Below are 64661 nucleotides of genomic sequence, written 5' to 3'. Positions count from 1 at the left end.
TATTACGTTTGTAAAAATTTACATGGAACTAGCAAATACCCAGGGAGGAATTGTGGTTTCAGGGCTTCAGGGAGGAGCTGAAAGCACTGGTCAGGAGAAACAGGGAAAGCCAAGAGAGCAAAATAACTGCACTTCCCAACAGAGGATTGTTATTCTGAGAACAGGATTTTTATTCTGAGAACTGATATTTGAGCCCTGACAGGCTCAGACGGGTCTCATCTCTCCTCTCTGATTACACCAATCAACAGGTCTCCCTATTTCTCACAGCTCCAAATGCACCTAACAAAACAAACAAACAAAAAAACCCACCAACAAAAAAAAACAAACAGTCATTTAGGTCTCGAATGCTTTTTCTTTTACAGCAATTCCCCAGTAACCCTGGAGCCAGACTGTGCTCCTTTCTTCTCTCTCACAGGGTTGCAAGAGGTTTGGCTGCTCTAAAGCAGTTTTTGCCTGTCCTCTCCTAAAATTTCTCCCTCTCCCTAGAGCCTGACACATTTAATAAGCCACCAAGTGCCTGCAGCCAAGGCTCAGGTCTCCATGACTGCTGCAATCCAGAGGCAGCAGGAGATGGGAAGGGCAGGACTGGCTTTAACACAGGCAGCTCCAAAGCAGGAATTATCAGATGGATTTCTGCACAGTCTGAACTGCAATCACAGCTCCTGCTAAAAAATCTCTGCAGGATATTCAGAGGAGGCACCAGGAAACACAGGGGGAGAGGAGGACCATAATTGTGCTAGGAGGGCATGATTTTGTTTGTCTTCAAAGCCCAAGTAGGACTGAAAGTCCCAAAACATTAAAGGTATTCAGGTAACAAGGTTTACATACGATAAAATCATCACATCGTTGCTCTTGACCCTGTTACTTCTGCTGGAAGCTATTTCTATGTGCAGGCATAGCCATGTTAGGATGGAGCTTTTCCCTCTCAGAAGGCTGAAAAGATGGTTCCATAGCAAAACAATATTTAAATGTTTCTCAATCATAAGTCCAGTTAATTTTTCTACTGAGAAAAAAACCCCTCATACAACAACATCAACAAACCCCCTATCCAACAAAAAACCCCAAACAAACAAACAAACAAACAAAAACAACCAAAAAAAGCCCACTACCTTTTTTTCCCTATTTATATTACCTACAGCAGCACAGGAAACCTAAGACAAATATAACCATAATGTGCAAGATTAGGTGGTTTTCTGGGGTAAGCAACTTTCTTTCAAGGCCACAGGCTCATCCCACAGTGATGTGAATCTGCAGAAGTGCTGCTGCTCTGGTGGTTACAGCAAAAGCCATTCTGGACAGCACCCAGAATCTCCCTGGAACCTCTCCAGCTTCCAGGAGTCCTCAGTCACCCAGTGTGTCAGCAGAAGAAAACAGTTTCACCTCTAAGCAAGACCAAGTCATGACCAGAATAAATATAAGGCAGATGAATTAAAATCATCAGAGCCAGTAGTAATTCAAACAGTCTGTTTTTGTGAAAATTAGTGATTGTTTCTGTACTCCAGAATGATACAAGAGATAAGACAACAGGAAAATTTTAGCTAAAAAAAAAAATAAAGACACAGTAATTCAAATCATAGCTTAAAAGAAATAAATCAGAAAACATTTCCTAGACCGAATTTTCTAAATTGCTGTTTTAACTCAAGCATCAGACCCACCTCAATGACAAAAAACAACTGCAATGAAAGGCTCACTGCCTGGTTGTGAAACAGAATTTCTCTGCAGTCCCACCTGGGAGAGGGCAGGTGGACAAGACCTGCTGCTATTGCCATTAAAAGTCACAATTTATGATGACAGAAAGGGGCAAGAGAACAGGAACAGCCCCATGAGCCCCATCCCTGTGGGGACCAGGGAACAGGACCAGGAGCCCCATCCCTGCAGGGATCAGAGAACAGGGAACAGGACCAGGAGCCCCAATCCTGCAGGGATCAGGGAACAGGGGAACAGGACCAGGAGTGACAGCCCTGCAGGGATCAGAGAACACGGGAAGAGAACCAGGAGCCCCATCCCTGCAGGGATCAGAGAATGGGGGAACAGGACCGGGAGCCCCAATCCTGCGGGGATCAGGGAAGAGGGGAACGGGACCGGGAGCCCCATCCCTGCAAGGATCAGAGAACAGGGAACAGGACCGGGAGCCCCATCCCTGCAAGGATCAGAGAACAGGGAACAGGACCGGGAGCCGCATCCCTGCAGGGATCAGAGAACAGGGGAACAGGACCGGGAGCCCCATCCCTGCAGGGATCAGGGAAGAGGGGAACAGGACCGGGAGCCCCATCCCTGCGGGGATCAGGGAAGAGGGGAACAGGACCGGGAGCCCCATCCCTGCGGGGATCAGGGAAGAGGGGAACGGGACCGGGAGCCCCATCCCTGCGGGGATCAGGGAAGAGGGGAACAGGACCGAGAGCCCCATCCCTGCAAGGATCAGAGAACAGGGAACAGGACCGGGAGCCCCATCCCTGCAAGGATCAGAGAACAGGGAACAGGACCGGGAGCCCCATCCCTGCAAGGATCAGAGAACAGGGAACAGGACCGGGAGCCCCATCCCTGCGGTGATCAGGGAAGAGGGGAACAGGACCACAAACCCCATCCCCGGAGGGAGCAGAGCACAGGACCGACAGCCCCATCCCTGCGGGGCCAAGCGCCCAGCGCCACAAACGCCAGCCGTGCGCAGGTGCCCCTTCCCGCAGCGCATCCCGCAGCAGCCCCGCCGTGCCCGCAGTGCGGTGCGGCCGCTCCGCCGCCGTGACTCAGGGCAGCGCGGGCACGGCGGGAGCGGCAGCATCGCACGGAGAGCTCCGCAGCTCTCGGAAAAAGCCTTTCCCCCCCCCTACACACACCCCGCACACTCCTGTGCCCGCTCCCGGCACTGTGCGCTGCCCTCGGGGCTCCCCTCTGCTGCTCACCTGCCCAGTGGCTGGCCCTCCACCGTTCACCTGCCCCGCCGCTCACCTGCCCCCGGGGCTGCCCTGCCGCCGCTCATCTGCCCCGGCCCCGCCGCTCACCTGCCCCCGGGGATGCCCTGCCGCCGCTCTTCTGCCCCGGCCCCGCCGCTCACCTGACCCCGGGGCTGCCTCTCCGCCGCTCACCCGCCCCAGCGCCGCCACCGCTCGCTCTGGGCACGGCGCGGCCGCAGCGCTGCCTCCGGCCGGGCCGCCCCCGGAGCGGGGCCGGGGATGGGGAGCCGAGGGCGGGAGAAGCGATCCCGAGGGCCCGGGAAGGATTTTGAGGATGCGGCTCCATCCCCCACGCGCGCTGTGCCAGGAGCGGGGCCGGGGATGGGGAGCCGAGGGCGGGAGAGGCGATCCCGGGGACCGGGAAGGATTTTTGGGATGCGGCTCCAGCCCCTCGGCGTGTTCTGCACGGAGCGGCCGTGCCCGCCGCGCGCCGCCGCTCGTGGGGAAAACCTGCGATGGCCGAGGGTGGAAGGGACCTTATGGATCGTCGAGTTCCAACCCCGACACCTTCCAGTAGCCCAGGCTGCTCCAAGCCCCATCCAGCCTGGTCTTGGACAGTTCCAGGGATGAGGCAGCCACAGATTCTCTGGGCAACACCTGCCAGGGCCTGCCCACCATCACAGAAGAAAGGAATTCCTTCCCCATATCCCATCTAAAAACCCCACCCTCTGACACTGTGAAGCCATTCCCCCTTGTCCTGTCCCCCCATTCCTTGTCCCAAGTCCCTCTCCAGCTCTCCTGGAGCCCCTTTAAGCACTGGAAGGGGCTTTCAGGTCTCCCCAGGGCCTTCTCTTAATAGATCAGGGAAAACAGTGGAGAATGTTAGAACAAACCAGGAATGGAACGTGGCAGTTTCCTCCAGAGGCATCCCAATATAGAGCTAAACATTCGCAACCTAGAAAAACACTGAAGAGCAACAGAAATGCAGTTGCAGACACCAAAAGTGGGGGGGTTATTATATTTAGAGACTCAGATCAATGCTATTTAGGAAGAAAACTCGAGTCCTGACTTGAGTATAATATGAAATGCCTGTAACTACCAACTTTATTTCAAAAGGAATCTTAGATTTATTTTGTTACCACACAAAAACTGCCATTTATTTGCTAAACTTAAACTCTAAATCACTCAGAACCTACATCAGATACTATTGATGTGGTAAGATGATTATCAGCAGACGATCATTTAAGTGTCTAAAAGATTTTACCTCTGTTTAAGCCATAAATAAAAGCAAAGGCATATAAGGGGTAAGATGCTTGTGGGTTGTTGGATGCAATTTATTAAATGAGAATCCACTCCATTAATACTTCATAGGAAAAAAATCCTTATTCATTCATTTAAATGAGGGACTGGGAACAAGAAACTTCAGCCATAGCTGAACATTTACCTGTTTTTCCTTCCCAAAATCTGTCACCAGTCTCTCCAAGAGAGCATACATTTATTTGGATCACCACAGGTAAATGGTATGAATTTTTCACCTTTGCATAAATTCTGAGAAAATAAACAATTACGGGGAAAAATCAAAACACCACTGGGATAACTTGCACGGCAACTTTTGGTTGGGTTTTTTGGGGAGGTTTTTTTTGACTGGCCAGCACACTACTTGTTTTTCTCTCATGTGATGTAGTCACAGCAAGGAAATCATAGCCAAAGGTCCTCCCCATGAAACCATTCAACCAGCAAAATCCCAGAAAATGCTGAAGGAATCTTACAGAGCAAATAATAAAGACAGCGTCAGTGTAGGCTCTTCCATGGGCAGAAGAAGGATGAGATTAGTTACATATTTGTGATGGATGTGCCAGGGTTAACAAGGCTCATCTTACCTTGCCAGGTGAAGTCCTAACCAGTAGCAGAGTCAGGACTGAGGCTGCACGTGCAGGACAGCAGCTGAAGGGCAGGGCATTCCTATGCTATGTGTTACAATATGATCCCAGTTCTGGGATGACAGTGTGTTGTAGTTTGGGATTATTATGTAAATTCTCTCCCCTGCCACTAACTGCCCATGCCAGTAGTTAACAAAAAAGTAGTTAACTGCTGATCACTTGGGGGGGGGGCAGGTTTGTCTCTTGTTCTCGGGGACTACACACGGCTGGGAGTTGGTTGTGTGGGGGGGGGTGAGGAGAAGCCAGCTCGCTGCTGCTGCTGCTGCTGCTGCCTGCCCCAGGACTGCTTCTGGCCGCTCACTGCTGCTGCTGCTGCCTGCCCCAGGACTGCTTCTGGCCGCTCACTGCTGCTGCCTATCCCAGGACTGCTTCTGGCCGCTCACTGCTGCTGCTGCCTATCCCAGGACTGCTTCTGGCCGCTCACTGCTGCTGCTGCTGCTGCCTGCCCCAGGACTGCTTCTGGCCGCTCACTGCTGCTGCTGCTGCCTGCCCCAGGACTGCTTCTGGCCGCTCACTGCTGCTGCTGCTGCCTGCCCCAGGACTGCTTCTGGCCGCTCACTGCTGCTGCTGCTGCCTGCCCCAGGACTGCTTCTGGCCGCTCACTGCTGCTGCTGCCTGCCCCAGGACTGCTTCTGGCCGCTCACTGCTGCTGCTGCTGCCTATCCCAGGACTGCTTCTGGCCGCTCACTGCTGCTGCTGCCTGCCCCAGGACTGCTTCTGGCCGCTCACTGCTGCTGCTGCTGCCTGCCCCAGGACTGCTTCTGGCCGCTCACTGCTGCTGCTGCCTGCCCCAGGACTGCTTCTGGCCGCTCACTGCTGCTGCTGCTGCTGCTGCTGCCTGCCCCAGGACTGCTTCTGGCCGCTCCCTGCTGCTGCTGCTGCTGCCTGCCCCAGGACTGCTTCTGGCCGCTCCCTGCTGCTGCTGCTGCTGCTGCTGCCTGCCCCAGGACTGCTTCTGGCCGCTCACTGCTGCTGCCTGCCCCAGGACTGCTTCTGGCCGCTCACTGCTGCTGCCTGCCCCAGGACTGCTTCTGGCCGCTCCCTGCTGCTGCTGCTGCCTGCCCCAGGACTGCTTCTGGCCGCTCACTGCTGCTGCTGCCTGCCCCGGGACTGCTTCTGGCCGCTCACTGCTGCTGCTGCTGCTGCCTGCCCCGGGACTGCTTCTGGCCGCTCACTGCTGCTGCTGCTGCTGCCTGTCCCGGGACTGCTTCTGGCCGCTCACTGCTGCTGCTGCTGCCTGCCCCAGGACTGCTTCTGGCTGCTCACTGCTGCTGCTGCTGCTGCCTGCCCCAGGACTGCTTCTGGCCGCTCACTGCTGCTGCTGCTGCTGCCCCAGGACTGCTTCTGGCCGCTCACTGCTGCCGCTGCCTGCCCCAGGACTGCTTCTGGCCGCTCACTGCTGCTGCTGCTGCTGCCCCAGGACTGCTTCTGGCCGCTCACTGCTGCTGCTGCTGCTGCTGCCTGCCCCGGGACTGCTTCTGGCCGCTCACTGCTGCTGCTGCCTGCCCCGGGACTGCTTCTGGTGCCTCGCTCACTGCTGCCTGCCCCGGGACTGCTTCTGGTGCCTCGCTCACTGCTGCCTGCCCCAGGACTGCTTCAGGCCGCTCACTGCTGCTGCTGCCTGCCCCAGGACTGCTTCAGGCCGCTTGCTGCTGCTGCCTATCCCAGGACTGCTTCTGGCCGCTCGTATTTTCTGCTTCTTGGACAAGGAACACAGGGGGAAGACACAGAGTTCATCTGAGAGCTCACCACTCGTCTGTCTCGCTGGAGAGGGACTGGAAACTCACTCCACAGCCAGCCGGGCTGTGACACTGACACTGCCTAAGTATAACTTTCCTCCCAGAGGAAAACCTGTTGGGTTTTGTTGTTGTTTTTTTCTCTTGTGGTGTTGGGGAAGCGGTTTGCACTAGTCTGTTTACCTATATATATATATATATAGCAGTTAAGAACAGTTATCCTTCTTGTATTAAAATTCCTTTTCTTAAATTTGATAGAGTGGCGTGATTATTGTGGAGGAGGCCCCGTCCCCCACTTGTGGGTGAACATTCTGGTTTTTCCCCTCAAACCAAGACACAGTGCCTTTAGGAAGAACCTGGCAGCTGGATGCACCATGCTGGGGTTACACTGCCCCAAACCTGCAGGAGCTCAATTGTCTCCCACTGCTCAGTGAGGATTCCAACACCCAGCAGTGCTGGGGAACATCACTACCTCCTTGTTCTCAATGGCCTTGCCTACTTTTCACTTCCCATTGACTTTGTGAGTCACACGACACCCCTTCAGCTTTGGGTGGGCTGAAGAGATGCAACCCTGAGGAGCTCCAGCGCTTTTGGCAGCTCCAGGTGGATCTGCCCTGTGCTAAAATAGCTGCCTGGAGCAAAGAAATAACCTTTTCCCTGTTACAAACACAGACTGTTTGGGGCAGTAACTGCAACCTGTCACCTCCCTGGGTCCCTCCTCACTCCACAGACACTCCTGGCCAGCAGCAGAGGCCTCACAGCCCAGCACTGCAGCTGAGGGAACAGCACTGTCCTGTACCGTGGCTTCTCCCACAGACAGCAAAAATTACAGCTCAACTTTAATGACCCAAGCAGAACCACTCCCTAAAAAATAAAAAAAAGCAGTGAAATTGCCAAGAGCTGGCAGTGTTTGTGCAGAGTCCCATGCCCTTCAGCTGATTTCACTGAACTAGAACATCCAGGTCCTGGTAGGAATCCTCCCAGGAAAGGCCTCCAGCCTTTAGGGTTATCTTGTTCTTAAAAAGACACAACAGACTGACAGCAGCCGTGGAGAAAGTTCTAGTTCCACTAAAATCTTTTCCCATTGATCCTTGATGAAATGTCTATGAAAAAGCATTAGACCACAGACACCACATCTTGCCCTCCCAGGCAATACTGAGGCATCCTCAAAATGGCAGTTTTGGAACCACTCCAGCAATTTCACTCCTGAGGGACAACACAAGTTGGTTTTGCTTCTCCAGATGTTTGCCTGAACACCTGTGTCATAGGTTCACCTAGGTGGGCCTAAATTTGAGTTTTCTGAAGGTCACCCTAGGCCTGGGGGCTGTCAGCTGCTCTGGGCTGGGCTAAGCCAACAGCTGGCTCCTCCCAGCCAATAGTGTTTTATTCCATACCATATTATGACTTCATTTTCCAGGGAAGTAGAATCAGCGTGTGGGAGTGGTTTGGTCAGTCACCCCACAGCATTCCTGCCGAGAGGACACATGCACAGGGCAGTCCCAGGAGAGGAGGAGGACCAGGCCCAGCACCGGCCCAGCAGTTGTAAAAAAAGAGTTGCAATTAGTCAATAATGGAGACTTTGAGCTGGAATCAGAACATACTTTTTCCTTACAGGAGCTGCTCATTCTGGCTGTCAAAAAGATGCTGTCACACAATTATTGGCCAAGTCTTGGCAAGAACAGTCCCATGTAGCCCTTGAGAGCAAAGGAGGCAGTTAAATTGTTTATTCATTAATGACAACAGAAACAAAGTAAAACTTATAAAGCAAACAGATACTTCTTTAAATATAAAGTTTCTAGTCATCTAGTGTTCTGTCAGGCTCCCTCCCACCCCTTGTTTTCTCCTGTTCTTTCTTCATTCAGGCTTAGTTACAAAAATCCAGGGGATTTAGGGAAATAAGATACTTAACATAAAAGTGTTGCCTATGACAACAGCAAACATCATATAAAGAAAAAAACCTCAAAATATATTTACAAATGCATACTTTGTAGTCATTGAGAAGTTTCTTGTTAATGAGTGGCATATCATACATGGACACTACATTCCCAGAGGCATTATCCAACCAGAGTCACTTAACATAAAATTAAGCTGACAAACAGATTGTCTGAAAACAAGTCCAGTTTCACTCCTAATTTATGAACTTGATGACTGGAACTTTCTATGTTAATTTAAAAAAAAGTTAGCATAAGAGCACCTCAACTCACCCAAATGGGATATACAGACCAAATTGCCAGTTTCATTCTTAGTATCCCATTAGTTAACTCAGGAGAAAGGACAACAGGATAGACCTTTTTTGCCATCTTGTCTATTGCTGCTTTTAAATGCTAATTTTAAATGTTTGTATAAAACCAAAACCCCCACGCTGTATTTGCAGTATCATCATAAATAGGCAACAGTTCAAAACTTGGACTATCAAGCTCTTTCACACTTCAGAAAAAAAGGGAACAAAGCCCAAAGACCTTTCTGTTCCTTCCCATATTCCCCTGCCCCACCCTCCACCCCCCTTTCCAAGTCATGGCGAAAAAAAAGTGATACTCTAATGGTTATGAGAACTGGCACCAATATTCATGCTTGTTGCCCTGGTGTACAACAGAGAGTTCATTTACAATAGTCAGAAATATTCTTATGCACCAGCCAAAGAGTTCAGCTTCTGCAAACAGATTTTTTGGGAAAAAATCTCGTTGGGTGCGACGTGGGCAGCACCCAGAGTGCTCAGGAATGTCCAAAACGCTGCATTGATCTTCAGAGTCATCAGTGGCTGTGCAATCTTTATCTTCATCGACTGCAGGCTCATCAGGATTTGTTTCCTAATGCAAAACACACCCATATGTAATTCAAACCTCCTCTTCCAGTTATAAGAAAGCACTACCAGCTGCCTAGAAAAATCTGGTCTGGATTACCACGTCAATGAACTGAGGCAGACATTGGGATCTGTGTCCTGCAAACAGCTCCTCACAATTACTGAGTGTAATTTGCAATGGAGATATTTGCACATTTGATTAAACAAATATCCATTAGGTTTCATTACTCCATACCTACAACTATGTAAACCCCAATTTAGTATCTCAGCTGTACTGATATTCTTGGGGGCTTAGGTTGTTTTGTACTGAAGTAGTTGAAAAACAAAAAGGTTGTTGCCACCTTTAAAACAGAGGCAGAGCAACAGAGAAACACAAATTATTTGTACAGTCAGCTGAAGGGAACAGGGTTACAGCTCCCAAAACTATGAGCAGGAGTTAAGAGATGCCATTTTCTGTTAGAAGCATGACATCTGCTGGCACCTCCTGTTAGAGACACTGGGATAAAGCATCTCAAAACCCTGGGATAAACCTAAGCAGTGCCCAGTGCCCACCCCTGAGGGAAGACTCAGTGCTTGCACAAAACCTAGGGATGAAATACATCGAGGATTCTTCTCTAAATGTGACAGAAAAAGGGGAGAAGTGATATCATTAACCAGAAATCTCCAAACTAGAACTACATAATAATTAACAGCATGTGAAGCATCCTGGTGATTTGCAAAGTCATTAAGTGACTTTACAAAATGCACTTTCAGTGAGAACTAATGAACATCCTGCAGACCACACAGTTTTTAAACTGTCATTACCTGGAACTTGTCTGAAGGAAGCACACACATTACTATGGCTAAAACAGATGAGTGTGGGCCTACAGACCACACTTCCAACATCCTTCCAAGGTAAGAACATTTTAAAGAACTCTGAAATTCAAAGAGCTCTTGCAGTATCATGTTTGTAGGCACAGATTAAAGGCCCTGAAGTACCATTCATGTTCTGTATGGAGCTGTTTTGAAAACTGCATCCCCACTCACCATTCATGCTGAAGACACTTTGAATGTTGGACACACCATGTGAAATTTGGGAATTGTGACATTGAAGAACCTGTCCTTGTAGTAGAGGCAATGGAAGGTGTAATACCCCTCCATGTATCCAGACGTTGTGGAAAATGTAGTACAGCTGGTGTATTCATAGACTCTCCCTGGACTGATAATTGGAAACTCCCCTGTTGATCACATATTAAATAGAAATCATAAGGACTGAAGTAGAACTACAATTTAGCAGTTTGCACTTGCACTCCACAACATAATCAGGCAGTTCATTTTATATTCCAGGGAATGCACAAACGACTCCCAGCAATTCCTGATGTTCAGAAAAACCATCTGAAGGGTGGTTAACAAGGACATGCAGATATCCCTCACAAAAACACCTTTCAATCCAAAACAGATTGAAAAATACATGTATTTTTCTCTCACGCAACAAAATTATTTTGATACAAACCATACAACTACTACCCTGACTAAAATCTACTAACAGATTTTTTTGTAATAAGTACATTAAATACTGCATTAGGTTAGGAAAAGCAATCCTTCACTTACCAACTACTCCAGGACCTTGGACTTCTTCCACATCCCCTTTAGCATTTGTTATTTTCCAGTATCGACTGTCCAGCTGACAAGTCTTCTCAGGAAGAGCATCTTTGGACATTTCAATTCTAGAAGCCAAACAACACACTTTATGGAACTGCTTTTACACACCTTAGGAAAGCTTTAGTGCCCTTGGAATCTCAAAGTAGGCAGGGAAAACAAAACCCACTGAGGTAAAGTAACTTGAATCAGTTGGCAGGATTCACCTCCATGCCCCTGGTTCACTATCTGTTGTTATTTACCTCTTTCTAAATCACAAGAGACACTTGTAACTTCTTTCCCTCTCACCTCCCACTGTACTTTGCTAATTACCACCTTGACTGATACTTTGTGTACCTGACCAGGTCATGTTTTGGCATGTTTTATATTGAAGTACAGCATGCTGGGCACATCCTATTCATTTTAGAACTGTTTTGAATGCTGTGCATAAATTTGCAACAACTGATGCTTTGAAAACTCCACAGGTCTATCCTGTGTGACAAGAAATAATTCAGTTGTTGTTTTTACCTGATTCTGTAAGTGAAGAAATAATGTGGTGGATGTACAGAACTGAGTTCAGGTAGAAAAGAGGTGGACACAGACACAGTAATATCTTCTGTGGTAGCAACACAGTCTTTATCATGCACATACCTGCAGAGAGGGAAACATTAACTGCACATTCAATACAAAAAATATACATGCAAAGCAATTAGTTAATTACTAATAGGAACACTGTGATGCTAAGTTAAATGTCATTTTTCAGCAGTAAAATAAAGGATGGATATGTGCAGTGACTTCATGATGTGTAATACTCCATCACCTGAGCCCACACAGAGCTGTGGATCTTTCTGAACTTCCATCAACACTTGCAGGAAGTTAGGGGTATTGTTTGATCTGAAGTCAATGAAAACATACTTGTTTAATAAGGTTGTGCCATGCTATTTAAAAAACAAAACCTAGAAAGTCTAACAGCAAATTAATTTACAGCTCAAGAACTTGGTTCTGCAGCATCCCAGTGGGACAGAGTTAAGGTTTTTGAATGCGTTTAGGAGAAACTGCAAGAAGATTCAAACACCAGAACAAGTCCTGTTTATTTACATGTTCAACAGTGTTATTTTAAAGGCCAATTTGCTGAAACAATTGCTTTTTTAATAACTCAGAACAGTCCTGCAGCAGCAACACTCATGGCACTCAGAATAGGTATCATGCTAAACCTCACTAAACCTCAGATCACTTAAAATGCAAAATTCTGCTCCCACTAATTCAACATTAAAAGCTTTGAAGCTTCTGGTTGAAAAAATAAAGCTGCTTTAAGCATTCTGTTTTACAGCTTTATTTTCATTAAGTTTTATGTGCTCTTTCCTCTCTCCACCAGCTGTTGTCTCAGATACCCAAAACTTCTTGGGAAGAGGTCAGAATTCTAGAGACAGCATCAAAACCTTGCACTGAGGTTACAAATTTCAGTCACAATACCTGAAAATCTGGTCTCTGATGATTGGATAATCTCCAGTTACAACTTTGTTTACATAGGATGTAAACCATTCCAAGTAGGATGTACCTACATGCCAAAGAGGAAAAGCATTCATAAGGACAGGCAAATATACCACTAGGCACACTACAGTAAATACTTCAAGGAAAATGCTTAAAGCTTTGATTATTTTTATAGCAAACTCTCAGACTGACTTAGATGAGTCAGTCAATATTCCAGTTCATCCTACCAACAAGCATAATTTGGAAGATCCAATGAAGAACTAAGAGTGAAGGATGCATACTCCAGAAATCACACAGCCAACAAGGAACCTCGTAACTAAGTATGGCACATGACAGTCATGGTCTCACGATTTGCTTTCCATATGAGTAGTTTCTAAGGAACAGGCCAGCAAGGTGCAAAATTTCCTCTCCTTGAAAGGAGGGCTAAGTCACAGACACAGCCCACACTTCTGCTACAACCTCAGAAGACTAAGGCTGTGTGTCATTCCAAAGTGCCTGGGACTTTCATACACTTGGAGCCATTGTCTGAGAACAGCTTTCCATACACCCACAGTCACTACTTGGAACAGCCTGATTGCTAACAGACACTCAGGCTGCCACATGTAAATCTCAGAGAGAGTTTCACACACCAGCTCTCTGGAACAGAACTTCTCAGTCACAAAACTTCCAAGCATGGCAATAGAGTTCAATAGAAAAGTACAGAGTTCAACTGCTTGTCAATATTTGTGACTCAAAGCCGGATTTAATCTGAAATACCAAGAAATTCTTATCCTTACCTTCACTGACATGTTATCAAGTGCTCCCACTCCTGTTAGATTAAGTGTACTTACCACTTCTTCCTTTGAGCATGAGCTCTGTGTGCTGTCCTTTGATCTTTTGGAAGTCTAAGGGACTCCATGTTTATTATCCTCATTTCTACCACTAATCCACAAAATGCAAACCTTGTATAAAGTAATTCCAAATGGAGAATTGGATCGATTTACCTGCCACCTTCAAAATGCCAAGAAAAATGCTGTGTGTGAAACTTTACCTCCACCCTGTGGTAAGCCAAGATTAACTATCAGCCAAGTGGAACACTTTTAAATATGTTGGATCATCCTACATTGACTCAATTCCATAAGAGCAGCATCACCTAGAAAGGTTTCCCCAAATTAACAGGGCTAAGAGTTTGACTGCCTTCAACCCAAACCAGCAATGGTATAGCATTGCCTAGAGTTGTTTCTCACTAGAATAACAAATGTGCAAGGCTAAATTTTAATATTAATTTTGATGACATTTGTTACACGTCTCCTTTGCCACTGAAAGGAATTGCTTTCAACATAACCAGAATTACCAGATTTTTCAACTTCTCTCATGGTTGCAAAAACGACCAGGTTATAATACAATAAATTAAAATCTTTCTGTCCACTTGAGTGTTGCATTTAAGAAGTGCTGACATCACCCCATGATGGCTAGCAATGGTTTTGCTCACCCTGTTAGACAGGTTAGAAACTGACTGATTTGTATAAAAGACACACAGGAGGACAAGCTTTAGTAGAGAGTATTTATCTGAAGTGTTACCTGTAATGAACATAACAATAGCAGATGGATTTCGAGCCATTTGGTCCTAAAAAAGAAAGTTTAAGAATGTATTAGAAAGAAAGCATTGGACTTTCAATGTTAAAATTCATCACCTGAAATATAATATGGGGAATACTTGCCCTATATTCACTAAACCTAAAATCTGGCTGCTAAACACAGCAGGGCTGTTCACAGACGAACCAAATATAAATGTTTGAGTAAACTTCTAAGATCCCAAGCAGGATCAGAAGGTTTAAATACCTGGCATAATATAAAGGGGGATCTTAACAGTCTTCAAGTGTTCCATTATTAAACAATCCCTAGAAATGTCACTGCTACCTGCTTTGAAAACAAACTGCCATGAACTCCACAACAGGATGAAGATCCCTATGTTTTTTATAAGCAACATCCTTTACACATCCCACTTTCTTTTGAGGACAGGTGATGGAGGGAAGTCAGCAGGTCTTTTCTTCCTTACAGCAACAGGGAGTGTACAGGTGTATGTACCTGCCAAAGAGTGAGCAAATGAAACTGGTACCTTCCAATGAGGATGAGCCTAACCCACCATCATGACCCTATAGCAGATGTTATATCCATTAACAATTTCATGGAAATGGAAAGTTAACAACTTCCATTTTATGAGCTTTGAAAAAAACCAGATGGCAACTCAGGGGCAAGTAACAAGCTAATGTGATCTCTACTTTCTCTACCTAAAACATTGCAGATATCAGATAACACACAAAGGGGCCCCAGCAATCATTAGAAAGGCAGATTGGCAAGCAGAAGTGTATGTTCCTTACTGGACACTGGTAGAAGATCTCGTATTTGTTTCGTCCCTCCACGCTCTCCAGGGCCATGTATTGGCTGAGGCCAGTGTGGATGCAGAAGGTGAGGGGCAGGCACTGCTTCAGCCCCAGCCTCTGCTGGAAGCCTCCAGCTGCCGTGTCGATGTCCAGCAGGTCCTCGGAGCGGTAGTGGTTGGACAGTGCCATGCTTCCCATCAGACTGAAACAGCAAACACAGACCAGGTAAACAAGAGGATGCCACTCACAGGGCAAAGTTGGCACCTTTGGGGAAATAAAATGATAACCAGCGCTCTGTATCTCCGGTTTTGTACAACTTCATTGCAATACTATCAAAGCAGCCACGATCTTCCTACGGAATAATCAATACCAAGCTGCTATGGGAACAGTCAGGGATCAACATTACAGTGAGCAAAGGTGGGCTGTGCTTCAGAGAAAACGTTGAGAAGCAAAACAACCCCTGAGTCAGAGAGATTCTAATCTCAGTATAAAACTAAAACAAGTAAACATACATTCAAGGCAAGAATGAGACACTATTCATCAACATGACATGGCAAGGCCATCAACTGTCTACTTTTTTCCCTCTAGCTTTCTGTAAGCATCACAGCAAAGAATGGGGGTTTTATTCATTTTTGACAATAAGAAAGTGATGTTGAATCAATAAAAGCAGTCTCTCAAATATAAGAACATATACACTTGGAAAGAAGTAGTACTAATTTGAACACTGGGAGTGGAGATGAGCATTGGAAAGTAAGGTTAATGTTGGGCTAGGAGGGAGCCAGAGTGAAAGTAAGAAACCCAAGCACTCCAGACTCAATGTAAGAATGATCAAAAAAGGTAACATGATCAAAGTGATCATATCCAAGGGCAGTGTACTTAGCAGCCAGAGGAGTACACAACCCTGCAGTGTACACCTCCACACCCACACTCCCTGCTGAGCACACCAGTGCAAGGCAAATTAGATGCAAACTCCTGCAGATGCAGAGCTTTCAGTGGTGTTATGAAAGCAGTGACTCGGGTGCAAGCTGCCACATGTCACTGTGCCACAGGCTGATTCCCTCTTGGGCAACAGGTTCCATGACTTTCTCATGTTTGGAATCAGCACGTTCTGCAGTTTAACAAGGGGTGCCAACATCCAAACACAGAAACCTGAGCACCTGACAGTGACAACCAGTCCCGAATCACTTTCATTCCTGATTTATGTTGAAACTGCACAAAATTGTAAAATTTGCTGAGAAACTTAACTTACAGAGCTGACATTTTGATTCCACTTAATATGACTACCTAGTTTAAAAATTATTCCCTTGCCATTTTAAAGGAGAAAAAGGATTAAAGAATGAGGTCTGAGGAGAGCAAGAGGCCAATGTACTTCTGTAATACACAGCAAAACTTCAGGGTGAGTAACTTGCAGTGGTATAATTAAAAGAATAACAGCTGGAAGTTTGAGCTACTACAAAAAATGAATAGGATTTTCACTAGGAAAAAGGAAAGTGTAAGAGCAATTTTAGCAATTAGAAATCTACACTGTGATTTCAGTTACTTCCAAGGTTAGCAGACAGCCAACCCCAGAAGTGTCACATCAGCAGTGACTCGGTTATGATACATTTAAATTCAGATACATTTATCCTGTTCAGGAGACATTTTACCTCCTGAATAAATAAAATGTCCAAGAAATACAACAGGAATGAATAACCTGGTGAGCAGTTTTCTCTCCTTACCCAGGCACAACCAGCTTCTGCCCGTTGTGGATGCGAAACGAACACCGATAGTCATCCGGGAGCTTGCAGCGTATTTGTGCCTCCACCGCATCCAGATCTTCCTCCTTCACGCTCTCTGGAGACACACCAAATGCTGTTCAAGTATTTCCAACACAAAGCATGGAGTTTGTAATGCCTTGATCAAAAGCATGGACTCAAGTCAGTATCTGGTGACTTGACTGTATGCTGGGTGGCACAGAATGAATAGTACGTACATTTGGAAGGAAGGTGATTACATGAACTCATTACTTAATACAGCACCAATCTCCATCCAGTGAAATCTCAACAGGCCTGGCTTAAGCAGAGAGGATTTATACAGTGAAATGAACCTTTCCCCCACAATTTGTCATTAGCTAACTGGGTCCTGGTTACAACCTCCAAGCAATATTGATTTTACTTTTTCATCATTCTCTCTGTTTCCATTTCAATCAGTAACAAAGAAACGCTGGCTGCAGCCACCACTCATCTGGAACTTGAAGCAAAAAATGGGTTTAAACAAGGGGATTGTCATATCAACAACAAAAAGGTGTGGAGAGTAACTATTCTTGCACTCCCACGAACACTTAGGTGGTTTCCACAGCCTCACTTCTAGCAAAAATCAGCTGGGTTAACATTCTGCCTTCCTGTTCCTGCCAAATAACAAACACAAACAAAAAATCAGGCATAGCAACCAAAGACAAAAGTGGTGAAAGTCAACTCCTGATTTTCCAGACACAAAGACAACACACTGATCACTGGAAATAAACAATGCTGCTTTTTTCTCTGAAAGGAAGCATTCTCTGGATGGATCAGCAGTACCTGGGCAAGGCCTGTGCCTGCAGTGCCTGGGGGAGGGAAAGCACACGGACCTGCCATTCAGGACTCACACCCTTCCATGAAAGCAGCAGCAAAGTCAGGGACAGGCAAGGCCGGGGGAGCCAGCAGGGGGAACAGTACCTTTCAAAGAGCTGATCATCCGGGGACACCACTGTCCCAGGTACTTCTCCAGGTCATCCCAGGCCTTCTTCAGGGTGGCATAGTAGCGGATGTACCTCCCCAGGTCGGAGTAGGTGCTGGTGAAAATGGATTTCCAGCCCTCATTCCGTCGGCTTTTCTCCTCACTAAGTGGACATGAAGAAAACAAGTTCAAACACCAGCCTGAAAAGCCCATCTTCTAAACTCAAGGGGTTGGTGTTTGTTACTTGGCAGGAACAGGGGGAGGAATGTTAACCCAGGAACACTTTGTGAAGCTACACAAACTCAATTAATTCCAGCATCTATTCAACAGCAAGTTGGAAGCAAATCAGGAAACATTTGGGGTACTTAGGGGAAAATTTGGAAACAATACTCCTTTACACAGAATGCCTTCCAAACAGAGTCTGTGTGAGTCTCAGAAGTGGTGAGTAGCTAATTCACATCCCATTTCACACGCACAGTTTTTATCTACTGCATTAGTCACAAACTCCTTTATTTACCCACTAAGAAGGATTAAGGAGTGAACCAGAGAGTTAAATGAGAACTCTGTGCACTGATCTGGAAAGTGACTTTCTTAGGGAATTCCTGTATATTCTGTTTTCCTCACAGGCTACAGGAAGACAGGCTGTCAAAAAAGTGCTGACTAACACATGACAAAGGATGTTTGCTCCAAATTGTTGCAGGCACTGCAGCTCTGTTAGGAGATATTCCAACACCTCCCTCCAACCAGAAAGCTGAAGTTACAAGATTTAGTACAGCTTCAAGCACCTAAATAAAAATGTAACAATTGAGAAGTCTCCACATCACCCCTTCTCTACCCACCCATAACACTTTTTAATCCTCACACGTTCATGAAGCTTTTTTACATAATTTATTCATTTTCATAGAAAAAAAAGGGCTTAAAACAACCCCACTTACTCTGAAATAAGCCAGTATTTCTTGCAGTGTCTTTTCCACAATGGATCATGGCTTGTTAGCTGATTCAATCTTCGATTTAAATAGCAGCAACTATAAATATAAAATCATTACATTTGATTGCAGAAGAGCAGCAGAACAGTCAGGGATGAACACTGACCAGGATATTGTACATTGCATTCTCCTGAAAAAACTGCAGCTTGAAAGGCAGCTAGCTGTCCTTTTAGAGCTGTGCTACAATGGTTACAAGTCTTCATTAGAGCTGTGTAAGTCATGAACTACTTTTCTACAAAGTGGTTTTGTAAAGCAGGTCACCCTGCAGACCTACACCCCCATAAGCAGTGCCTCAAAGATTCCAGCAGGACGCCACTCCTCCAGGGGCCAGCATTCCAGGAGCCCTGGCTGGCCACGATTTAAATCCCTTTCTTACCTGCACTGCCAGGCTCTACCTTACCTTTCCCACAGAAAGCTACAGAAACTGCACAGTTTGAATGTTACAAAGTTACTTTCCACTTTGAGTTGTTTAAACAACAAAGTTCCCAACCAGAGAAAACAAAGGTAGGAAAAACACAACAGATGACAGACCTGCAAACAAGCACAGCAAGGTCACCCTAACGAAATCCCTGTATCAGCTCCTGCCATTGCATTGCTACTTCAGAAAGTTAAAGGAATCACATCCTGCACTGCAAACGGAACATTAAAGAACCTGCAGTATATAGGTCTGAACCAGCCCTCAGAAATCATTTGGGTTATTCCTGGCTTGATGCATTTGAGCTGAATGATCAGTTAAATTTCAACAGAACTCCCCAAAAGACATCACCAGTTCAGAAGTGACAGCATCACCTCCTCTGGGAGCTTGTTCTAGCAGCCAATGTGCATGTTTGAATGTCTGTGATTAACATCTAAATACGCCAAAAGAGGTTACCAAACTTAAGCTTCCAGTTCCTGCTTTTTGGGGTTTTGTCACTGTTGTCCAGAAACTGGTAAACAAGAAAGACACAGTTACATAATGAGGTAAAGATGACTCTCAGACTTGTCTTTTGTAAGTAGTATCAGCCAAAGTGATATCAGCTGGGGAAAACATCTTGCACTAAGAATACAGAATTTTTCATATTTACCTGTTCAAGCCAAACCTCTTTTTCCCTCCCCCATACCTATTATAAGCTGTTTAAAGCACAGTTGTATTAGTGTTTCAATACCAACCTCAACAAAATGATTCTTCTGTATGTCCTGAAATTACCCTTTGCATCCTCAACCATACAAATACATTCACTTCAAACCCTGACATTTGGCTGTGCAGGAACTTTGGTCACAACATGGGGATTTTTTATATTTATATATTTTATTTTTATATTAGATTATATATGGGGTGTGGGGAACAGAAATATCCCAAAGACCTTGCAGAAATCTGTTGTATTGGTGTTTATCAATCAAGCCTGTAATTTCTGGAAGGAAATTTGGCATCACAAGATCATGTGGCTTAAAATGGGATAAAAGGACAATTAAAGCCATTCTCACTAATTACATAAATGATGAAAAAGCTGACAAGTAACCAAATATTCAAGGGCCACATCAGATTAACAAACCTGTGGAATACAGGGAAACTGTAGTGCTTGTGATGGTCACAGTATATACACATGTCACTAAAATAAATCTGAACAACTTAGAGATTTCCTCAATTAACACTTTGAGTGCTACAAACAGGCAGTTATGCAAAAATGACATTATTGACCTAATAAATAAGACACCTACACAATATTTAGTTAACTTTGCACAGCAAAAACCATCTTTTTTTGTTAAATACATAACAAAAATGGTTCTGCCTTTACCACACCATTAGCAACCACTACTAGACCATCCATAACAACTCTTACAGTTTTTGCTTGCACTTCATTTCTTTTTTTGCTGTTATCCTAACAGAGTCCCCATGATGTCTTTATCATTCTTGACAAATATTTATGAGGGAAAAACCCCAAAGCACCCAAACCCCACCACATTTGAGCAATATCCTATTTTATTCATAATTACTTCAAACGGTGATTTCAGTCAGTGCCAGAGCTTGCCCTGCATGTGAGGCTGTACCTAAGCCTCTCATCCTCACTCTGTGACTCACAGCTCTTCCAAGAGGCACCTGCAACTTTCACTCACGTTCTTCTCCCCAAAAGGTCACCCTATTGAATTTCGTGTGGTCCTCCCCAAACAGCAGCTCACTCACACCACGGGATATATATTTACTGGCAATAAGACCACCCTCTGCCTGCCCATGGATACACAGAGTTTGAGGGGGAAAAATATTGATTTCACAAATTCAGTTAATGGTTCACTATGGTACAAACAAAGCCGACATATAATGGAGGAGAGAAAAACAGAATCTCAGAATGGTTTGGGTTGGAAGGGACCTTATGGATCATCCTCCACCCCTGCCATGGCAGGGACATCTTCACTGTCCCAGGTGTGTCTCCAGCCTGGCCCGGGACACTCCCAGGGATCCAGGGGCAGCCACAGGTCCTCTGGGCACACTGTGCCAGGGTCTGCCCACACTCTGGGTAAAACGAAACATCTCAATTTGATTTTAAAACACAGCAGAGAAGGCGGAAAGCCCGCAGCTGCCGCTGGAAGGGAGAGGTGGTGCTCAGGCCGTGCCCTCCGCACAGCGGCTCCTCCAGGGGAAGCCCAACCCTTCCCCGCAGAGCCCCGGGAGCCCCCCGGGCCCGTGCCAGCCCCCGGCCGCCCGTACCTCACCAGATCCCGGTAGTCGAGGAAGCTGAGGATGAGCAGCAGCGGGTCTGTGGGCAGCAGCTCCAGGCTCAGCGCTGAGGGCGGCGCCGCCATCTTGCCAGGCGTCCCGCGGACGCGCCGCCCAGCGCTCGGCTCGGCTCGGCTTGGCACGGAAGGGGCGGCCCGGCTCGGCCCGGCACTCGGCACGGCAGGGGGCGGCCCGGCTCGGCCCGGCACTCGGCACGGCAAGGGGCGGCACGGCTCGGCACGGCACTCGGCACGGCACTCGGCACGGCAGGGGGCGGCCCGGCTCGGCACGGCACTCGGCACGGCAGGGGCGGCACTCGGCACGGCAAGGGGCGGCACGGCTCGGCACTCGGCACGGCAAGGGGCGGCACGGCTCGGCCCGGCACTCGGCACGGCAGGGGGCGGCCCGGCTCGGCCCGGCACTCGGCACGGCAGGGGCGGCACTCGGCACGGCAAGGGGCGGCACGGCTCGGCACTCGGCACGGCAAGGGGCGGCACGGCTCGGCCCGGCACTCGGCCCGGCACTCGGCACGGCACTCGGCCCGGCACTCGGCACGGCAGGGGCGGCACTCGGCACGGCAAGGGGCGGCACGGCTCGGCACGGCACTCGGCACGGCACTCGGCACGGCAGGGGGCGGCCCGGCTCGGCACGGCACTCGGCACGGCACTCGGCACGGCACTCGGCACGGCACTCGGCACGGCACTCGGCACGGCAGGGGGCGGCCCGGCTCGGCACGGCACTCAGCACGGCACTCGGCACGGCAGGGGGCGGCCCGGCTCGGCACGGCACTCGGCACGGCACGGCAGGGGGCGGCACGGGGCGGCTCGGCTCGGCACGGCACGGCAGGGGGCGGCACGGGGCGGCTCGGCTCGGCACTCGGCACGGCACGGCAGGGGGCGGCCCGGCTTGGCACGGCACTCGGCTCGGCACTGCACGGCCCGGCTCGGCACTCGGCACGGCACGGCAAGGGGCGGCACGGCACCGCCTCGGGCCTGCCCCCGCACCTGCTCTGGGCTGCGCTCCAGACCCTCCGAACTCGGCCCTCCGGCTCAGCCCCAGCTCCCGGCCCTCGGTCCTCAACCCTGAGCCCTCAGCCTCAGCTCCCGGCCCTCAGCCCTTGGAACTCAGCCCTCGGTCCTCAGCCCTCAGCCTCAGCCCTGGGATGTCGGCCCTCAACACTCAGCCCTCAGCCTCAGCTCTTGGCCCTCGGAACTCAGCCCCCAACCTGAGCTCCCGGCCCTCAGAACTCGGCCCTCAGCCGCAGCTCCCAGCTCTCTGTTCTCGGCCCTCAGCCGCAGCTCCCGGCCCTCGGAACTCGGTCCTCAGCCCTCAGCCGCAGCTCCCGGCCCTCGGAACTCGGTCCTCAGCTCTCAGCCGCAGCTCCCGGCCCTCGGAACTCGGCCCTCGGCCCTCAGCCGCAGCTCCCGGCCCTCGGAACTCGGCCCCGCGGGCTCAGCGCCCCCCGCCCGGGCTGTGGGGCTCTGGGACGGGCAGACCTCCAGGGCCGCCTCGGTGGCTAAAAGTGCCCTGAAATCAGACAGTCCTGGAATGGTGAGGGGTTGAAAGGGACTTTAAAGATCCAGGTTGGAAGTGATGACATCAATAAAAGGAGTACCAGGGTAATTAAAAAAGATTTTAAGGCACTGACCCGATCACTTCTTGGGACAGGAGCACAGGTAGTAATTGCCTCAGTTCCTGTGCTAGCGGGATGAATGAGTTAAATGAGGAGAGGTTTAGGAAAGCCCAGCTTACCCATAGGTGGCTTAGGGGATGGTGCTATCATCAAAATTTTGGGGTTTTTGATCATGGGGCAAACTCCATGTTGCCAAGTCTCCTCAAACCAGATGGGCTTCATTTACCTAGGAAGGGCAAAAGAACTGTAGCCATAAGTTGGCAGGGTTGGTTAGGAGGGCTTTAAACTAGGCTTGAAGGGGGAAGGGATGGCAACTGGGCTCTCCAGAGATAAGCCTAAGGGCGTAGAGCCCGAGTTGAGAATGAAATCAATGGCCCAGCTGAAGTGCATGTACACCAATGCACGCAGTATGGGAAACAAACAAGAGGAGCTGGAAGCCACAGTGCAACAGGAAAACTATGACATAGTTGCTGTCACAGAAACGTGGTGGGATGACTCACATGACTGGAGTGCTGCTATGGGGGCCTACAAGCTCTTCAGAAAGGACAGGCAGGGAAGGAGAGGTGGAGGAGTGGCTTTATATGTTAGAGAGTCTCTTGACTGTGTTGAAGTTGAGGTCAGCAGTGACAAGGTTGAGTGTCTGTGGGCCAGAATCAGGGGCAAGGCCAACAAGGCTGACACCCTTGTGGGTGTCTGTTACAGATCGCCCAACCAGGATGATGAAGGAGGTGAATTGTTCTACAAGCAGCTGGCAGATGTCTCAAAATCTCCAGCCCTTGTTCTTGTGGGTGACTTTAACCTGCCAGATATCTGTTGGGAGCTTCATACTGCAGAGAAGAGGCAGTCGAGGAGGTTCCTGGAGTGTATAGAGGACAATTTCCTTCATCAGCTGGTAAATGAGCCTACCAGGGGTAAGGCCCTGCTAGACCTGCTGTTTACAACAGAGAGGGGCTGGTGGATGATGGAGTGGTTGGAGGTTACCTGGGGCACAGTGACCATGAAATAATAGAATTTTCAATCCTCAGGGATGTAAGGAGAGCCACCATTAAAACCTCTACTCTGGACTTCCAGAGAGCAGATTTTGGCCTATTCAAAAGACTAGTTCAGAGCATGCCCTGGGAAACAACCCTTGGGAACAAGGGGATCCAGGAGGGTTGGACTTGTTTCAAGCAGGAAATTTTGAGTGCACAGGAACAGGCTACACCAGTGTGCTGAAAGGAGGGGAAGACGGCCAGCTTGGTTAAATAGGGAGATTCTGAAGGAAATCAGGGATAAAAAGAAAGTTTACAGACTATGGAAAAAAGGGCTGGGTACTTAGGAAGAATTTACAGATAGAGCCAGGTCATGCAGGAAAAAAATTAGGGAAAGAAAAGTGAAATTTGAAGTTAATTTGGCTAATTCTGTAAGAGATAACAAAAAGTCCTTCTATAAATACATTAATAACAAAAGGAGGGGCAAGGAAAACCTCCATTCTCTGTTGGACTTGGAGGGAAATAGAGTTAACAAAGATGAGGAGAAGGCTGAGGTACTTAACACCTACTTTGCCTCAGTTTTCACCAATAAGACAGGTGGCCCTCAAGACAACTGGCCTCTGGAGCTGGTGGACAGGGAGAGGGAGCTGAATAGCCCTCCCGTATTCCAGGAGGATATAATGACTTACTGAGCCAGCTGGATCCTCACAAGTCTATGGGACCAGACGGGATCCATCCCAGGGTGATGAGGGAGCTGCAGAAGAGCTTGCCAAGCTGCTCTCCATCATCTTCCAACAGTCCTGGCTCTCTGGGGAGGTCCCAGATGATTGGAAGTTGGCAAATGTCACCCCAATCCACAAAAAGGGCTGCAAGCAGGACCCTGGCAACTCCAGGCCTGTCAGCCTGACCTCCATGCCTGGCAGGGTTATGGAGCAGTTCATCCTGAGTGCAATCACACAGCACCTTCAGGGTGGACAAGGGATTAGACCCAGCCAGCAGGGGTTTAGGAGGGGCAGGCCCTGTCTGACCAACCTGATCTCTTTTTACAATCAGGTGACCCACCTGGTGGATGAGGGGAAGGCTGTGGATGTGTCTGTCTGGACTTCAGCAAGGCCTTTGACACTGTCTCCAATAATATACTCCTGGGAAAGCTGGTAGCCCATGGCCTGGATAAGTGTACCCTCTCCTGGATTAGGAGCTGGCTGGAGGGCTGGGCCCAGAGAGTGCTGGTGAATGGAGCTGCATCCAGCTGGTCACCAGTGGTGTTCCCCAGGGGTCTGTGTTGGGTCCAGTCCTGTTTAACATCTTTATTGATGATTCAGATGAGGGGATTGAGTCCATCAGCAAATTTGCTGATGACACCAAGTTGGGAGGGAGTGTCGACCTGCTGGAAGGCAGGAGGGCTCTGCAGAGGGATCTGGAGAGACTGGAGAGATGGGCTGATCCCAATGGGATGAAGTTCAACAAGGCCAAGTGCAGGTCCTGCCCTTTGGCCACAACAACCCCCTGCAGCGCTCCAGGCTGGGCACAGAGTGGCTGGAGAGCAGCCAGGCAGAGGGACCTGGGGGGACTGAGGGACAGGAAGCTCAACAGGAGCCACCAGTGTGCCCAGGTGGCCAAGAAGGCCAATGGGATCCTGGCCTGGATCCAAACTAGCGTGGCCAGCAGGCCCAGGGCAGTGACCCTTCCCATGTACTCTGTGTTGGGGAGGCCACACCTTGAGTGTTGTGTTCAGTTCTGGACCCCTCAGTTCAGAAAGGATATTGAGGGGCTGGAGTGGGGCCAGAGAAGAGCTGCAAGGCTGGTGAAGGGACTGGAGCACAAGTGCTGTGGAGAGAGGCTGAGGGAGCTGGGGGTGTTTAGCCTGGAGAAGAGGAGGCTCAGAGGTGACCTCAGCACTGTCTGGAACTCCCTGAAGGGAAGTTCTGGCCAGGTGGGGGTTGGTCTCTTCTCCCAGGCACTCAGCAACAGGACAAGGGGGCACGATGGGCTCAAGCTCTGCCAGGGGAAATTTAAGTTGGATATCAGAAAAAAATTCTTTGCAGTGAGAGAAATCAGGCATTGGAATGGGCTGCCCAGGGAGGTGGTGGATTCACCATCCCTGGAGATTTTTAAACTGAGATTGGACATGGCACTGAGTGCCATGATCTGGTAAAGGGACTGGAGTTGGACCAAGGGTTGGACTCGATGATCTCGGAGCTCTTTTCCAACCCAATCGATTCTATGATTCTATGATTCCTGCCCCTTGCCATGGACAGGGACACCTTCCACCAGCCCTGGTTGCTCCAAGCCCCATTCAACCTGGCCTTGCACACTTCCAGGGATGGGGCAGCCACAGCTGCTCTGGGCACCCTGTGCCAGGGCCTGCCCACCCTCACAGGGAAGAATTTCTCCCTCACAAGTAACCTGAATTCCCTCTCTTTCAATTTGTGCCCCATTGCTACAGTTTCTGACAGAGTCCCACCCTGGCTTCTCCACAGGTCCCCTTCATGTACTGGATGGTGCTTTGAGGTCTCCACGTGAACTTCTCCAGGATGAACATCCTGACCTTTCTTGGCCCACTTCCGTAGGAAAGGTGCTCCAGTCCTCTTATCAGCATCATGGCTTTCTCTGGGCTTGCTCCAACAGTTCCATGTCCCTCTTATGTTGAGGACACCTGAACTGGACGCCATTCTCCAGGTTGAATGTCACAAAAGCAGAAAGGGAAAATCCCCTTCTTTAACCTTTGGATGCAGCCCAGGATCCCACTGGCTTTCCAAGCAGCAAGAACACACTGCCTTGCACTTGGTTCTGCTGAACCCTGGCCCGTGGGGATGCTGGGCTCAGACAGAGCTCCTAGGCTCAGACAGAGCTGCTGCCCCGTGGGGAGCTGAGACCACCAGGCTTTGGTGGGAGCTGAGGCCACCAGGCTTGGGTGGGCTCTGCCCTGGTGCTGCTCAGCCCTTGCCGGCTGTGCCTGCCTGTGAGCCCTGGCCAGGTGTCTCCATGTCCTCGAGCATCCCAGATGGTGTCTGGCTCCTGTGGTTTGGGGACTGGCAGGAGCCCACCTTGCCAGTCTGGAGTTTAACACGTGCACACAAAGCTGTGCTTTCCTTCTAGTGAATATTAAGAGATCAAGCGCCTTAATTTGCTTTCCTGAAACAGAAAAGTTTGTCTCTTTCAATGGACTAGTTGGACCACCAAATATTCATGTGAATATATTGTAGGATCAGGCCATGGAGAACCCTGAAGGCTGAGGGGGCACTGACTGCTTCCAACAGGAGATTGTTTGCAATTGCTTTGAAGCTTTCTGTTTACCAAAGGGACAAGAATTAATAGAGGGAATTGGCATTGTGCACTAGAAGTTAAGAGCCTCTTCCAGTGCCTAATGGGGCTCCAAGAGAGCTGCAGAGGGACCTTCGACAAGGGCCTGGAGTGACAGGACAAGGGGAAATGTCTTCAAGCAAAAAAAGTGTTGCATCTTGAGGGTATATGTGGGATCACATTTTATATGAAAAATCTCACATGATGTGCGACAGCTGCAGCAAAAATAGAAACTGCTCCTTTTATGTCCCTCACTTTTAGTGAGTTTGTTCTGATTTGAGAGAAAGAATTGTTTCTACTGCATGATTTAACTCTACTGATCCTTTTTCTCTCTCTTCTTTTTCAGGTTTCAGTGGGATGTTAATGGAACTGTTCACTGTCCTAACAACATCGCTCAAATAAGAAGTGGAAAAAACCAAGCTGCTGGTTTTAATTCTATCATCTTACAGTTCCCTGTAGAGAAGAAAGTGCAATAGTAAAGGTATATTTAAAGTGTTACTAAAATGCTACAATTGTGTTTGTCCTTGGGTTTTTGGTCTAGGAAGATCTAAGAGTGCAGAGCCAATAGAAGGTTCATAATTCTTTATTTCCATCATATTGTGCCAGAAGATTGATCCAAGGCCTGGAAAGTTCTGCTTCTAGTACTTGCATAGATATGAGGTGTTACTGAAGGGTTTAGCATTTTACTTCCCTAAAGGATCTCCTAAAAACTGCAAAAAAACACATAGTAACAGGGAAATGTCTGTTCCTGAGGCTGAAAACTAACAAAAACGAAACAAACAAACCACACAAAACCAAAAGGAAACATAAACCCACTTAAAACTGTAGTATTTTGACATTGCACCCACAGCAGTCTCTGCACTCTCCATCCAAAAACTGACAGCTGCACAAACTGACACCATGGAATTTATCATAGAATTTTTCCAGCTCAGTCAAGACAGTAAAGTTCTTTTCTACTTTAATAATGGAGTCTAATTTTTCTTCCATTATCACCAGTCATGGACCCCAAATGGCCAAATATATCAGAGGTGCTCCTCAGGCTGAAAATTTCTCAGATTGCTTCATGCATTCCGTGTTTAATCTTTGAAGGATGATGAGGCTTTTAGCATCCTTCATTTATTTTTACTTATTGAAAATCTGGTGAAATGACACACTAGGGATCTTCAGCACTGGGTGCTGAGTGTCTCTTGAAATTCAACTCATGGGCTAAGGTTTTTGGTCAGGGAATGATCTGCTTTTCACAAGATCAGCTTCTTGGTGCTGTAAATGGACAATAATAAATGGGCAAAACTGAGACTTTGAGGGGAGTAGGCAGCTTGGAAAATTGGTAGGAAGAAAGAAGCTGAGGTCCAGAAAATTTGTATTGTTACTATACTGTTATTATGGGGTTTGTTCTTTACTGTGGCAAGGATGCAACAAGGTCAGGCCTTCATTGGAACAGCCAGGCAGTGACCTTTGCTTGGAAATCTGATCATCTCAAATTAACCAAAGACAATGAATGACTATAATAAAGACCACAGAAGGAGTAAGGGAAGAAAATTAAAAATGGGAGCTGGAGGCTCATGCAGTGACTGCAGTGAATCACATAAAGACAGCTCAGCAGTCCCTTGAGAAGGGTCTAAAATATTTATGTATGTTTGGAGAGTTTGGAATGCCACTTAAGAGAGGAATGTTGATAGACTGGGCATTTTTCTTCAGATGAAAGATTCAGTGTTAACACAAACTGGCATAGCCAAGTTTTATTCTTTCCTAAGGTTGCTTAGCTTGCAGTTGGTTTACTTTTCATATTAAGCTCTTTCACATAAATAAGATAGAAAATACCACTAAAAATGGAAACATTAACCTGTGAAAGTATAAAAAATAAAGTTTATTGACTCTACAGAGCATGGATGGCATAGAAAAGCATGATTCTTGCTTCCAAGTACTAACACATGAAAGTAAGATATTGTGTCAGAGGTGGATATTCAGAGGTATCTCAGCACAGGTGAGTGGCACTGGTACCTGTGCTCAGGTTTTGTGTGTACACAGTTGTGTGTGCTGGATTTACACTGGCAGAGACTGGTGCTGCCAATGTCCACAGGAGCCCAAGAGTGCTAGTTTCATGTGAACTTGGTCTGAAAAGGCAGGAATAAAGCCTCAGGAATATTTATAATTTCATGGACTTTCAGTGTTTTCATTGTGTGTGGTTCCTGATGCCATGACACGATCCACCATCCAAGGACTGTGTGAAACCCCCCCAAAAGCAAGGGTTGCAGGAATATTTCATGATCCTTTGGAAAGTGCTGAGCCCCTGGTTGTTTTGTGTAGGAGCTCAGAAGGTCTTTCTGTACCTGAGGAACATGGAGAATAATGAGGAGAAAACTGCTGCTGTAGAGCACTTCCTGAACTAAAAAACCCCATCTGCATGAACCAGATAGCAGCTCACTTTTGAGCTCCCCAATCTTTCTAATTTAGGTCATTAGCTGAGACTGTTGATGAGGTGGGCAGTCACATGTGGCTGCAGTGGTGGGGTGTTTTGGCTACCAACACTTGAACCCAGAGCACATTCATCAGAGGACAGCAAATGCCTGAAGTGCTGAGCTGGGTTTGAAGAGCCAGCACACAGACAAAAGCCTCCAGAAGCCCTTTGCAATTCCCTTAGTCATCCATTCCCACCAAAAGCTTCCCTTTTGAAGCTTCCGGGAAGCCTGATGTGACCTTTGGTCGTCCTTTTGGTCACAGCTCTTATCTGTGTAGTGCAGACCCTCCTCCCTCTGCTTGTCCTGCTCAAAAACAGCTATTATGGGATAAACAAACCGTATTTGCTGGTGCACGTTCTCAGTTCCCTTATCAGCTGAACAACACACTTCTCCTGCATGTTGGGTCACACTGGCTGCTGGCCCAGCTCCAAGGATTCCAGGGCAACTTCATCACAGCTGGTTTGGCACTTGCTCACAGCTATGGACTGCAAAAAATCACAACAACGTGGGGATAGAGCTGACTGACAGGTTCCCGGTGCTGCAAAGCATCTTTAGGTTGATGGTTGCAGGTCTTAGGTCTTTTTTTAGGAGATACAGACATGATAAGCACTGGTTTAGGTAGCTGTCAAGATGCTTCAGGATATGGTCAGACTGAAGATTCTGTGTCTTATCGAAGAAGAATTTCAGTTTTATTGTGATTGTCTCTTTATAATATAAATAAATAAGGAAAGCATCTGACTCTAAAAACCAGTTCACAGCTCTTCTGAAATACATTGGTAGAGTTGTCTGAGATGAGACACATTTCTGAGGAGAGGGGAAAACCAAATCCCTGGGAGCTTTTACCAACTCAGCCAAGAAGTTACAGCCCTGAAGAGGGTTTCCTCTGGCATAACATGAAACTTGGCTGGCACAGAGCTACTGGAATAAAAGAAAGAGTTAGTTATCTTGGGTCACAGCTTTAAAAGGTTATTCCTTCCTCAACACCACAAAGCAACAGCTTTCCATTGCTCTAGTCACTCCTGTTACAGCATTCCTTGTTGCTCCCCTCCAAATCCAGCACCTCCACAGAAATCAACCTTCTTGCAGTCCATTCACCCCTGGTTACAGGCTTTGCTGTCTTACATCAACCTATAAACCTATCAGCCAGACAGAGAGCAGAGGGGATCACAGAGCACTTAGCAAAAGGTGTATTCAATTTATTCATTAAAAAAGAAAAATGTCTACCCTGAAAATCTTTTTAAAAAATCTTTTTTTTTTCATGCATTATCTGCTTTTCACCCTGCAAAAAATTTAAATATCTGAAAATTAACTTTTTAATGGAGAAACAGTTAAACAGGGGCTTTTTGTTCATCCCTTTGCTGTTGGTGAAGAACACAGATAAGAGAGCTCCAGGAACTGCCTGTGTAATGCTGCAGAGAGCAAAATGATGGGCCAATCTCTTGTTTGAAGACTAAGAGATGTCACCAAATGTGTTTATTTTAACAGAAGTTCATGGCTTTTTACCACCCATGTCCAGATGTCCACAGAGGCTGTTGAGTAATCATGCTTGAAAATGGAACATGGTGTATACTCCTGCAAACTATGTTTAATTAACCATCAGAGATCTGCTGATTTATTAGGAACCTTTCTGAGATGTGCCTTCTCATTAGCCTGGTACAAAGCAACCCACAGCAGGAGGGAACAAGTTGCTTCAAACACGGTTCAACTTTTAGCCAGTTTAATCTTCATCCCATTGGCAGACTTCTGACCCTTATTTTAATTATAGTTCCTTAAATGTTTTGTGATATCATATCTCAGTCTCTCTGTTCTATGTCTTTTTGTGGGTTTTTTTAGTTGTTGTTGGACAGAGGAATAGATAATTTTTTCCAGTGTCCATTAAATTCCCTTTGCCTGCAGTGCAGTGTATGCTCCATAAAAAGAGATGAACCTGCTTCAAGTGAAATAAGCTGATGCTGCACTGTCTTTTCAGAGCAACAAAAATCTTTATAGATTATTTCCCCAAGTGCCACGAATCTCCTTCAAAGCCTTAAGCCACTGATATCAATTAATAAACTTAATAGTCTCATTTCCAATTCGCATTCAGGCCACACAGGGCGGATGCTCGCCCTGGCAAATGCTTGAAAGCTTTGCCTTTCAGAGATAAAATGTTACCTTGTGTGCGATAGGGGTGTTGGGGGCGGGTGATTCAGGAGCAGAAAGACCTGTTAAAGTGCAGCACCTGAGGCCTTCTTGTTTTTAGAATTTACAGTCTGGGGCTGGCAGTCGTATAAATGAGTGATGCTCTCTGATGTTCTCTTCCAGGCTGGCTACAAAATTGGCAGGGAGTCTTGGGTTTTGTGCTGATGTGTCCAGAATTCAAATAATTTGATTCTTGGGTATAATGACAATTGGAGGCAGAGTATTACCTTGAGAAAAGAGAGGGGAGAGACAGCTTCTGGATCCTATATTGAATTAACAACCGATTCCCATTTACTCTCTTTGCTGAAAACTCTATTATGCAGAGCTCTTATTGCCCTGATTCAAGGGCAGGGAATTAAAAAAGTGATATGGATGGTAATGCTCCCATCTTCCTACCATGACACTGAATAATGGGGACAGAGAAGGGAAATCTTGACGGATGGTACACCCTTTAAAATACTGCTGAGAGTGAAAACACAGGGAGGACAGTGTATCTGAACATCAGTGATTAAGTCACATTCAGATTTTTGTGCTTTTTGCTTAGGAGCTTAAATCATCTTTGCTTTTATTTTCTGTTGGGTTTGGAACATTTTATCTTTCTGTTATTCCAGGAGATAACCCTTACTGTAAGGAACATAATTGAGATGAGGACAGAAGTGAAGCATTGGGTACACTAATTCCAGGGGAAATCTGCTCTTTTCTCCTGGATTTGAAGAGCAAGAGTTGGGAATCTGGCAGGGAAAAGTCCACCAACACAGTGGTTTAATTATACAGGTAGAACAATAATCTGCTCAAGTGCAGGCTCTTCTTTCCAGCTCAGCCTAAGCTCTTTCTGGATCACAGTGGTGGCCTTAAAATAAGGACACCCTGCAGCATCCTTCCTTTACAAATACATTCATTTAGGTTAAAAAAATGTATTTTCCTGTGTAAACCACACCTCACACAAAATGAGTGTATTTGCATGAGGGAATTTTAAAAATGTGACAATATCTCTGTTCCACAAGTGGCTCATTGAGAAACAGAGTATTTAACTCCTTGCCAAAAGTCACACAGGGAATACTTTCTGAGGTGAGAACAACACATGGATCTTGGTCTAGTTAGTGCAAAACCACAGAGCCTCCCTGAACTGTGGACACCCTTACCTGGTCTCAGCCCAGATGTTAACAGGCCCCTTACACTAAATTTTCCACCAAACCTCTCTGTGAGGTGGAATCATGACAATCAGCTCTACAGCATGACCTAGGAAGGGTAAAAATGACACTGGGATGGGAAGGGTTTAGGGAAGAAAAGTCAAAACTCTTACCTGTACCAGTATCTGTTGCCTCTGACCATACCAATGCTGTTGTTATGTTGGTGTAACTCTGATTTTACAGTCAGTGACACCATCCTGCTGCAGGAGAGGAACATGCAGCTCCAAACCTCTTCAGAGCAGCTCTGAGAAGCCAAAACCAGGGCTTGCTTTGTCAGAGGGGAGCTCATTTTACCTCCCCCTGCCCCTCACCGACCTGGATTATGAGCAGATGCCAACCTGTCATCCCAAATATCTGGTGCTCATTCAGAGCCCCTGGGAAGGAGCTGAATCCCACTCTCTCCAGCATGGCCAGGACATGGCAGGCATGGTGACCTGGAAAGCTTTAAAGGCATCTGCCATGAACCCCTGTACAGACCTGGAGCACCACTGTGCACCTCAGCATCCTGGGTACAGCCACCACGCCACGTTAATTAATTAATTATTTGTTTCCAGTGAATGAAGAGAGCTGATGGCTGTATTTCCCTTGTGCCTTCCTCTGGAGGCAGGAATTTAGGGGAGTCCTAACCACCTGCCTGTGGCCTCCAGAGGTCAGCACATCCCCGGAGAAGAGCCGAATCACAGCGCCCTCAAACTGCACTTTTGAAACGTGATCTCATCAGGTTTAGTTTCCACTTTGACTGGTAATAAGATTAACAGACTTTTCCCCCAATGCTCGTTGTGACAACAAAAGCAAGAAAAGGCAAACGAGCTCTCAGAATATCCATTGTCAAATGGGCAATGTTGCCGTTGGTCTGTGCTGCCACTTGGATGGGCGATCCCTTCGGGGAAAAATGTATTGAAAACAATCGAATTGATATCCACAGGCTTAGTTCTATTCCTGATGTGGGGCATGGACATGTCAAGAGTTTTCTGGTTTAGCCGTGTGAAAAGCTTTCATTTTTAGTGTATTTGAACACAACTTGAAATTCTAGTGATACCTGTCTCTGAAAGGGTAACACATAACCACAAACCAGAGAGAGATGGGAAACAGAGATTATCAGAGATGCAGAAGAGCATTGATGTGAAAACGAACTTTGAGTATTCATCTCAGTAAAAAACGAGGTGGAGGGAATATGATAGCATAGAACCATAGAATGGTTTGTGTTGGAAGGGGCCTTAGAGACCACCCCGTTCCAAACCCCTGCCATGGGCAGGGACACCTTCCACTAGATCATAATGCTCCAGGTCTGCCCTTCGAGGCCATACAGGTCTTTAAAGTCAAGAATATTGGGAAAAAGTTGGTAGGAAATGACTTCACTGTCTCTCATGGTGATCCACCAAGGCAACAGGCTTTGAAATAAACTCAGTGTAGAATTAAACCATGAAAATCGTTGCTTTGGGTTTTTATTGAGGGTCACCAGCCTCACAACATCCTCATAAACACCAGAGAGCCTCTACAATCTCGTTTCTTAGCATGAAGAGCTCCACAGGATTTACTGATACCTCAGTGTTCTCACATTGCTGCTTCGAAATGCAACCTGAATTGGATCCAGCTGTAGGCAAAATACACAAACCCTGCTACAAAATATAAAATTAATAATGCAAACAAAACAATCCAGTCCAGCTAAAAAGAATAACAAAACTCGAATCTTCCATTATTTTTATTAAGCTGCCGAGTCTTACTACACACAACAATTTTATTGATATAATCTAAGTTAATAAAATAGTTGAACAACTCTTTAGATTTATATTTGTATAGAAATGATCTGGGGAACACCTCATCTTGAAAGCAGTGCCTGAAAGCAACTATTCAGCAGGATTTTTTAAAAGAAGAGTTTGGGACTAGAGGATGCACTGTTCATTCCCAAAGGAAAAATAAAAACATCCATGCAAAAATAACCCCCACCCCCTTCCTGCTTTCTCTCCCACCCAAAGAATAAGGTCATATGGAATGACCACAGCAGGGGTGGCTCTTCCAGTATTCCTCCTCACACCTCCTTTGGGAGCTGAAGTCTAAACTCGATAATTAAAACAAGAGAAAGAAAATTCAATTGCACAATCCTAGTCTGCAGGTGACAATATCATAACATCTCTTTACAGAAGTCCCTACTCTTTTCCAGCTGGGAGAACCAGTCCTGGTGTGCTGTTTGTCCCCGTGGCCAGTGTCAGTTCCTGTCTGTGTGGTTAACACAAGTCAGCCTATCTACTATTGCTTTGCTCTCCCTCCTTCACCTATGTGTACTTTACATCCTACGTGGCACTGCCTGCCCGGGGCCGGCTCCGTGGTGTTTCCCCCCATTCTCAGTCCCCCAGCCCCAGTGCCGGTGCCCTCCCTGCAGCCGGACACCAGCGCTGCCCACGAGGTGTGTGGCACAGACCAGGCAGCACGTCCTCGCTAGATCATCCCGTTGAGCTTAGTCCACTCGTAGATGTCCTGCTCGCACACTATGTCTGAGTTGATGAGGAGGTACCTGTCTCCAACACAGAAGTGTTTCTGGCAGGCAGCACACTTGAAGCACTCCAGGTGGTACACCTTGTCCTTCACCCTCATGGTCATCTCGTAGGCGCGGATGCGCTTGTCGCAGGAGGCGCAGAGCCCGTCCTGGCCGAAGAGCCTGCAACGACATGGCAGGGAAGGGAGCAGAACTCCTTGGCTGGGGAAGTGGGACAAGCCACAGCAAACCCAGGACACAGCACCGAGTCAGAAAGACCCAGGAAAGACACGAATTTGCAACACCAAAAATTGAACTACGAAATCCAAGGTCCTCACCTCTTTTCAGTATCATGGAATCATGGAATGGTTTGGGTTGGAAGAGACTTTAAAGTCCATCCAATTCCACCCCCTCAGCTACAGGCAGAGACATCTTCCACTAGAACAGGTTGCTCCAACCTGGCCTTGGACACTCCCAGGGATGTGGCAGCCACAGCTTCTCTGCCCAACCTGTGCCAGGGCCTGCCCACCCTCACAGGGAAGAATTTCTTCCCAATATCCCACCTAAATCTGCTCAAATCCATCAATAGAATTGACTTCTCTGATCAACGACCTCATCCTGAGTTGCTGAGCAGCTTCAGGAAGAGCAGAGGTTCCTCAGAGCACTGCACAGAGTTGTGCCCTGCTGATACTTCCACTTCTGTGGTCGACAGAATTACCTTTCCTTTGGTAAATGTGGCCTGTCTGCAGCTGTGCTTTACAGCTTAAGGGAAGGAGTAAGGGCAGAGAACGTTATTTCTCTCATCTACCAGGAGATGTCAGTGTTTACTTCTGCCCAACAAAAGGAACGCTAAGGTTACACAGAGGTTGCCACATTTTTCATTAATGAGGGAAGATACTATCTGTTGCGTTATTCAATAAATAAAAACGTTGAATTTCACTGCAGGAAAATGCATTAATTGTATTGCCATACTTCCTGTTGCTTCCATTTTAAGATGAAAAGTAATTGGGGAGTGTAATTAACACTGGATCGCTGCTGGATTTATAAGTGGTCCCATTAGCAGAACTCAGTCCTTACTTTCTGCTTAGCAAAATTCCCATCAGCAAAGCTCAGGGACAGCATAATTAGGGACTCCACTGAGATTTTGGGTTCATTTTTATTGGCAGGTAAATTAGCCTTCAGTAAAAGAGCTGGAAAAATACCATTAAATATAATTACTCTGTTCCACAAACCTCCTGACATGGTAGGGATCCATTAGAAGAAATGAAACAACCAGCACATAAAGGACCAATACATTTTAATCAAGGATGTAAAGATCCTTTGTTACCAATTTTTGGGAAATATCTTAATCTCTAATTAATCTTTCTACTTACAAATTTTGGCAAAAACTGATAGGCAGAGAGTTGTTAGTGAAAATACCCATAACAAGGAACAACACTGACCCTGTGGGGTTCACCTGGAGCTGTGTGGTTAGGTCTGTGCAGACCATCAGATGTTAACAACCCCAACTTGCAGGATTTCTTACTATATTCTTTGCATTATCAAATAATTCTTGTTTGTCCACCACATGTAGAAATGCTTTCATTTCCATTAAAAAAATGTTTTGGGTTTGTTTTTTTTTTCCCAACAAGCTTCTAAAGATTTAACTATAAACAACAACTCGAAGTTGTTTACCTAACCAACACAGATAACCTTTGGATTTATCTGTAGGTTATGAGGAAAACCACCAATACCATAAAGCACCTGCACATGAACCCCAAAATTATGAAGACAGGCTGAGCAAGCTGGAGCTGTTCAGCCTGGAGAAGAGAAGGCCCCGGGGAGACTTCAGAGCCCATTCCAGTGCCTGAAGGGGCTCCAGGAGAGCTAGAAAGGAACTTGGGACAAGGGATGAGGGGACAGGACAAGGGGGAATGGCTTCACAATGACAGAGGGTGGGGTTAGATGGGATATTGGGAAGAAATTCTTCTCTGTGAGATGGGGTATTGGGAAGAAATCATTCCATGAGAGGGTGGGCAGGCCCTGGCATGGGGTTGCCCAGAGAAGCTGTGACTGCCCCATCCCTGAAGTGTCCAAGGCCAGGCTGGACAGGGCTTGAAGGAGCCTGGGCTAGTGGGAGGTGTCCCTGCCCATGGCAGGAGGTTGGAATGAGATGAGCTTTAAGATCTCTTCCAACCCCAGCCATTCTGGGATTCTACAAGCATGGTCTGAGCCCACCTTCCAAACTGAGCTGTGCTACACCCATTGCTGCTGTCGCACTTTAAGAGTAATTAAAACCCAATTCCTCACTGTACTCATTAAACAAAGCTGAAATGATGGGCAGGAGAGGGGTGAGGGGGGAAGGATGGGCTGTGTACCTGAGGTAGTCCCTCCTGCAGAGCTTCCTGCCCAGTTTGTAGTAGAGGCGCCTGCCCACCTCGCCGAGCCGGCAGCCGCACAGGTCGCAGCTCAGGCAGTCCTCGTGCCAGTACTGGTCAATGGCCTTCAGGAAATAGCGGTCCCCAATGTTCTGCTGGCACCCCCCACATGTCAGCAGCGAGGGGGGGATCTGCAGCACCTCATCCACTGGCTCCCTGGGGGAAGGAGAGAAGTATTGGAGAAGGAAAATTGCCACTGGAAGCGTCTGTGTGAGGAGGAGGAAAAGCAGAGCAAACCACAAAGCTGGAGTAGTTTTTTTCTCCATCTCACCAGGGGCTAAAGGACTCAAAAAGGCATCTCAGGGACTTTATACTTTCCATTGGGAAATGGAAATTTGATGAGTAAGTCTGAGGATGCCATTTCCCTGAACAGCATGAAATGAATAAATACAACAGATGAGGCCGTTGCCCAAGTGGTTTGAGTTTTGCTGCTGTTTTTAACAGAAGCAGAATTTTACCTCATGCAAATTTTACCTTTTTTTTTCCTTAGCTAAGGACACAAATTGCCTGGAATGAGTCTATGCCACTACAGCTCAAACAGTTATTTGGGATTTACACACCAGACACACAAATCTTTACTGTGATATTAGCACTGACTATTCATTTACCTTAAGCTGTTCCCTTTTTAAAAAGCTTGAAAATCTATGATGGGTCTGGTACTACCTGGGAATAAAACGAGAATTTTCTTCAAAGCTGCTTTCTCAGGGAATTTTCTCCTTTGTCTTCTTGGGCAACTTTACAACTTGAGGGAAAAAAACCCAACAAAAAACAGAACAGCAAAAAAATTAAAAGGAAAGTGCCTGAGCTCAGTTCTGTGAGGTTCTGGCTTCACTCAAACCTCAGGGAAGTCACTAAAAAAATCTACTGGATCCATCCTTCAAGCACCTGCTTAATTTCAAACCTGTGGGAAGCAGAGTGGACCCTCAAGTTTTTCCATGTTATTGGTTTCTTGTTCTAACCCAGAGTCCCTCAGCAATTAGTTTCTGTCACTGGTCTGTCCTCCCTTGGGCTGGTGGGGGCAGAGGAGACCTACACTGATGGAGAAGGAGCTGGCTGTTCCCAGTTTCCAGTGGGCAACAGGAAAAAATTGTATTACTCCTGCTTATTTCCTGGATCAGCAGTTTTCTGGGCAAAAATTACTTTCTTCAGCAAGGAGGAACGACCTCTGGTCAAGAACTTCTGGGCTGAGAAAGTGATCCTGCAGTTTTTATTTAGGCAAGCTGAGTCCTGAGATATTATCTGTTTTCATTCTGCTCTGGTTTTTCTTCTAAGTTTAAACTGCTGTGTCCTGCGAGCTGTGTTGTAATATCCCTCTCCTGCCAGCTCTCCATCCTGTGAGTTTTCATTAAAATCATGGGGAACTCAAGATTAGGCCCTACTTTTTCCAAATTCATCCTTTGGGGCTCCATTACTTCCTTTCCTAATATGTGGGCTCCACTCTGACAACTTTTGAGAGTCTTCCAGCAGAAGGAAACACACTTCATTATCTTTTATTATCCATTATTTGGGACTTCAGATGTACCCCAAAATATTCCATCTGAGGGGTGTTTGGGAATCCCAAGCCAGGTTTCCCTGACAGCCCTGAACTCTGGAACAGCCCAAGGGATATTTGTGCAGAACAGCATTCCTGGTTTACACATCAAGCTTTTTTGATGTCAATAGATTCCTAAGGCAGAACTTAAGTCACCAGAACACAATGAAGGTACAGATTAAAAAACTCTCTAGTTGAAAGCTGGACATCATTAGGAGCTTGAATAAGCAGTCCTTATAAAAACAACATTTAAAAAAAGAGAAAACATAACTTGTAAAACATCAGATGTGACATGGAATGAAGTGATTTAATGCCCAAAAGCACCAGTTCCCACGTGTTCACTCCAGGCTTCAAGCAATGGCATTTGCAGTATCTCACAGGAAACAAACCACGAATGACTCAATTTACAAAGAGCAATGTTTTAAGCGTTATCTGCGAACGGGGGTTTTATAATTTAGCTTTTTAGTCTCCCTTATCATGATTCCAGACAAGCCTAAGTGTAGTTATTAGCACGTACAGGGCTGAGGTGACCCTGGGTCTGTGCTGAGTTCCCATCTCTGGGTGCACAGGAGGGAACGGGACAGGGAGCACAGCCCGAAAGCCTGGATGGGGACACGGGAGCCAATCCCTTCCACGAGAGGCAAACCCAGGCAGGGAAATTCTCATCTTCTCCATCCCATCCAGCAAGTCTTTCTCCACATGCCCTCAGCAGAACACTCAGCCCCCACCGAAGCAGCTTCTACGAGCTCGTGAAAGTTGCATCATGAAAACGTGGAAGTTGGGCACCCGCAGACGAAACAGCCCTGACCTTTCACTGATGGGCTGCAGCGAGCTGAAGAGAGCAGCCATGGGGCACGGAGGGTCCCTCGGCATGGGGCAGAGAGGTTTCCCTCCCTGGAAAACCCTCAGGCTCGGGAAGCGGGATGCTCCCCCTCTCCTGAACATCCCCAGCACCCCGGCGTGGCATGAGCGGTGCCCGGGGCGCCTCTCTGCTCCCATCGCCGCTCCTTCCCACAACTTGGAGGGCTGTTCCCAATGTCCCGCACACCGCCAGCCCCGCGCGTCGCAGCAACCCGGGTGCGGTGCTCGGTGTCCCCAGTGCTCGGTGTCCCCGGCGCGGCCGCCCGAGCATCCCCAGCGCGCCGGGCTGCGACAAGCGGGCGGAGATTCCCTGCGCGCGGTTGTGTTTGGCTGCTCCTTCCCACAACTTGGGGGGCTCTTCCCAACCTCCCCCAGCCAGTGAGCCCCGCGGGTCGGGGCATCTCGGTGCGGTGTCAGCGCGGGGGCTGCGGGAGCGCAGCGGCGGAGCCGGTGCCGAACCCTACAGGGCTGCCCGCACACAATGCCCACGGCGGCTCCGTCGGGGAGAGCGGTGGCACTGGGATCCTCCCGGGGAGGATGGACAGCGGGCCGGGGGCGGGAGGACCGCTCAGAAAAAGCGCCCACTTACTCGGAAGGATCGAGGCTTTTCCTCTCGATGGCCGATGACATTGGCAGGGCCGGTTCCTTTGTGGCGTGCCGGTGGTGGGCTCTGCCCCCGCCGCCCCCGCACAGGGTGTCTGCCCGCGGAGCCTTGTCGCCAGCCGCGCTGCCCCGCCGGCCCGCGATGACATTCACAGGATTTCCTCCTGCAGCAGCGACACACACACACACACACACCACACACGGGCGCTGGGGCTGCGCTCCGGCCCCGCACATCCCTCCCTCCCGCTCGGCGTCCTCCCCTCCAGTCCCGCACGGCCCCCCCCCGCGGCTCTGACCTCCCATCCCCGCCGCGCATCCCCCTCGCCCCGATCGACGGGGCCGCTCCCGGGCCCGATCCCGCGGCCGCTCCCGCAGCCGCTCCCGGGGCCGATCCCGCAGGCGCTCCCGCAGCCGCGCCGGGCGGGGGGCGGCGGGCGCGGCCACCGCGGCTGCTCCGCGCAGCAGCCCCGCGGGGTTATTACTGCGCGGCTCGGCCCCCGCGGCTCCGCTTTCATTTCCTCTTTCCTGATCGCCGTGCAAATACAATGGGAGGAAATCACGCTTTAAAGAGACAGCTGCCCGTTTGCTTTAACTGCCCCCGCGGGGGCTCGGAGGGGCGAGCGGCGGCGTCGCGGCACCTCTGCTTAAAGGCGCAGAGCGGCGCTGCCAGGGCTCTGCCCTCCCCTCTTATTCCTCTCCTAACGCTGGCTCTCGGTGGGCAACCTGAAAATCATCCCATGGACAACCTGAAAATCATCCCAAGCGCTGGGCAAAAATCCCCGCGTCCTGCCGCCTGCGCAGCCCCTCGCGGGGCCAGGGCACGCTCACCATCCCTCTGCTCGCCCTCTCCTCCTCTCACATGGCCACGCGTGCTTGGAAGGCACTTGGAGATCCACGGGTAAAGGTGGCAAGCATTTTTTTCCCACGCAGAGCTCGAATTGCTCCACTCAGCCGTGTCTCATTTATACCCCCAGGTGAACATTTGTGGGTGTCTCTCCCAGCCAGCCCTCAGTTCTTGGTAACAAATTTATGCCCTGGCACCGTTTGATGTTAATGGGCGATAAAAGCTGGCGAGTACGAGGTAATCACGGAGAAGCTATGGATGGGAAAGTCACGCCTGATATCTCTGTTTTCCCTCCCACCCTTCCTCCTCTCCATCAGCACAGCACATCCCGGAAAGGACTGATTTACAGCGCCGGAGTGAAAACTATTCCAGCAACCCGAGCCTTTCCCAGCCTCTGTGGCATTACATACTGGCCCTTGCTAGAGGCAGAGTTCTGCTTCAGATCAACTGCTTGCCTTGTAAATCCTTTAAAAACAGTAAGAAAGTATCTGCAATAAAGCACTGGAGAGCAGTAGTAGAAACACTTTGCTTCTATATTAATTCCCAGAAGGGAAATTCATTTGATGTCTATTTATGAGTAGATTTTCTCTCTCTTTTTTTTCTTCAGCTTTTTGGCAGCTGGGGATATAATATCTGCAACATATTAATGAGCCCGATTCAAAGATTAGTAGTGTCAGCAGAAGGACTGTTACTCCTTTCAAGGGGCTTTGAGCCAAGCTCTTGCAATGCTTTAGAGCCATCACTGGTCATTAGAACACATCTTACTCTTTAAACACATTATCTCCAATGTATTTTAAGCTATTACAGCATGAGAGTCACTCATTTCTGCTAAAGGAAAAGGCTCTTTTGTTAGGTTTTCACAGACAGGATTGAATTATATGATGACTATTTAATTTCTGGTGTATTTACCCTGTGATCAGAAAAGTAAAATGTAAATCTTTCCAGAAGACTGAATATTTAAACTATTGCAAAAAAACTGCCAGGAACTTTACTTGGTTTAAAAAAATCAGAAGTTGAACTTAAAGGTGACTCAAAAACATCCATAAGGATATCAAATGTGTTTAAAAAAACCTTAGTTTCTCCTCTTTGTGTCTCAGGGTTTAATAAAGTATAAACTCTAAGCCAAAATTTCCCTGATGATTGGGGTATTCATATTCTGATGGAATACTGTAAACAATTCCATAATGCCAGTAAATGTTCTGCTTTCAGAAGTCATGCATAGACCACAGACGTACTGGCCTGCTGCCTGCCTTCTATTTATTTTTCCAAAATTCACAGGAAATTAATATATTTAAGAACTCTGTCCCTTTGTGTATCTAAAAGAGATCAGCTGCTTCAAAAGTTTTGGTGAGGGATGAAAACACATAAGGAATTACTTAATTCCTTAGAAAAAATAACACAAAAACAAGCACTTATAATACACAGTGGCCAGTGATTACTGAAAAAAACCCAGAATTTTTAAGGTTTTGCGATTCATTGCTTTGGTCAGATCACCTCAGGTCTAGCAGATAATGAGATATTTCTCATATTCATAGCTGAGCACATGCTTTGCTGGACAGACCAGGAACACTCTCTGCTTTGCCAGATTAATCCCTTCACATGCAGAAAGTTTTTCTGTATAAAAACCAGTGGAACAGTTTGAAATATAGAGGCTGAAGAGGACAATTTGTATGTGTTTTATTTTTTCAGTTGGATTGAGAGAAAACTTGACTAGAGAAAGTCAGATCTTTAAGCACTGAGCTGACAGTGCTGGGATCACTCCATGGCCCTGCAAGCACCACCTCATCTCAAATAATTGTAATTAAAACTGAGATTATTTCTTGCTTTCTCCCAACCCTGTGAAGGAGAGACACCAGGCAAAGGCATGAGAAAAGTAAAAAAGAAGCTGGATTTGCAGTGAAAAGCCCAGCGAGAAGGTCCTCAGAATGCTGACCAAGGTAGTTCTGAGGAACAAAGACAGACACTTTTGGGACAACTAAACTCTTGCTCTGGACAGTGAAATTTGGCACTTCCAGCTGAGGACTTTCTGTCCCACCAGAATAGATGACCAGGAATCTTGAACCACTTCTTTCCTTCACCTTGAGCAAGTCCCCTTACACCTCTTTGCCTAAATTTGCCCATTTACACGTTTACTTTCCTCGGGAAAATTGGCTGTCAATCTGCCTTTGCCTCTGGCTGAAAAGACAAAGCGTCACTCAGCCCTGCGGTTGGTGGTGCGACATTTCCTGCCCAGGGACAAAAAGACTTGCACTATTTTTAGTGAGGGCTTTTCTTTCCATTGTCCCTCTCCCTGTGAAGCTGGATTTTCCAGTGCTTTTCAGTGTGGCTTGTGTGTGTGTGTGTGTGTGTGTGTTCATCGATTGAAGATCCTGATGGATGAGTTTTGGTTTCAATTAACTTTTATTAATAAAGCTCATGCTATGGGCTAATTATTGAAGCGTGGCTGAGGTCACATCTGCTGTTAGAAACTACATTTAGCATTCAGTGGAATAATGTACCTGAAATAATGGACTTTTTTAGATATTTCTCACTAAGAACTTTTAATGTGAATCATTTCTATGAGAGGTGTAATCTAAAGAGGTGGCTCAGTGGGCCTGGTTCAAAACTCTTGGACTCAGAAAGTATTTTCAGCTTGTTTTCAGAAGGCCACAGTATCATCATCATCATCATCATCATCATCATCATCATCCAGTCTCAGGTGGCTCCTACCTTTATTTCCTTAGCATGTCCCAGCTTTATTCCCCCTATAGCTTATGGATATTATTGAGGTATTTCAGGTCAGCCTTATTTAGAGAAGTCTGTGTTCAAGAAGATTAACTTTGCTGCCCTCAATAGCCAGTAATGGCTGGTTGACTAAAAGTGCAGTTTATGAAGATTGAAGTCTCTGCATAGGCAGAAGAATTAAATCTCAGTGATGGTGGCCTAGATTTTCTATTAATGCTTTCTGTGGGAAAGAAAATTCAGGACTGTGACTAAAGGTGAACAACGAACATGAGAGGTGGCAAAAAGGAACAAGGATTTCTGTAATTTGGGCTGTGTTCTGCTGCTGACCCACCATTTGGGGTTTGAGTAATCGCTGCTCCACTCCAGTCCTCAATTCACCCATTCGCAAAGTCCTCCTTGTTCCCACCACACACTGGACTAAAGCCTTGACATACCAGCTCTTTGGATAAGGCTCTGGAGAAATGGAAATTTTGGGTTGGTTTGGGTGTTTTGAGCACAACTTTGACACTGCAGAATGAGTTGGGACCTTGGTCTTTGTTCAAGAACCCAGAATATTTGAGGAGGAATTCGAGGGTTGAAACTGGATGGTCTTTAAGGTCCCCTCCAACCCAAACCACTTTGTGATTCCATGATTCTATGAATACAAACCAGGACATTTGACTGTGCCACTGAATGCTGTATCAGTAGTTCCTCATATCACCACCATGTCATATTAATGGCATGAAAGGCACCACAGAATTCAAAGGCAAACAAATATGCATTTATTCCTGTTTTGTGAATCAGGATATTCCTTTTTTAGCCAGTAAGTTCTGGACTGGCCTGCGTGCTCTCCACAAGTGCTGTTTTGATTTTGTTGTGTTTTTTTCACATCAAAAGCTCCCCATCTTTCTCCTAATTAGCACATTTTCTAACCTCCCTGAGGACAGAGGTGGACTTGTCCTTGGGTGATGACCACATGCACTAACTTGAACCCACTTGGGAGGCTTTTGGTAAAGTGTGACTCAGAGAATTTACAGGCTCCTGACCAAGGACACACTTCTGTTTTTGGGGTTTAACCTTTCCTTTGAACTGGAAGAAAACAAACCAGAACAATAAAAGCCACACTCAGGGTGAGGTTTGCCCTGGGACTGTGAGGTCCAGACGTTAGATAAGGATCCTGGTACACAAAGAGGTTTGAGCAGTTACAAAGTTCTGTTTTGTTTTGCCTTATTTTCTTCCACAGGCAACAAAGACGAGAAAAGAAAAACATCCAGCCCAGCTCTGTGTTTTGAGCAGGGAGAAATCTCCACCTGCAGATCACATCAGGGATGATGAAAAGTAAGTTACAGGCAGTCAGATGAAGGGATATTTCACTGGGAAAATGTGCAAGGTTCTCCCTCCCCATTTCCTCTCTCCTTTATTGATTTCTCTTGCTGCCATTGCTGCCTTGCACACAAGTCAGATCCAATTACTCTGTCATGGTTTTCATAAGGCTTCTGCTCTACAGCACAGTCCTTCAAGTAATTTCCCCCTTTTCCATGGGAAATACTCTCTGCTCTGCTGGTGCATAGGAATGACCCCACTGGGGCAGGGGGAATATATTGGTATTAAACACCCCATCCCAAACCATTCCTGTCAGAGAGGAGACACATCTGAACCAAGAGGGGCTTTGAGCTGGACCCAGAAATCAGTTTAGAAAAATAAACGGTGGCTGGGAAAGCAATTCCCTCAGGGAAAATGTCAGAGGGAGTCACAGACAACGAGAAACTGTAGCTCAGGCTCCCCTGTTTTTATATATATATATGTGTGTGTGTGTGTGTGTGTGTTTATATATATACATATATATATTTATATTTATATATTATTTATATTTATATGTTTATGTATTTATATGTTTATGTGTATATAGAATATGCATTTTTACACGGTTTTCTATGTAATATGTATATAATTATGCATTTGTATGTCTGGTGGTAAGCACACAGAGGCATTTAGAGATTTGCAAGTCATCTGGTTTTACCTTTTGCTGCTTTCCAAGCTGTGTCCCAAACAAAAGTGGCTTTTCCAGATTCCCACTGGCTTCAGCCAATACATTCCTCTGTGTTCCCACCTGAGAGGGGCACCAAGTAGTGGCAGAAACTGTGGCACCAACCAGCAATATTGCCAGGAAGTCTGACATCATTCCAGAAACCCAGCAGGCCTCCAGTTCCCCTGTGTAATGTTGTCATTTCTGCACTCAATTCCTGCTGGGGCTCCAACAGGCAGTAAAGGAATCTCCCCTAATGAAGGGTGTTAGAAGATGGATCTAATGAGGAATGTGGATCCAGTGAGGCTGAGTGACTGTGCCACCCCATTGCTTAGGCAGAGCCCCCAAAACATGTGGCCTGGGGACTGGAGAATCATGGAATCATGGAATGGTTTGGGTGGAAAGGGACCACCTTAAAGACCTTCTCATTCCAGCTCCCTGCCATGCACAGTAACATGGTACAATTCCTGGCCAAGCACCTTGGACCTTTGGAAAAAACCAGCCAGAAATAAAGCAAACAGCTCAATTCACCATTGCCACACCAGCTCAAATTAAAACTGTGGCCACGCTGACCTCTGTGTTTCAGAAGCTTGAGCTCACCTTCAAACCTTCCTGCCTGTTTTCCCACATTCCTTGTGGAAATTCATCTGCTGGACACCGTCCCAGGTTCATCCACAGACCTGTGTGCTGGCCCGTTCCACATTCCCTGATTCGCCCCCTTCACTGGCCCACCTTCAGCAGATCTGCTGATGCTCCTATGAAATTTTGCCTCTTGGGAATGTCTCCTCCATCCTTTAAATTGCTTCCTTTTATTTCCCTACCTAACAAGGCTCTGTCCCAGGCATAGCAGCCACCTAATTACTACCTTGACCTTGGGGGGGAAAGAGCCAGCAGAGTGCAGTTAATAACAGCCCCAGTGAGCTGAGGCAGCTTTACAATTATGTTGCATAATGTAGTCATGAGGAGAGGGTTACCAGGGAGATAATGGTAAACACCAGCCTTAATTCTGTCTGAAAAATAATTGGAGTGGTCTCCCTTTGTGGCTGGGGCAGAGGAGAAAATTGGCTGGGTACATTTCCAGTTCCTGCAGATGTTAGTGGAACATGCTGCACTCCACCACTGACCACATTATTAGCTGGCTCTGAATGCCATGAGGATGAGCTGTCTGTGCACACAAATCCAGGGAGAAGCATCATGCCAGGGAGGAGGAAACAGCACTGGTTGCAGCACAACTGGTGCCTTCCCATGCTGTTACTACATCTCCTCTTCACAGTGGCCCTATCGAACTACTCTGTTTGTTGGAGTAGTCATCAATCCTGACACATTTTTAATATACAGAGCTGTTGTGACCTTGTCCACGAGGGTTGAAGTTCTTCTGGTGCAATCCTTATGCCTTCACTGGGCTGCAGTGTGTGATCCATGGGGGAATCTGCTGTCCCTTGTTCTGTCTCCTCACTGGCTCACCCCTGCAGCACCTGCACAGCTGTTGGAAGAGCCATCTCCTTGCTCTGGCAGGACATGGGGGAGTCAGCTGTGTGCCAAAGGAGGAGACATGGGATGCTGAGAGGTTTGCTGACAGAGAATTCCATACTGTTACACCTCATCTGTTGAAGCTCTGTATGGACCTGGTGCCACTGGAAACACAACTGGGGTCACTCTCAGGTGGAAACACCCAGAAGAAGAAAACCAGACATTTTGCTCTGGACTGCACCCTTCCCTGGAGCTCTCCTTTCTGGTTCCTTAGCCCCTTTAGGGACTTTTCAAGTGATGCCACAGCCCAGAATATCACCAGGAATATTATCAGCAGCTTCTCTTCCTGGTCATCGGGATAACAACAAAGCCTGGACATGCTTTCCTGCATTTTCTGCACTCAGGCCAGGTGCCTCTCACCCTGCTGTGCTGCAGCTCTCTCCCAGACATGTTAGGCAGTGAGTTCTTCAGCCTTTATTTATATTTAGAGCAGGCATTTAATTCCACACCCACAGGGACTGAGCACTCTCAGATTAATTTGTGGTTTCAGTTCCCCTTTGCCTCAGTTGTAGAGTTACCTGAGCACAGTGACAAGTAGGTGTAATAACTCCTACCACAGAGGGATCAGCCAGCCTTCCAGAGAGGTCTCAGGGTAGAATTATTCGGCAGCTCCTGTTAGTATTTAAGTGAGGGCAGTATGAGACAGCTGCCTGTGTTTCTCAGTGTGAGGTTTCTGGCAGCTCTGCTGCTGCTTTGCAGTGTCTTTGGAGAGGTAGGGGTTGATGCTGGTGGATCTGTGTTGCTGGATCTCAGAGGATCTGTGTTGCTGGATCCCAGGGGATCTGGGTTGCTGGATCCCAGAGGATCTGGGTTGCTGGATCTCAGAGGATCTGTGTTGCTGCATCCCAGAGGATCTGGGTTGCTGGATCCCAGAGGATCTGGGTTGCTGGATCCCAGAAGGGATGTCTTAGTTTGAGGGAAAGACCAAAATGTTTACCAAAAAGCAAAGGAGAGGATTCTTCCACAATAATCACGTCACTCCTTATTAAATTTAAGAAAAAGGAACTTTAATTAGAAATGGATATAAGAAGGATAACTGTTCTTAACTACTATATATACACATATATATGTAGATATAGATATAACTGTAAACAGTCCAGAGCAAACTACTCCCCCAGCACCAACATTTTGTTTTGTAAAAACAAAAGAGAACAACCCCCAAACAGTAAGTTCCTCCAGGTGCAGGTATATTTATGGACAGTGTCAGTGTCACACCTCGGCTGGCTGTGAGGTGAATTCTCAGTCTTTTCCCAGCGAGGCAGAGACAAGGGGTGAGCTCTCACATGGACCCTCTCTCTTTCTCCTTGTCCTTTGTCCCAAATGAAGAAGGAAAAGCTGGGAGTGGAGGGATGGTGATAGTTCCCAGGAAGGAAAGGTCTGCAGCTTGTCCCGAAAGCAGCTGTGACTCCTCTGTCTCTCTCGGGTCGCTGCCGCAGAGGGACGGGCGGCTGCGACGCTGTGGGCGACGGTGAAGCCGGGGCGGCGACCAGGCAATGCCAAACCAGGAGAAACAGCAGTGGCAAGAGAAACCCCAGCTCACTAAACAGCAGCAGCGATGAGCAGGAGAACAGCTTTCCTCCAACAGCAGCTGCATCGTTCAGCCAGAGCTGTGGATATCCCCAAACCCAAAAGAGACAGTGCAAACCCGTTTCCCGCCACACCTTCCCCCGTCTGCCCCCCACCCAAAACCATCAAGCAGGAATTGGTAGCAGTTGACCCCTTCTTTTGTTAACTAATGGCGTGGGGAATTAGTGGCAGGGAGAGAATTTTTCCTTTAACATCCCAAAACTACAACAACGGAGCACTGGCAGCACTGGTGGCTACGTGATGGGGAGTCAGAGACCTGCAGGAGCAGTGGGAAAACCCACTGGAGGCAAATGGTTCCCAGTGCTTTGGCTTTTGCATCTCCCATCTTCTGTGGTGTGTGTGGGGACAGACTCAGATGGTCTTTACTCTGCTTTCCAGCCCAAACCACCCCATGATTCTGTGATTCCATGCAATTTGTGAGCTCAAGGTGGAGCAGCCAGGCCAACCATTTCTGATCCCTTCTGATCCTGCTCCAGCAGTGTGTTCCACCACCTCAGAAAACTCAGCACCCCCGAGCTCTGTTGGCTGTGAGACCCCAGCCCTGCTGGGCTTGGAGCACAGCCAGCACTGCCACACTCCCTTCTCTATCCTCAGCAGATCTCTCTTGATGTCAAGCCACACTTGGCACAAACACATCCTTTAGAGCCTCTTTCTTCCACCCAATTAGAAGGCTGTCAGCAGCACAGCCATCACTCCTGCTGCAGCTTCTGACAAGCCTGGGCACTGCTGAAGATGAAAGGACTGTGTCCTTTGTGTTCCCCAGGGGCTGTGTGCTGGCCAGAAGCTCATTCCCCTTCCCAAAGGATGTGCATGTGGAACAGCTAATGGGCTCTGTGAGCCTGGCTCTGCTTCTCGTGGAAAGGAACACACGCACTGAAGAACTGAATTGTCTAATATGCATTTCTCCTCCATATCCCCTTTTACCAAGTTGCATTTCCTGAGAACTGGAGATTTGAGGTGAGCGGGGAGGTGCTTTGCAGTAGTTACAGCAGGAATTCTCCATTTTTAACGATTCATTTGGCAGTGATAGGGATGGTGTTCACTCTCTGCTCCACTCACCCTCTGAAACCAGGGAATTGGGGGGAGTGTGATGCTTTCAGCCCAGTTTGCTGTTTCAGAGCTGCTCTGGGCTGGTGACAACAGCCCCTCTCTGTGCTGTGAGGGCTCCTTGGTGTGAAGTGGTTTGAATGACAATCCCATAACTTACCTTTACCACCAAACGTAAAGATTACAGGGCAGTACAAAAGAAATGTGACTTTAATCTCCTGCAGCAGAGCAGAGGAGCTGGCATTTGGCAGAAGGAGTGATGGGCTGGGGGGGCAGATCTCAGCAGCATCCCAGGCTGCTCCTCAGGCTGCCCTTGACCCATTAACTTCCACTGCAAACCCGACTGATGGAATATGCAGAGCTGAAACACAACACAAATAATTGATCGCCCTTAAATGTCATCAAACTCCCCAAGAACTGGAACAAGCATGTACTGAGTATTTAAAATCCATAAATTCATTTAGCATCAGATAAAGTCTACCTACTGCCACTGGTGTAAACCTCGAGTCATTCCACAGAAGTGTAGGATATAAGTGTAGGTCAGTGGAGTTGACTAGCATTAAAGTGGCACCATTGAGAATAATTTTTTAGCTATAAAGAATGAAAGATAAATGCTCTTTGAATTCATGACCCCTCTCTGAAAATGAAACTCAAGATATGGCAACTCTTTGAAACCGATAGAAATGTCTCTGTCTCAGATCTGCCTCTGTTAATCAAAACAAGGCACTGTAATCAGCCCCGATTCTGGGTCTATCTGTGGGGAACAAAGAGAACTCAGAGAATTAAATCATTTAACACATTATTTCCTTCCTCATTTCAGTGCCAATTGAGCTCATTGCACAATTTCTGCCCCCACTCCGTTGCCTCCAGCTCAGTTGTTCTGCAGTCCCCAACATTCCTGTTTACTGCAGGGATTTCTGCTTTGGCCCATTCTCCACCAGGCTCAGAGATCTCTTCTCTGCCTTCCTGAGCTCTGATTTCCCATTTTCTTTACTACCTGCTGAGGAGGAAACTTGGGGCAGACCTTAATGGGAAATATTTGCCTGTGCTGTTAAACCATCCCAACAAAATACTGACTGTGTAGCCATAGCTTGAACCTTCAGCACAGACTCATGGAATTGCTTAGGTTGGAAACCCTCCCAGACTGTTCTCCCAGCACTGCCAAGGCCACCACAAAACCATGTCACCACGTGCCACATCTGCTTGTCTTTTAAATCCCCCACAGATGGGGAATGAATCCAGCACTGCCCTGGGCAACCTGTTCTGGAGCACCTTCTGGAGGAGCTTCTCGTTGCCTTCCTGTGAGGAAACAAAATCTAGTGGTGTGGTATGGCAGAAATGACAGACTTTAAGTTCATCTAAGTTTATGTTTGGGAAAAGGCTGCATTATGATCTTTTTTTTTTCAAGATAGCAGAAATAGAATCACCAGACTCTTAAAATAATGCTGTCTCTTGACTCCACAGGGGTTCTTTTAGATTTCAGATTTGTTTTATAGATTTACAGTTTCAATCTAGGAAGATTTTTATGAATATCAATTGTTCAAGGAACATTCTACAGATATTATGGTTTATTTTACATAACAGGAAATGTCTGGGCAGAGGACAAACTTTTTCCAGGTGGGATAATTGCCCTAATATTGCAATGACAATATGAACAATTGGATAGTTTGCAATCTCGGAAACATTTTCTGTGTTTTATGTATCTCTTTCAGAATTAATGGCCATTCTTGTAGAATTAATGGCTATTTCAGTCATTATTTAGCCATGAAAAAGATCTAACTTTAATTTGGAAGGTGGGATTGGCTTTGCTTTGTTAGGGGCATGTCCACTGAGATCCTACAGGTACATTCTGCACTGTTGCTTCTCTGTGACTTGTTTAAAGTCTTTACCAGGCTTTGCCTACTAATTGATTTTGGTTTTTTAAAAATCTTTCTGTGTTTTTGAGAATTTGCCAAAATTCTGGCCAGATAAAAATTACCCTCCTCAGGAAAACTTAAGGCAGTTGGACTTGATGGTCTTTTCCCAGCTCTGTGATTGTAAAATCACACACTTTAGAAAGACCTTTGAGTTCTTCCTGTTTCCAAGGGATCTCCTGCTAACTGTGCCTGCAGGAAACGTGTGCCAAATAAATACAGGTCTGCTCCGAACTGCAGCACTTTGCATTCCGTGATGAGGAACGAGTGATGACTTCCAATTGACAACTCACTTCCTCCCCGGTGCGGGGCCGTTTCGGGGGAGTGTGGAGGAGAAAACTGTCGGGGGAGGGCAACACTGACACAAAGTGGGTGCTGGGCTGGCTGTTTCCTGCAGAGCTGCCTGGGCACAGATGGCTTCCTGCGATACTGCTCCTGGGCACTGCTGGCTCCTCCCTGGTATGGCAGCGCTGGGGGGTGGCTCAGCCCCTCCTCGGGCCGATGGGGAGCTTTGGACCTCGGGCAGAACCTGAGGGAGAAGTTTGGCTGATCCTCACAGCAAAAACAAAATGGTGTTCATGGTTTAAACCTCGCTGCTTGCTGTGTTTTCATGGCAGGGATGCTGGAGGTGTGAAGCTTTGTCCTCCTGGGCACGGGCAGGAGATGATGAGCTGCACCAGAGAGCTGGAGAGGGGCTTTGCACAATGGCATGGAGTGCCAGGACAAGGGGGAATGGCTTCACAATGACACAGGGGGGTGAGATTGGATATTGGGCAGAAATCCTTATGAGGGTGGGGATGGCCTGGCACAGGTTGGGCAGTGGAGCTGTGGCTGCCCCATCCCTGGAAGTGTCCAAGGCCAGGTTGGACAGGGTTGGAGCAACTTGGGACAGTGGAAGGTGTCCCTGCCCATGGTAGGGGGGAGGGACTGGATGACCTGTAAAGATCCCTTCCAACCCAAACCCTTCTCTGAACGTTCATTCCAGGAGAATGCAGCAACACAGAGGGATTTAGTGTCTAAATTTAGTCTCCAGTGACTTTTAGCACAGAGGAACAAGATTCCCACCCAACCAGCAAGTTAAAGCTGTTCATGTGTCCTGCAGTTGATGTCAAGTGTATGGGCTCAGTCAGAAAAAAACCTCTGGATTCTTAGATGGCTCATAAGTAAGTCCATATATTGAAGCCTTTCCTTTTAAAAGGATTCATTGGGTTAAATATTTAGAGCAATATTGGAAACAAAGGGGACTGTTTGACAATTGCCTTCTAAAATGAACAGCAGCAGTCAGCTGCTCCTGAGGGAAATCCTGAAGGAATGTTCACAGGATCATGGAATGGTTGGGGTTGGAAAGGACCTTAAAGCTGCTTTCATTCCAGCTCCCTGCCATAGGCATATATATCACCTTCCACTGGACCAGTTTGCTCAGGTTGTTCATGAACATCTGACAGGACCACTATTTACCAGTACTATTGCAGTTTTAATAAGCTTTGGGAATTATCAAATTACTTTCTAGGACAGTGTGGGCAAAATTCAGTGCCTAGGTTGGAAAAGGTTAATTGTTCTCCCAGTCACACCTTTGGTAATAGAATAGAATAGAATTAATCTTGATAATCTTCCTGCAAGTGCATATGTCTCATTAACATTAGGATGAATGTGGTGTAATGAAATGTTTGTGTAATGAACATACTTAGAAGTTTGAAAATTAGTCTAAACCCATGGAATCAATCTTGATTTTCACGGGGGGAAAAAGCCTCAGTCCCAGTGGGTACAGCTCCAGCAAGGTAGATTTCATTCTTTATGAAGAAGGATTTTTTTTCTTCATGATTTTTCTTCATTCCAAAGCTTTATTTTGCTTCAGCAGGAGTAATTGTATGACTGATTGACAGATGGAGAGACAGACACACATCTGTGAGGGGCAACTCTCCTGGTTTGCCTTGGCCAATATTTACCTTGAAGCCTGTGCTGCCTCACATCTCACCCAACTCACCAAAAACGTGGGAAAGCCTGAATTTTTGCAGAAATCACTAAGCTTGTAATAAGTCTTAACATTCAGCTTTTCACCTCCTTTCCCTGAAATTTGTTTTCTACCAAGCTTCCCATTTCACTTCAATTACACAGCAATAGCATCGCCTCCAACACTCACACTTTTATCACCACAGTATTTATTGCTGACTGACCCACGGAACCTATTCAGCATATAACCCTCTTCTTTTTGCCTTTTGACCACAATCCATTTCCCCTGTGTGCTTGCTTCCCTCTCTCTCTGTATCTCATCCCATCCCATTAGCTCTCTGTGCTGAATAGCCTGTTCCAGGACATCAAACTTTAATTTAAACAGCAGGTGATCAATAAGCTTAGCAAATTGCCTATGGCAACATCAGCAGTTTGAGTCCAAGGGGTTTATAGGTAATTTAAAGGGCATCCTCCTTCACCCCCACAATGTGGGATGTACCTATGGGTTGCTTTGCCAAGTGCAGCCCAGTTGGTTGAACATGAGGAAGAGGAGCTTTTCCTCCACAGATGAGCTGGGAAATGGTACACAGGATCCATCCTGGGTGGTTTGGAACCACACAGGGCAGGGAGGGGAAAACAAAATCCTAACTCGCAAGACATGTTAATAAGCCCAAAAAATCAGAGCTTAGGATCAATACTAGCACTAAAGAAGTAGAGGTGTAAAAGAAAAATACACTCCTCGACTCCTTTTCTGTTGCTGCTGTGGCTCGAGACCATCATATTTTCATATAAGGGAGACCATAATTTTATTTCTTTCTAAAATCTCACCAATTTGATTTTCAGACCTCCCAGGTAAATCCCCAATGTTTATGTCAGAGAGTTTAGGTGAGAAAAATTACACCTTTATTTACAGTTTTTGAGGATGATTTGTTTGTACCAAGTTCCAGCTACTGACCTGGAGGAGGGTAATTTGAAGCTGCAAATACATTTATTTTGAACTTTCTTTGAGGACACAAAGGATGGTATCAATGAACATGAAAAGAAAATGAGCCAGTGAATTGGACTGGTGGCTCAGTAAAGCCAACAGCTGCCCAACATGTGAATTCACAGAATGACATACTGCTTTGGGCTGCAAGGGACCTTAAAGACCATCTTCTTCCACGCTCTGCCATGGGCAGGGACACCTCCAACTATCCCAGGTTGGTCAGAGCCCCATCCAGCCTGGCCTTGGACACTCCCAGGGATGGGGCAGCCACAGCTTCTCTGCCCAACCTGTGCCAGGGCCTGCCCACCCTCACAGGGAAGAATTCCTTGTCAATATCCCACCTAAATCTGCTCAAATCCATCAATAGAATTGACTTCTCTGATCAACGACCTCATCCTGAGTTGTTGAGCAGCTTCAGGAGGAGCCGAGGTTCCCCAGAGCACTGCACAGAGTTGTGCCCTGCTGATACTTCCACTTCTGTGGTCGACAGAATTACCTTTCCATTGACAAACATTGCCTGTCTGCAGCTGTGCTTTACAGCTTAAGGGAAGGAGTAAGGGCAGAGAACGTTATTTCTCCCTCCCAGGGGAGAATTCCTTCTCAATATCCCACCTAAACCCACCCTCTGCCAGTTCTAAGCTGTTCCCCCTTGTCCCATCACTCCATGACCTTATAAAAAGACATACCCTCAGGATTCATGGAATTTTGTGTTGAGGGGGAGTTCTTTGGGCACTCAGACACACCTCTGGCCTGTTCCAGACACACAGACTTTGTGCCCTGTCACTCTGGAGCCCGAGGGGTGCCAAGGCCCCTGTCAGAGGGGCCATGTGGCTCTGGGGGCACTTGGCTCCTCCTGGCTCGGAAGTTACACAATGGATGTTGAAATGCTGCTTGTTGAAAAGTTGTCATTCGAGTAATGGATGCTTTATTTCCTGTTTTTGCTGCAAGCTACAGAGGAACATAATTAGCAAGCGAGAAAGCAACTTTGGCAGCCCAACAGAAAAAGCACATTTCGGGCGCCCAAGCCAATTAAAATTGTTTATGTAGCTCAGGAACAATATTTTTCTCCAGATCATTATAACTGAGGGAATTCAGCATAACACAGCCAGGCTTGGTGCTCCCAGACCTGCTCTGGTGCCAGGCTGTGGCAGTCCCCAAGGATGGGCCCAGGGCACGATGTGATGCCCAGGGTGCTTGTAGGGATTAAAAAGAAAAGGCTTGTGCCTGGAAGGGGAAGACTCAACCCCCATTTCTTTTGCTTTTGGGTTAATCCTAAGCACAGGAGAACTTTAATTTGCCTTTGTGACTGGAATAGCTATTAATTAAAAATTAAAAATCTCTTTTTTCATCCTGTTTTACATCACAGAAGTTCAGATCCTCTGCCTTGTGCTCTCTAAAATCAGTTTAAGATGCTGTCATTATTCTTTTCAGTACTTGAATCCATATCGTCCTTGATTCTCATGTGGATGCCCAGAGATTGTTTGATGATGATATAAGGTCTGGCTTCTTTCTATAGGAGAAAATAATGCTTTAGGAAAAAAAAATAAAAATGGGTGGACAAATATTCCTGCTCTTTAGGATGACAATAATCCTTTAGGGAAAAAAACATAAAAATGGGTGGACAAATATTCCTGCTCTTTAGGATGACAATAATCCTTTAGGAAAAAAAAATAAAAATGGGTGGACAAATATTCCTGCTCTTTAGGATGACACTCACCTGGTCCTCTCGTAACAAATGACTGAATTCTCAGTTTGCATTCCTGGATGTGAAGGCATTTTACGACAAATGTTTCAATATATTTTTATATTGGCCTGTTTTTTAATGTTTTGCTTGTTTCTGAAGCAAAATTAAATCTGATTGTGAAAATGACCATCTCCCTTTGATAAAAATTAGGCATGTTCTGAAAAAAAGAGAAGTGAATGGAACAATACAGATGGGAAACAATTTCTCTATCACGTAGCCCATTGCCAGGCAATAAAGTGCACACACCTCCCAAACGAATGTTTGTGTCTAGACATGCACAAACTTGTAGTTTTCTGTAAATTTGTCTTTCTTTCTGCCTGTTTCTGGCTGTGTTTGGGGGGATGTGTTTATGTTACCAAGCCCACTTTGTTTGGAGACTTTCAGAAAGAAAAATGGATTGGGTGTGACTGTGCCCTGGGAATGTTCTCAAAGCAAAGCCTTGAGTGGGTGTTCAGGCTGCTTGCTTGGACCTGCCCTTGGTGCCAAGTCGAGGGCACAAAGGGATGAGTGGGCTCATGGATGGAAGCTGCTGGCTCTGATTCCTATGGGACTGAGGGGATAAAAGGGCACCTCACTGTTCACAGTGAAATAGTGGAAGGGGCTCGTGTAGGAGCAGGTCCTGTGCTTAAATACAGGTCTTGGCATTTACTGAGCACTCACAGCTTCTGTGTTAGTTCTCATAGATCTGTGATCATAGAATGTTTTGGGTTGGAAAGGACCTTAAAGCTCCTCTAGTCCCACCCTCCTGCCATGGGCAGGGACATCTTCAACCAGCCCAGGTTGCTCCAAGCCCCATCCAGCCTGGCCTTGGACAATTCCAGCGATCCAGGAGCAGCCACAGCTCCTCTGGGCACCCTGTGCCAGGGCCTGGCCACCCTCACAGGGTAAAACACACAGCTACAGAAAGCTGGATGAAGGGAGGGATTAACCACAGCCTTCCAGGATGGCACTGAATGACCAGAACCAACACAAGCAGGTGGTCACGGTGGGAATCACTGAGACACAACTGAAGCTGTTACGGTGCTGCTACAGACACCTGAGGAGGAAAAAAAGCACTGTTAGTTAGTTAGAGTGGGGAGTATCAAATCAGTAATGAAACACCATGTGCAGGGTCCTACCTGACCAAACAAGATATTTTTTTTCTATGCAATGTCTTAGCCCTGAGTGGATGTGGCCATTTAGCCATTTCCCTTGATAAATGCCTCTCACTGGAATAGTCTGTGATGGGGGAGAGGAAGGAGCAGCCTGGGAAGGCCATGATAGCCTACAGACCACTTTGAATGAAACAATTGCTTGTCTAAAAGGTAACAATTTGGTCAAATCGTTGCTAGTGTGAGGTTGTGTGTTTCGTGTTGCTGTCATTGTGGCATTAATACACTGAGAAATTCAGATAGTTTATCAGCATCCATTAAGGAATGGCAGGAAATTAGGATAAAAGCCTGTTGTTTATTCAAGGTTGTGTTTTATTTATCCTCAGGCTTTTAAAAGCCTCTTTTTTTATGTGCCTTCTGGGCACAGAGGCTTTAGTTTAACAACCACCACTAAAACAAACAACCAAACTGCCAAAAGTCGTTTTGGGGAGCACAGTTGAGATGCAAAAGCAGCTCAGGACTCTCAGTACCCCTCGAGGTGAAAACCCTCTGCTGTGACCTGCAGGACCACAACCCCTGAATGAGACACAGTGGGGGAATCGTGACTGCTGGCAAAGCAGATGTTCTGCTTTGGCTCTTCAGGGTTTGTATTTGTGAACCCTGAGCAGCTCAGGCTCCTGCCAGGGGGTTGGGAGGTTGGGACTGGGGATCTGGGACTTGGAATGGGAGACTGGGGAATGGGGGACTGGGGCTGTGGGACTGGGGGGTGTAGGACTGGGGGATGTAGGACTGGGGGATATGGGACTGGGGGATGTGGGACTGGGGGAATGGAGGATGTGGGACTGGGAATGGGGGAATGGGGCTGTGGGACTGGGGGCTGTGGAACTGGGGCTGAGGGACTGGGGCCTGTGGGACTGGGGCTGTGGGACTGGGGCTGTGGGACTGGGACTGGGGGAATGGGGGATGTGGGACTTGGAATGGGGGACTGGGAATGGGGGAATGGGGGATGTGGGACTGGGGTTGTGGGACTGGGGAGTGGGGGACTGGGGCTGTGGGACTGGAGAATGGGGGACTGGGGGATGTGGGAATGGGGCTGTGGGACTGGGGGTTGTAGGACTGGGGAATGTGTGACTGGGGAATAGGGGACTGGGGGGTGTGGGACTGGGGAATGGGGAACTGCAGCTTGTGAGACTGGGGGCTTTGGGACTGGGGGTTGTGGGACTGGGGGACATGATCACAACCCTTTGTGTACAGACCCCAAGCTCATAGTGGGGCTCAGTTAACCAATGGGCACTTCCACGTGTAACAGAGGGCGGAAAACAGACAGGAAAAGCAGAGATCGAAGGACAACTATTTCTATTTCTGCGGACAAATGATAAGCACAAAACGTTGGGAGCTTTCTCCCTGCTGTTATGATTTTCCAGCCTCTTCTCTGACAGCTCAAGGCTCATGTACTTTCCTTTGGGTAACCCATGGCTGAACTCACCAAAGAGCGAAATGTTGGAACATTCCAAAATGATCTAGTTCAGCTTTAGTCAGGTTCTGTGTATTAACCAAAATCAGTGTTTCTGTTTCCTTTTCCAGAACTCACTGAGCTCAGGCTGGGTCTTTGCTGGGGAAAAGGTGACGCGTAGCAAGAGGGTTTTCCGTGTCCCCGCGGCCAGCCCCGACGTGACCCCAGGCTCGGGCTTCTAGTCGCAATGTGCGTCTTTCTCACAGAGATACCGCCGTGCGCTGAGGTTAAAAGCAAGAATGGTCAGACAACTTTATTGAGGGGGTAAACATCTTATATGGGGTTTTGAAGGGTACACGCGAACCGGGGCGGCTTTGGCTAGGCTGAGGATCTTTGTTCACGCAGGGGAGGGCTTCTCCCATTGGCTGGGAGGCAGCGTGCATGTGGTGTTCACGCGGCGAGCATCAGACCCTGGCGCCGGTGGGTCTGGCCCGCTTGCCTGCTCCGGGGTTGTTGGCTGCCCCAAGGTCACCCTGACCTTGCCAGCCTGTCAGCTCCTGACGGGGGTCGAGCAATGCAGGGGCAGGGGCCAAACGTCTCCTTCAGGTCTTGCTACATAATCCAGAAATAAATGCTCTGCGCAGGTCTCATAGTGTGGACTGAGAGGTGGATGGGTGTGGGGATGGATGGATGGATGGATGGATGGATGGATGGATGGATGGATGGATGGATGGATGGATGGATGGGCGGACGGGCGGACGGACGGATGGATGGATGGATGGATGGATGGATGGATGGATGGATGGATGGATGGATGGACGGACTGATGGATGCATGGATGGATGGATGGATGGATGGATGGATGGATGGACGGACGGACGGATGGATGGATGGATGGATGGACTGACTGATGGATGGGTGGATGGGTGGATGGATGGATGGATGGACGGACGGACGGATGGATGGATGGACGGACTGATGGATGGATGGATGGATGGATGGATGGATGGATGGACGGAGAGACGGATGGATGGAGGTCAATTTAAACAGTCAAATGTTATTGATGTACCTCCTGATGGATGAAATTAAGTTCTTTTACCACTTGGACAGGGTTAAGAGGCTGTTAGGTTAACTAGTTGTATAAAAGAACCAACTTCACCCCCACCACTGCCCTGGAGGTGCTCACCACACACACTGGGACACTCCTCAGAGAGAACTCCCTGGGGAGGTACCCTGAAGGGGATAAACAGCCAGAGTTTAAGGAGCGTTTGGCCACTGCTCTCAGACACAGGGGTGACTCTTGGGGATGGGTCTGTGCAGGGCCAGGAGCTGCAATGGAGGATCCCTGTGGGTCCAGTTCAGCATATTCCGTGACTCTGTGATCAGGAAATGCATCACCCAAGGATCTTCATAATTTTTCTACACTAAGGCAGTTCTTCCTCTCGGCTAATGTTGCCCAGTGAGGGTGGTTTTCCCAGTGCAAACTGGTGGAGCCCTCAGGGAAGGGATGGCACCAGTATCCCAAACTAGTGCAAGGACCCTGCACCATGTCCTTGCACACACTGAGAACTTTTTATCTTCTCTTGAGGAAACTCAGCAATGTTTGCAGAAGCCAGACAGGGAGGCAAAGAGGAACCAGGATTCTTTGAAAACACTTTGGCTACAAAAAAAATGCCCTAAAATATTTTTTTCTGTGCTTGGCATAAAGGGTCCAGCAGCCAATTGTGCTATAGCTCTGCTGATTATTCTGATTCCCTTCCTGTGAGGACAGGCCCTGATGTGTTGGTTTGTGATAACACTGGCTCCTTTGGAGCAATAATGTTGGTAGAGTTTCCTGCCTAATCCAAGAGCAATTACTGCACCTCAGAAGGGAAAACGTGGAGACGAACACAGTTTTGGCTCCACAGTGGCAACAGGAACATTCTCTTGCTGAGCTTGAGCTTGTTCAAGCATCTCCCATGGCAATACATGACAAAAATCAAAGAGCAAGGAGAGGCTGAGGGTTGTTATTGTCTACCATGTTCCTGTACAATCAGATCCCCTGGTGCTTGTGTGGTTTGGAAGTGGGATCACATTGGTGCCCAGCAGCTGTGAGAGGACATGGAATCTTTTCCCTCTACGTCCTTAATCTGAATTTTCTCTAGTTTGGGAGTGTTAACTGACCTGGTGGCCTTGACCAGCTCGTGGTGGCAGGTGACCACATCCAGAAGCAGAAGGCTGCACTTCAGTGGTTTGCAGAACTGTTGTTGCCTTTTACCTTGCCAAACCCATCCCTATTTTCAAATTAATTTGCCAAAGAACAAAAATCAAAGATTAAAGGGTAGACAGGTTGTCCCAGGGGAGTGGTGTAGCCAAAGGCAGTATTGTCCTGTAGTTTGGGAAAGGAACTGGCAAACACAATGTTTTTTGAGGGAAAAAAAAGCAGTTTCTGCTTGGAGTGCTGGGCTATTTCTGGTGATACAGTGCTTTCTTTAGGACTCGTGCACTCAGCATTTCTACCTCAGGCTGAGGCGTGTGCTTTGGACCTCCTTGTTGGAGAAGCCTCTGGCTACAAAGGGTGTGTGTCTGTGGTGAGAGCAGCACTATCTCACTGAAGTGGAGCAGGGAAGGAAATGACTCAGGCATCAAAAGGCCCTCCTTCCTCAGGGAACTGTCCTTAATCAGTATTATCCCGTTACAATAATACCATTTCAGAAGGACTGGGCACCAGAGCCCTTGTGTAGCCATGTAAATGCTTCCTGTATTTGCCAAACAAAACAGCCCTCAGCAATTAATAGAATTTAGCTATTAGTCCTGCTATGATAAAACAACAGCCATAGCTCTTCATCCTGCAAAACCTTTGGTGTGATCCTTCTGCCAGAAAGAGGCCTTTTCTTTTGGATCTGCCCTACCTGCTGCTCTGGGAAAGAACAAATAAGAGTAATGTTGCATTTTGCTTGGCTGCAAGTGTCACAGCCATGGAAATCGTCCTCATTGCCCTTGCAGGAGCCACTGCAAAGCTTCCTCCCAGGATACCCTGATTAGTCAGTGCTTTAGCACTGAGCTGGGATACTTTCTGCTGCTTGCCAGGGATCCTATGCAATCTCTACCCTCTCTTTTGGTGCTTGATAACAGGCAGCTCCCCAGACTGGCAGTGGGAGCGCCGAGATGACGCAGTGGGTCCTTCGGAGCTTGGGGACCAAGAGTGGTGCAGGGACTCAGCTCTCCCTAATTAACTCTGATTAGACACAGCCACAGATGGGCAGTAGCAAATGGGCCATTTGTTCTCCTTTGGTTTGACAGGAGTGTGACAAGGAAAGGCTCTGCCCTCCCCATTCCCCTCCAGCACTGGCCATCACTCTGCCAGGGCTCAGCAGGTTGACCTTCACACAATCCAACAATGGGTTGGGTTGGAAGGGACCTTAAAGACCATCTTCTTCCACCACCCTGCCCTGGGCAGAAGCACCTTCCACTAGATCAGGTTGCTCTAACCTGGCCTTGGACACTTCCAGGGATGGGGCAGCCACAGCTTCTCTGCCCAACCTGTGCCAGGGCCTGCCCACCCTCACAGGGAATGATTTCTTCCCAATATCCACTCTAAGCCCACCCTCTGTCAGTTTAAAGCCATTCCCTCTTGTCCCATCACTCCATGCCCTTGTGCAAAGACCTTCTCCAGCTCTGAAACACATGCTGGACAAAAAACATTCTTGCATAGGTTAATTTTGACGTCAATTTATCAGTCAGCAAGTTATTTGCCAAAAAAAAAATCATTCTGGATGCCCAGTTCCCCAGGATGACTTCACCAGAGTGGGTTTTCCCTCTGGGAATAAAGTACTTGATAAGCAAACAGATTCAGAATGGGCATTTCAACATGCTCTGGAAACGTTTGCTTTGAAGCCTTTGCAAATGCACAAGGATTAAAATAAGGATAGAACAGAGGAAGGGAACACTGGGCTCTGCTTTCCTTGGAAATAGGGGCTGCACACTTTTAACATCTGTCTCCACTGGCTTCTGGTCACTGGGAGGGATAAAAATGCAAAATTATGCACTGGGTCTCCTCATTGCAAGAGGTGATAGTAAAGGCCTGCATTTATGGCAATTTCCCTGAAGTCAGTGGATTTCCACTACAGAGTCTGACCATATGTTTGGGCTGTTTGATGCACACAAAGCTGAATGATGCTGAGGATAAACTGAGACAGCTCTGATGTCTTGTTTCAACTCCAAAATGCCTCCAAACTTGCTGCTGTGAAATAATCCAGAGGGGATAACCGTGGTAATGGGAAGCTTCAGTCTGGATAGTGGCTTTGCAAGAACAGCATCACTGAGTGTGTCAGAAAAAGGCTCTCCTTGAAGTGTTCTAAAAACAAGATGTGAGCTCAGCCAAAAGACACCCCATGTCTGAATTCAAACTGCGTATTTTAAAAAGAGAGAACGGTGGGACCAACATAGCCCCTGACAGACAGAGTTAATTAACCAAAGTGACAAAAATAGAGCATTTTCTTAGTGCACTGTCTCTCAGTGAGGGTGCAAAGCTGCTGCTCAGCTGTCACCCTTTACCTGAACTTCCAGGCACAACTTGACAGAAGGAGAGGTCAAAATTCTCCTCTGGCTTGGAAAAACAGCAATGGATTTGTGGGAGCATTTGGGACTCTGCTCAAATCACTGAAATCAAAGGGTTCTTTCCGCTTGCTTTGGATGAAAAGACAAACTGCTGGGCAGAGGAAGTATCATCTTTGAAGGACTCAGGAGATGTTAATTCAGCTGTTGGCTGTGCCAGAGGGTTCCCAGGGTGTTCTTGGGAAGACTGCCCTGTCTGCCTCTGGAAGTTTTCCACTGGTACAGTCAAAGGATACTTCCTACCACCTTCTGCCTTGTCCTTGGGAACTGTTTGTGTAGGATCCATCCCAGACTTGTGTTTGTGCAGCATCTCCTGCACAGCTGAGGCAGCACCACAAAGGAGAACACCGGAGTGAATGGAAT

General features: G+C 47.4%; 3 protein-coding genes across 10 annotated transcripts in view; all 3 read right to left on the bottom strand.

Annotated features, from left to right (window-relative positions):
- LOC139672696 (CD59 glycoprotein-like) overlaps positions 1-3190 on the bottom strand; it is a 6933-nt gene extending 3743 nt beyond the window's left edge. The window contains exon 1 of one of the 5 annotated variants that reach the window (XM_071557129.1): positions 3000-3190. The gene's annotated coding sequence lies outside the window, so the exon portion shown is untranslated. The other 4 variants (XM_071557125.1, XM_071557127.1, XM_071557126.1 and 1 more) reach the window with 4 other exon arrangements.
- A 5086-nt stretch (positions 3191-8276) lies between these two features.
- On the bottom strand, positions 8277-21542 carry FBXO3 (F-box protein 3). 2 transcript variants are annotated; one of them, XM_071559288.1, is made up of 11 exons: positions 21202-21534; positions 18468-18557; positions 17532-17695; positions 16557-16671; positions 14836-15040; positions 14036-14081; positions 12458-12542; positions 11513-11635; positions 10958-11073; positions 10394-10584; positions 8277-9374 (listed from the first exon to the last, which is right to left on the bottom strand). In XM_071559288.1, the coding sequence occupies exons 1-10, from the start codon at positions 21294-21296 to the stop codon at positions 10397-10399; spliced, it is 1227 nt and encodes a 408-aa protein (XP_071415389.1). In that variant the 5' UTR covers positions 21297-21534; the 3' UTR covers positions 8277-9374; positions 10394-10396. The 2 variants fall into 2 exon arrangements, with proteins under 2 accessions (XP_071415389.1, XP_071415390.1); XM_071559289.1 differs by lacking the exon at positions 8277-9374 and having other exon boundaries at positions 10393-10584; positions 21202-21542.
- A 13086-nt stretch (positions 21543-34628) lies between these two features.
- On the bottom strand, positions 34629-41756 carry LMO2 (LIM domain only 2). Of its 3 annotated transcripts, none has more exons than XM_071559293.1 (4): positions 41658-41756; positions 40816-40993; positions 37775-37990; positions 34629-35600 (listed from the first exon to the last, which is right to left on the bottom strand). In XM_071559293.1, exons 2-4 carry the CDS (start codon positions 40854-40856, stop codon positions 35381-35383), a joined length of 477 nt encoding a protein of 158 aa, XP_071415394.1. In that variant the 5' UTR covers positions 40857-40993; positions 41658-41756; the 3' UTR covers positions 34629-35380. The 3 variants fall into 3 exon arrangements, with proteins under 3 accessions (XP_071415394.1, XP_071415393.1, XP_071415392.1); XM_071559292.1 differs by lacking the exon at positions 41658-41756 and adding an exon at positions 41126-41305; XM_071559291.1 differs by lacking the exon at positions 41658-41756 and having other exon boundaries at positions 40816-41090.
- Positions 41757-64661: the final 22905 nt, after the last annotated feature.

Source organism: Pithys albifrons, chromosome 6 (genome assembly GCF_047495875.1).
Source record: "Pithys albifrons albifrons isolate INPA30051 chromosome 6, PitAlb_v1, whole genome shotgun sequence".
In the NCBI taxonomy this organism is placed as follows: Eukaryota; Metazoa; Chordata; class Aves; order Passeriformes; family Thamnophilidae; genus Pithys; species Pithys albifrons.
Note: the sequence above shows the minus strand (reverse complement) of the source record. Positions and strands in the feature narration are given on the sequence as shown.

Bases quoted from the DNA above. Each gene is read 5' to 3' on its own strand.
- FBXO3 (XM_071559289.1), bottom strand. From the start codon at position 21,296: ATGGCGGCGCCGCCCTCAGCGCTGAGCCTGGAGCTGCTGCCCACAGAC. The intron at 18,558-21,201 runs GTACGGGCGGCC...TTATATTTATAG, and splicing joins GACTACCGGGATCTGGTGAG to TTGCTGCTATTTAAATCGAA. The intron at 10,585-10,957 runs GTAAGTGAAGGA...TGTGATCAACAG, and splicing joins CCAAGGTCCTGGAGTAGTTG to GGGAGTTTCCAATTATCAGT.
- LMO2 (XM_071559291.1), bottom strand. From the start codon at position 41,063: ATGTGCGGGGCCGGAGCGCAGCCCCAGCGCCCGTGTGTGGTGTGTGTG. The intron at 37,991-40,815 runs GTAAGTGGGCGC...TCCTTCCCCCAG, and splicing joins AAAAGCCTCGATCCTTCCGA to GGAGCCAGTGGATGAGGTGC. The intron at 35,601-37,774 runs GTACACAGCCCA...ATGTCGTTGCAG, and splicing joins TGCAGGAGGGACTACCTCAG to GCTCTTCGGCCAGGACGGGC.